At 40.0% G+C, this 72,089-nt stretch overlaps 1 long non-coding RNA gene across 1 annotated transcript; it reads left to right on the forward strand.

The window, feature by feature from the left end:
* The first annotated feature begins 4,224 nt into the window (after window positions 1-4,224).
* Window positions 4,225-16,913, forward strand: LOC134298455 (uncharacterized). Its single transcript, XR_010005554.1, has 2 exons — window positions 4,225-4,408; window positions 6,068-16,913. It is a non-coding gene; the product is annotated as an uncharacterized LOC134298455 (long non-coding RNA).
* The last annotated feature ends 55,176 nt before the right edge of the window (window positions 16,914-72,089 follow it).

The following is a 72,089-nucleotide window of genomic DNA, read 5'->3' on the forward strand; positions in this document are numbered from 1 at the left end:
GATAATTTTGCTACATGGGGAAATATTCTAGCTGACTCTAAGTACACATTAATAAAGATATTTTTTTCATCATTTTGAGCTCAGTGGAAGGATTGGCTGTACAATTATTCTTACCCATTAGCATATGTGCTTAAAATAAAATGAAAACTGCAAAAGAAATATTAGGGGGATAATGTGCATTGGAAAACTTATGAAAATAAAATATCCACAACTTAGACATTCTGTGTCAGAAATTTGGGGGATCTCAAGCCGAGTCTTTCAGGCCAGAAGAAAAGGCCCATGACATCATTTCAGGAACAGTGGAGACACAATGATGACTTCAAGGAATTGATCTTGAAAGTTGGTGACACTAAAGCATAGTGTAGACACTGCAGGACCAAATTCACAGTTAAATATGATAACGTCAGGGCAACCCAGAGGCAGCTGAAGAGCGAAGCCCATGCAAAGAACACAAGGAAGTTGACGGATCATGTTTCCCCCCCAAATATGTACAGTTCAGAGGCTCCTAGTGTTGCTGCAGTCAAGGTTGGTAGCTTATACCATGCGGCAATGCATCAACACAGTTATTTAAGTATAGACTGCTGGATGAATGTTTATTTTATATGGTTGTGAGGCATGGAATCTTTGCCATTTACTATGTTGTGAACTGATTTGAGTCCCACTAGGGGTGAGAAAAGCAGTATACAAATGAAATAAAAACCACCAGCATAAACATTTTCCCCCATCTTTCATTTTCCCTAGATTGCTATGTTTGCTTGCAAGAGCTGTACCTGCTAAAATCATGTCAAAGGAAAGTCCCAATATTGGCGACTAATTTATTATAAGTTGTGGTAGTAGCCACTGGCTTAGGCTCTTTCAATTTTGGAAGAGAGACAGGTATAGCACCTAGAATTCCCCAGATTCGAGGTGCTGTCCATATGTGACAGTATCCAAAATGTCCTCAGCTATGCTAGACTGGAAAGTATAGACGTTGGGGTCCAAATAAATGATTTTTCAAACCTCTGATTCAGAGGCATTATACAGTAATATCCCAGTAACCATGAAACCCATATTCGCCGTTTCACTTCCCCAAGTCTTGGGGAAAATGTTCTTTCTAGGAATTTGCTAGGTCCTCCAAGAAATTATATGGTATGTTTCCCTCAGAAGTAAGCACAGAGTCACTTGGAGGAGCAAGCAAATTCCTAGGTCTTCCAATGTGACTCTATGGCAGAGCTTTCCAAACATTTCTTGTTGGTGTCACACTTTTTAGACAGACTTCATTTCACAATACAATAATTTAGTTTTTCTAGCAAGCAGGGGGTTAAATCAACCCCTTATAAGAGATACAGACACATACAGAAATTGTAATAATTAAATATGTTATGACATAATATATCTCATGAAAATCTTATTAGCATACATACATAAGACATTTGTTAGCATACATAAACAAAAAGACTTATTTTCCTGGTCATGGAATCATCATCAATATTTACATCCCTTCTTTTCTCCCAGATTGAAGCACAATGTGTCTTATAAATGCAACACAGTTAGCCCTCCATATTCACTGGGGTTGAGGGTGCAGGACCCCACAAAAGTGGAAAAACAAAAATTTGAAAACACTTCTCTAGGAATCCCCATGTTGTCCCATGTAACTCTGTTGTCAACTTTTGCTGGAAGCTGACCACAGAATCACACTGGAAGACCTACATATACCTACAGAAGTGTTCCAAGAACTCTAGGTCCTTCAGTATAATTCCATGTCAGAAATTGACCATAATTTTACGCTGGAAGACCAAGAGATTCTTGGACAAAGAGACAACATATTAATAAAATCTATGAATAATCAGTTGGAGGGCTGACTGCACAGTGAAAATATACAAAAGATCAACATGAGTAGCTCTTCAGCGGAGTGATGCTGTGCCTTCATGCCAACAAAACTTTAAGCTAGCTTGTTGAACTGTGGGTGAGTGGGCAGCTGTTAATACAAAAGGGTATAAAAATAAAATAAAATAAAACTCCTTAAAATAAAACTTTGGAGAGTACAACTACTGTGTTTAAAAGTATAAAGAGAATGGTGATCTAATGCCGCACTAGGATTCCAGAATTAATGTCCTACTATTTTGGAAAAGAAAATATCTTCTCAACTTGGTTTGCTGTGATTGACCTTATGTATGCATGCCTGGAAATCCTTCTAGAAATTGCAGGGAAATGCAGCATTGAAAAATCACTGTCAGATGCCTGCTGAAGAACATAATTATTTGCTTCCAGCCATACCCACTAGTCACTGTCACATCAGTAGAAGATGTCCCTTTCCGATTGAACATGAATGTAATATGTCTTATAGCTCAAGCAAAATAAATTTACATAGTCCAGAAATTTTATGTTCACACAAACAACACAATTTGTGCAGGATGTGCAATTTCATATTTAATGAAGGAGGTAAATAGTCGCTCAGATAATATTGGAAAGGCATTGGCACCATTCACTTAAAGTAAAACAGTGAGATTGGGGGGGGGGGGGGTCTTTACAGTGTTGTGTACTTTCAGACTCTCAACTATTTTGCTCTAATTTAATTTATCCTAATTTGAATTGGATGTAAGACTGCAATCAAATTTACCTTCTCTACTTTGTGCTGGTGAAATTTTTGATTGCCATAGTTGTGTTTTTTCAAATCATTTCTAACTTATTGCAATCTTAAGGGAAACCTTGAGTGAACTCACCATTGCTTTCAAGCATTGCTTTGGCGCTGCTGCTTCTTTAACCTTCAAGTTGGTTTTGATTATGGTGCTTTTATGGCAATCCTATCATGAGGCTTTCTTGGTAAGATTTGTTCAGAATAGGTTTGCCTTTGCCTTCCTCTAAGGCAATAGTTTCCAACCTTTGGTCGTCCAGGTGTTTTGGAGTTCAGCTCCCATGATTTCTAACAGCAGGTAAGTTAGCTGGGATTTCTGGGAGTCGAAAACAACTGGAGGACCAAAGATTGGGAACCACTGCTCTAAGGCTTAAGAAAGACTACTGACAACTTACCATCAGTTGGAGCCCCCTCCCCCAGTAACATGCTATATATAATGCTAATATTGTGCAATGCTAATAATATAATATATTGTATGTACATAAAATATATAAGCCACTCTGAGTCCCCTTCGGGGTGAGAAGGGCGGGATATAAATGTAGTAAATAAATAAATAAATAAATTGCATGTGTCCAAGGTCACTCAGTGGATTTCCAAGGCTGAACAGGGACTCAAACCACTACACCATGTTCAAATCACTGCAGCCAATATTTATACATTGGCTATATTTGCATAGGTGTGAAGTTTAGCTTTGTAAATGTTATCAAGAGGTCTTTCACCACACCACTGAATTAGCTTGTTAGTATCACCAATGAATACAAGGTGTTATAAGCTATTTTTCAGGCAAAACGACCTCTGAGTATTCCTTGCCTTGGTAAAGCCTATGAGATTCATGGGTTGCCATAAGTCAGCAGAGAACTTGAAGGCACAGATACGGGTTCCAGCAATTTGCAGCCTAGCTGGTGCAAACTCCATCCTGTGCAGGTTTTAGAATGAGAAGTAGACCTCCCCCTTGCAGAATATGCGAAGCAGGGAAAAGCTTGTAATCACAACATGCATCTTTCCTTTTTTATTAACATCATCAGTTTTGCAAAACAGCCAAGTTCTGCCAACCCCCAGCCTAAGCAAGACTTGGCAATGAAAAGTAGATCTCTTCTTTGCAGTATATACAAAGCAGGGAAAGTCTTGTAAATCCAAAATGCATGTTCCTTTTTATTAATATTTTATGTGTTTAAAGGGACAGTTTTTTTATAATTTCATGAGGCAATTAATTGTGAAACCCCAGTTTCACAAGATTTTGAACTCATGGAATTATTTTTAAAGGAGAGCATGGATGAAGATTGTCAATGCATGGACTTGGAGAAGACAAGACTTTAAAAAGTACTTGCAGCTTTCTTCAAGCACTTGAAAAATGAATTGATGCTATAAGAAGAATTCTTTCTAGAATTCTCCAGCACAAAGTAAGATGGGTTTTAAGTGCCAGGGCCCATTTTTAGAGCCTAGTACTTTAATGCTCAGCCTGTTCCTGGAGAAGTTGCACTCAACAAACTTCAGGCTTATAGCTACGATAGTGCAGAGCTGAGAAATGGAAACCCCTCTACCATCCAAACCAAAATGTTGATGTACTTCACATCTTAATTTTTTCCTCAGTGTTTCATGCATAAAATTCTAAACTTTGCATTTCCCTTCTAGGCTCATATATCTGCCAATTGCTGAGAGCCTACTGACAACAATTCCCAGCAAGTTTTTATTCATCTGGATGTCTGACAGTAATAAAGCAACAATACGAAGAGAGGCTTGTGCATTAGCAATTGCTGATTCACACCTGTGGTTGGCAAAACTATCCTGGACACAGTAAGCATTTTGGCCATCCAAATAAGGCTAACTTGTATTAACCTGGCTTGGGGAATTGTTTTTCAGGAAGGCACTTATATTCAGTCTCAAAGTTAGGGGCTACGGGAAGAGGACATTCAATATGCAGGCTATATCCCTGAGTTGTAGGTCTAATTACTATGCTTTGTTCTTTCTTTCTTGGAACAACACTCTAGTCAACTGCTGAACCATTTTGCTACGAAAAAAGGAAAGTAATCAGTGAACCAGTAATACAAATGATACAATTCTATACAATGGAAACCAGAAATTCTATGTGTTCCCTCTGCTTTCATGTGTGAGAACAGAGTCAAATAGGTCATATTATCCAACCAGTATTTAATCTCTTCGTCACATCAGTACCGATGTATTCCTTTTGCAGGCATCTGTACTCAATGAATAACTATCAGATGGCAAGAGCAGTGGTTGAGGTTTGGTGTCATTGATATGCACATATCTTGTATGCCTGGACAGATCCTCAGTAAGTCCTTTGATGGAAAAGAATGCAAACAGTGCTATTCAAGGGAGGGTAACAGAGAACACTGGAGCACTAAGGCCATCAGGATTAGCAGCTTTCAAAATACATGCATGGCATCATTGTTAATAAAGGCACTTTAATAGAAACATAAATTTGTTCACCTGAAGAATCATGCCTGGACAGAAGAAAGTTTTGATTTCCTGGGACATTATTGCATAGTCATCTAAAACAGCTTTACTGAACCTGGCAACCTGGACTACCTCATAGCTAAGGAGGATAAGAATTTTAATCTAACACATTTGGAAGGTACCAGGTTTGGAAATGACTGCAGCATGGTACCTTTTTCACCTACTGTATGTGCATACATTTAATTTCATTGATACATTGATTGGGCTCTTTAAATCCACCTTCCCTTGCAAATAATTTAAATGTAGTTCACAGAATGCTGTTTTATGACTACTTGCCAATATTCTATGTAACTAAGCAACAGGTTTCAGTTCACTTTGTCAGGTTTCAGTTCACTTTACTGAAAGAACAACTCAAAATTGTTGCATTGGCCATCCCTTTCCCTCCGGCCGAGAACTAACAGTTGCATCATTACAGCTTTATGTTATGATAAAATACGCCACAGGATTATTTCCAGTATGCTTTTGCATCTAATGCTGGTCCAGATTTCAGTCAAGCATCATCTGCTTAGCATTTAGCTCTGCTGATAAACAGTGCTATGCTTTTCTACAGTCTTTCTCTCTCGGTGGTGGTGTGGTGTGTTGAAATGCCCATCACAACTTGAGCATAGATTAGGAAAAGCTGCTCCACAGACTGTGTGATAGAGAAATATAGAAACCAAGGTAGGCCGCAATCCTGTATTTCCTTATTTAATAAGGGCCCGGGCTGTGGCGCAGGTTGGAGAGCAAGACAGCTGCAGCCAGCTGCAATGAATCACTCTAACCAGGAGGTCATGAGTTCGAGGCCAGCTTGGAGCCTATGTTTGTCTTGTCTTTGTTCTATGTTAAAAAGGCATTGAATGTTTGCTTATATGTGTAATGTGATCCACCCTGAGTCACCTTCGGGGTGAGAAGGGCGGAATATAAATGCTGTAAATAAATAAATAAATAAATAAGCAACATCCTTTATCCTGTCTCTCCCCCCCCCCCCCCCAACCCAAGCCCACCTTAACAGCTGCAGGTTTGTTGATGACCTACACAGAGAGTGTCCCTGCTAGTTCTCCTGGACCTTTCAGTGGCTTTTGATACCATCAACCATGGCATTCTTCTGGGTCACCTTTCTGGGATGCAGTTTGAAGGTACTGTTCTTCAGTGGTTCTGTTCCTTCCTGAAGGGATGTTCTCTGAAGGTGGCTCTGTTATATGGACCTGTTAAATGGAACTGTTATTTGGCATCCCACAAGGTGACATTCTATTCCCCAATGCTTTTTAATATTTACATGAAATCTCTGGGAGAGATTATCCATAGGCATGGGGTGGGGTGTTATCAGTATGTTGATGACACCCAAATATATTTCTCTATGTCTTCCCAAACATCCTCAGCTAAGAATAGCATGTCTCCTCTGAATGAATGCCTTGAGAAGGTAATAGGCTGGATGAGGAAAAACAAATTGAAACTGAATCTAGACAATAGAGGTGCTTGCCATCAAGAATCCTAATCTGGGAATGGAGGTATGTCAACCAGTTCTGGATGGGGATACATCCCCCTGAAAGACTGTGTTTGCAGCTTGGGAGTGCTCCTAGATCTGTCTCTCCAAATGTCAGCTCAGGTAGATGCAACAGTCGGGAGTGCTTACTATCAGCTTTGACTGCTATACCAACTGTGCCCCTTCCTAGATTTGGAGGACCTGAAGATGATAGTGTATAGAATCACAGAATCATAGAATCGTAGAGTTGGAAGAGACCTCATGGGCCATCCAGTCCAACCCCCTGCAAGAAGCAGGAAAATCTAATTCAAAGTACCCCCGACAGATGGCCATCCAGCCCCTGCTTAAAAGCCTCCAAAGAAGGAGCCTCCACCACACTCCAGGGCAGAGAGTTCCACTGCCAAACAGCTCTCACAGTGAGGAAGTTCTTCCTGATGTTCAGGTGGAATCTCCTTTCCTCAAGTTTGAAGCCATTGTTCTGCATCCTAGTCTCCAGGACAGCAGCAAACAAGCTTGCTCCCTCCTCCCTATGACTTCCCCTCACATATTTGTATATGGCTATCATGTCTCCTCTCAGCCTTCTCTTCTGCAGGCTAAACATACCCAGCTCTTTAAGCCGCTCCTCATAGGGTTTGTTCTCCAGACCCTTGACTCCAACTAGTTCAAAATATGGCATCCAGATTGGTTACAGGAATGTCTAGGAATTAGCATCCTAAAATCACTCCACTGGTTGCCAATTAGTTTCTGGGAAATTTACCAAGTATTGCTTTTGAACTTTAAAGCCCTACATGGTTTGGGTCCAGATTACCTGCAGGATCGCCTTCTCCTATACAATCTGCCCCATACAGACTTAGTTCATCTGGTGGATGGCTACTCCAACCAATCAGAACCCAACTGGCAATTGTCACCCAGAGGACCTTTTCATCAGCTGCCCCAAGACTGTGAAACTACCTGCCAGAAGGGCTACGACAGCTAGAACATCTGTCCAAATTTAAAAACCATCTAAAGACCTATCTCTTCCAGCAGCTTACTCATCTAGTTTTAAGCATGAATTTTAAACTTATGTCTTGTGTTTAATCTGTGTTCTGTGTATTTTAATATGTTTTTATAGAAATACATTTAAATATGTATCATTTATAGAAATACATTTTCATATGTAATTATGCTGTAACCTGCCTTGAGCCACAAGGAGTGATGGGTAAGAAATAGATGATGATGATGATGATGATGATGATGATGATGATGATGATTAAAATATGTATACTTTGATTTGCATAACACATATGTTCATATCAGAGAAGGTATGTGGAAAAATTATTCTTCCAAAGCTGGCACAGAGCTAAGTGTGCCTTTGCTCCTTTCAAGGGATATGTTTCAGACCTACTAAATCTGCCAGATTGCAGCCATTAAATCTCTTAGGGAGAAATAAAAGAGTTAGGCAGGAAAAAATGTTGTACAGTCTTTGTAATCTAAGTACATTAAGACATAGTTAAGATACTATGAAGCAGGTAATGCTATTTCTAAATTTTAAAAACTGTCTGCTTACCCTTAGTCATTGCTTATTATTTATTGGTATTTTTAACACTATTAAATGAATCTTGTTTAAGAGCCTGCCAGATGCCATTACTATCATTTGCTAAAGCAACACCATTATTTGCTTTTGTTCTAATGTCATCTTATACTGCATACTTCTACATCTGCTCCAATTGTCCTAGAATTTGCTGCTCCAGTGTCTAATCTGACAATCAGTTTATTGCTGAGTATATTTATAATACTGCAATTACTACAGACCTCTGCAGAGTCTTTAATATGAGTTGATTTCTGTATTATGAAAAATATAAAAGGGCAGTTTTCTTTTAGAGTCTAATAGTGAGACAAACATGAGGTGAAATTAGAAGAGAGTCTGTCTAAATTCATTTCTCTTGAAATAAAGCTGGGTATTTGGCATTGTTTCTAACAATGTTATTGTCATGTAGCTATAAAGATTAAGCTGCCAAATTTAATTCTCCTCTCTACTCTAAATCATTTCCATGTTCATGTGATAATGTCAACAGTTGTATTTTATATAACTATTCCGTTGTAGTAAAGGCTCAAATAACAACATAGAGAACGAAATATGCATTCTTCTCCTACCAGTGACAACTTGGAACACCCTAATAATAATAGATTGTGGAACTCCATTCCACAAGAAGCTAGTCTGGTCCCATTTCTGCCAGAAGGCAAAGGCTTTTTCCTCCACAGACAAGCTCATGACCACTAACTATCTGCTGCAGATGGGATTTCTAATTGGTGATGAGGCTGTAGTTACCAACCCCATTTCTTTAGGATTCCCTCATTTCAAACCATGGTTAATCTTTGCTGTAGTCCTTTAAACCCTTCTTGAAGTGCAGAACCCAGAACAATATTCAAAGATGTTACTGGACTACAATTCCCAACAGCCCTAGCCAGCCTAGGCAAAGATCAATGGTAAAGAAGTTTACCATTGAGAGTTTACAGTTACATTTTGTGGGACACAGTAAAACTATGAAGCTATGGACACATGGTGAGTCAATATACAAGTTATTCTCATTGACCAACTAGTTGAGCCACTCTAATTGGAAATAACAATATGATCAAAGATACAGGCTGGAATGCTGTTGGGTAATGCCAAATAAATTACACCAATCGATTGATGACCTAACTTGTAGTTATTTAATTCATGCAGATTCAATGACTTTACTCAGGTCACAAATAATTTTAGTATATAAGTCATAATATTTAATAAGTCCATTTTTAAAAACCATATGATTATGGATAGAAAAATACATCAGTTTTACTTTCCCTCACATTCAGTATTCTCTATATGCCTCTCACATTTGTTCTCTTGAATGGATGAAGACATTTGTGGAAATTGGTAGATTCTTACTGAAAAGCAATTTGACACATTTTGATAGAGATGGCCATTTCCATTTAGGACTAGAGTACAGTGTTATTTTACCTAAATACCATATAGCTATCATATGAAAAGACTCAGAAAAAGATATGGTCTAATTCAACACCATAAATGTTGGTCATTTCATATACTCATTGCAAGATATGATTTGAGGGAGGATGATTTCCATCATAAAAATGTTAGATATTTAAAAAACCATTGAGCAGATTTCCAACAGCATTTTATATCCAGGCCCTAAACTGCCAAGAATGGGATGACTGAAACAGTACTTCACAGTTCATAAAACCTGAGCCATCCAGGTGTGTGGTCCAAAGGTTTTTAAATTAATTTCTGCAGCAGACAGAAAGTTCTTCCAGTTTTTCTTTGGAAGGCCCACAGAATTTGTCAAAAAAAAAAGGCATTTTGAGAAGCACACAGGGAAAGTGGGAAAAAACATTTTTGTAAGCAAAACAGGATTTTTAAAGATGCCTTCCAGTTAAAACTTATCTGTGCACAAACAATTGTCTGAGCTTTCATTTTGTTTGGAAATGCAACAAACAACTTAGAGTACTTCCACAATTTGCCACCAGGAGCTCAACCCTTTGAAGGAAACTTGTTTTCTTTGGATGTAAAACTCATTTGTGATGAACAAATCAGTTTGGATACTTTTCTAAATAAAAAAATTGACCTGAATTTTCAGGAAAACCTTAAATGAACTCAAAGCATGTTTTTATAAGATATGTGAAACTCCATTTTTTACATACCTTACACATTTCTTATCTAAGGATAAATTATTGAAATAGTCTTTCAATTCAAAAAGAACTCCCCCTCCCTTTTGAAGCAAATACAATGTGATCTTAGGCCTATTAATACTTAATGAGTGCATGGTGATTTCTCCAATTTTATTTAATCCACTTTCCATTTTACCAGGTGTGGGGGTGGCTTTAAAGACAACAACAGGCATCCTTGATATCTCCTTATTGTTATAAAGGAAATGTACAGCTAGCAAACTTAGCCACTTCAATCAAAAATTGTTTCAGGCTAAGTTGAGAATAACTAAGAGGCCAGAACCAACGTATAATTTGCATTGAAATGAGAAAACACTTATTTCTGAGAGAATGCTTTGCATGCTGGGCTGAGAAGAACACGGTGCCAAAAGTACTATTTATCATGTTGACTTGCCCACTTCAGTATGTGCTTCTGGTGCTGAGTAGTGTACTGCCACTAGCCCATCTATTGCCTGAGTTATATTTTTGCACACACACACACACACACACTGATGAAAATATTGTGGATATGATTTAGGAATGCAAAAGGTTATGCAGATGCATGTAATGTATCAAACAGTTTATGTTTTCAAAAGTTTTTTTAAAAAAAAAAAACACCTAGAGAAACTGGTCCTAATGCATGCTACTGGCACACAATAAAGATAAGAAAAATACATAAATAACTTTAGCAATGACTATCAGCTGAGATCAAGTAGCTATACTGGTTTGGTTCCATTCTATGCTAGCTTAGCTATGCTGATCTCAGAACTTTTTGGACTTTAGCACACAAAGTCACTATCCCATGGCATTTGCGGGATGGTGACTCTTGCAATCATACCTCTCTACTCACTGTGCAACTGCAACTGCAATCCATTGGTGATGCAGCTGTACTTCCCATTAGCAGTGTAACTCTGCCCTTCCACAGTTCCAGTATTCTGGAACTTTTTGTTCTCATAATTTCATAAAAGCAACTTTGCAATTCCAGTGAAGTCCGATTAAAAAAATAATCACTAAATCCCCTGATATTACGTCAGTTTCAGCATGCTGGATCAGAAACACATCAGGCCATCTCACAAGGTAGGTGATGAGATCATGGTGCAATCTGGGACTAATAATAATAATAATAATAATAATAATAATAATAATAATAATTTAATTTTGTACCCCGCCTCCATCTAGCCGAAGGGACTCGGGGCAGCTTACATGGGGCCAAGCCTGAACAACACAGTTTAAAATGTAATTACATAAAAATGCAATTCAACAATGTAGACCGAATAAAACAACAAAATTATAACAATATATATAAAGGTATCAACCAGCAACCAAAATCAGTTTCTCTTATCATCATGGGTGGGTGGACTGGTGCAACAATAATTTAAAGTATAGGCTAATAAATAAAGTGCATAGGTCATACGGCAGTAATGAGGATAAGAGCAGGAATAAAGTGCAAGGACAGATTTTTGGTCTCATCTGGAGCTAACTATCTAGAAGGATAGCTAACCATGAATTTTCCCAGGGGAAAGCTTTATTGGGGGAAGTGGCAGACTGGCAACGAGTTGTTCACAGTGTTATTTCACCGTCATGCGATAAAGTTTGAGTAGACCAAGGTAACTGGTGTCTCTTTCTCTCTTTCTTCCGGCCATTGATTGGCTGGGAGGATACACAAAAGGGTCTAGGAAGATTCATTGTGGCTTGTTGTGTACAAGTGGTTGACTGCTGATGATTCTGCATGGCAGGTTTGCTACAGCCAGTTGATCATAGCTTTATCCATATGGTCTAGTGAGAATAATTGTTTCAATAGGGGTATAAGGGGAGAATAATAATAATAACAATAATAATGATGAAATAAAATAAAATATGTATAATTAGATAAAAGATGTGTAGTAGAGGTATATGTAGTATACTTTGTAATTGAGAAAAACTAAAAACTGATAAAAAGTGTGCTTAAGGTGTGTCTAATTTTTATTTCTTTCAGCATGGCAATATAAACAGGCAGCTATTTCAGAGAGGAGGGGATGGGATTAGGAAGATGAGGGGCAGAATTAGAGTTAAAACACACAGCACATGTTCCCTTGTCCATTTATGCCCAGCAAACCCCATCTGTCATCACCCATCTAGGCTAGGATGCCTATAAGAGCAAACTTCAGCTCCTTTATTCCCAGTGAAACCCAACATCACTTATGCTGGAGCAAGCCTGTTGCTCTTCACCCTATTTTGAGGCTGTGATCCCAGCTGAACCTGCCTTGGGAGAAAGAAGAGTCCCTGTTGAAGTCTATGGGAGTTTTCTCACAGGGATGCTTCTCTGGGATTAGAGAAAAGGTTCAGACCCATAAGTACTGATCTGAAAGGGGTGTAGAAAGCAACAATATTTCCACCTATTCCTTCCTTTCTTACCCTTCATCTCTTTTCACTGCACTGAAAGAGCAGCCTTGGATTGTTAACTCCAATAGACACTGAACCAGTCAAACTGAAATGGTCAATTGGCCATTCTGGACCAGCCACACTGAATTGGCCACAATGAATCGGCCATGATTAATTGTTCCATTTTGTACCCAAGAGCTATTTTCCTGCCATGGCGCTTTCCAGGAGAGGGGACGCTGCATGCTCCTTCTGGCACACGCGCCATAGGTTCACTACCACTGACCCAGGGTGAGTAATAAAATATATAATATGTGAAGAGTTTTGTCCTATGGCTATGCCTATTGGGTGGAACAAGGTTGTTCCAAAGTTTCTTTTATATCCATGGAAACCAGAGCCACACAAACACAATAGATGCAGATACAAGGTCTAATCTACCTATCTATCTATCTCTGCTTATTGTATGACTGAGAACACTTCTTCTGCATCCATGGATAAATGTAAACTGAACTTAATGGAACACAGATCTGTCTTCCCCATCACTGTTCATTATGCCCAGCCCATTTCAATGCTGTCTCCATGGCTCCAGAAGATACAGTCCAACATTGCAAACCTTACCAATTTAGAAGTCAGTCAGACAGATAAGTGACAGATGTCCTACTACTTAGGTCTGCATAATGCTATTGCTGTACATCTTGCAGTTTATCAACACAGACTGACACTTTAAAATGCTCTAATGTAATACAATTATTCAGTCAATATCTAACCAAACCAAGTCACTAACAATTACATTATTTGAAAACGTGATTAGAATACATGGCATACAGATGTCATTTCCAATTTATTTTGATGTATTACCCTTTATAAATGAAAACGATGCCAAGATTCATTAGAATCTCAAAATGTCATGATCCTAAATATGTAGCATCTCCATCTTTATTCCTTTGTGCAGTATGTATCCCAGAGCTTAACAAATTTTACCATGTTCAATTACCTTGAGTATTTCCATCCATTATAATGAAACACTATAATTGTTCTGAAAGCTGTACTTGAGTAGAGGAAACTTTTAATTTATGGAGAAGGAGGTTGAAAGTTATTTTTTAAGTAAGGTCAACTTCCCGCTGCTTTGGATGTTAGCTTTCGTTCCTTCATTAATCTCTCTGTGCTTTCATAAGGAACAACCAACATGTCTCAAGAAATATGACTTCAGTGCATTCCTGTTAGATCTTTGCCAATAATTGTAAGAACACTAGAGAAGAAGACATTTTTTTCTGGATTTAATTCTTCACCTCTTCTTGTGTCTTAGACCATAGCAGATTTTTTTTTTGCATTTATGTTATTCTTTATGAGACATAGGCAACACTCAGTGATTCAGAAAGAGTGGCAATAGAGCTATAAAGAACTACCAGTCTATGTTGCAGGCCTATAGACTAATTATTTCTTCCTAAGGTAAGTTTTGCATTATGGCTAGGATCCTAGATTTGTTCCTTTCTTGATTTATCCCAGGGGACAAAACTTGGTGAATTACAACTGCTGGGCTCCATGGACCTGGTTTTTCACATATACAAAATTGCGGAGGGAGGGGATGCCCACAGATAGCCAAGGGCACCTCCCTTGAACCTCTTAAGGGCATTTTGCCATATTTTCTGACAACTCTCCAATCTTCTTTTAGCTCTCTAGAAGCATTTCCTTCATCCAGCACCAGTTCATCAGACAAGGATGTGATCAGGCCTACTTTTCCTGCCACTTCATGCTTTGAATAAAGGCTTGCATAAAGTGAAAGAACACCTGCAAAGGTCTGGCAAAAGTGATAAGACTCCGAAGTACTCCACAGTGGCAAAATAGGCAATGAATTGTTTAGGGCTTTCAAAAGTGCTACTGGATATTTCAGGACAATTTTTGCTTTCCTTCTTAATTTTGGGATTGATAAGAGAGACAGAAAGGGTGGTAGTTGTGGGTTCATGTTTACAGGGTCCTATAGGAGAGCAATGCACCCACACCCCTGACAAGTGCCCATTGATAGTCTATACCATTGACTTTATATTGCATGTGCTTTATATTGCAGCAAATTGGATGGATTTCATAACAGCCCAATCCCTTAAGCTACAAGATGTAATGCATAAAGAATGACTAATACATATATCTATGCATACATATAAATCATAGAGTGGTGCAGATGTTTTCTCTTTGTAGACTTCCCTGGTGCTTAAGTATAGATGAGACGAGGATTTTTATATGTTTCCCCCCCTCTGCACCACAGAGAACAATATTAAGCTATGCACATATCAGGGCCAGTCTATTAAAACCTTGAAGAGATCCTGGATGTCCTCAACAGCCAGGTAAACTTATGGGTTTACCTAGGGACAATAGTCAGTGAAGGAAAGTAGTTTACAGTAGAAACAGCACTGCTCTAAAAAGCACTAGGTGGCTGGGACAGCTGCCTTTTTTATTTCCCATATTGATGCAAAATAATTCTACATTAGGGATATTGTGAGAAATTAAATTGTTAGTATTGGCCTAGAAAAAGCCTAGAGATTATGGAAATGTGATTAACCCCTGGCAGTTTTCTAGGGTTGTCAGGTATTGATGCCAGCCCTAATAAAGATGGTAGTTTTTTAGCTATTAGAGAAAGCTTTTATCAGAACAACTGTAAATATAGTCACCAGTCTGTAATACAGAGATTCATCATAGAATCATAGATCATAGAATCATAGAATAGTAGAGTTGGAAGAGACCTCATGGGCCATTCAGTCCATCGCCATCGCCATCGCCAGTCCATGGGCCATCGCATTGGTGAGCACCCTTTGGGTTCCCAGATCATCTCCACAGCAGAGGTGAAAGAAATGTAAACTAAAGGCAAACCAGGAATGGGTGAAAAAATCTGGATGTTATTCACTTTACAGTAGTTCATCTCAAATAGTACCACTTTCTGCTGCAAATGTCCCTTTATGATAACATCTGCCTTCAGAAACTCAGATCCCTTATGGATCTGCTGGATCAAGTTACAGACTGTGTGTCTCAAGTGCTTAAAATAAAAAAAAAAGAGAGAGAGAAGACATGCCCATAATTTTCTTCTTGTTAAAGGCAAGACTTCTCAGAAAGATATATTCACATCAACTTCCTTTATATGTGCTATTTCAAACATTTGCAGCCAGGGACAGTTCATAAATCAACAAATCAGGAAATAATTACAACAAGTTATAAAATGTTTGGAGGGTTTGTTTTTAAATAATGCATATTCATGTTGGGAAAAGGAAGTCACAGCAGAAGATTATTTAGTTTTCTCCATGTTTTTTAAACGTGGATGTACTATTGAGCTTCTTCAATAGTATCCATGTTAAAATGCATGTTAAATGAATTTTTAGGAAAAACCCATTGATATTTTACGTATCATCTAGGTACGCATGTACCTTCAAGTCACCTGTCAGTGTTGACTTATGGTGACCCCATGAATTTCATAGGGAAAGGTTTATACCTGAAATCTGTTCAAAGATTTCTTCCTTTTCCTGTTTCTGTCCTGTGCTGGTTCCAGATAGTTTCTTCGAATACAAAACTAGTATTTTCATGCATATTTTCAACTGGATTCATTAATGTGCACATATCTCTACTGACTGAAGTGTGTTTGAGCAGCTTTTAGAAATGTGCCGCCCCAGGCTTTGGGCTTTCTCTCTCTAAGAAGGTCAGGGCAACTCTCTTCTAGTGAATTTCTGCTGCCATGTGAAAACATTGTTTTATTCTGATATGCTTTTAGAAACAACTAGCACTTCAAATAGTGTACTATTTATTGATTTTTATCTTTTGCCTTGTAATTTAATTTGTTTAAATGGTTTCAATTCTTGGATAGTTTATTTAAACTTTAAGGATACCTGTGTGCATTTATTTATAGTTGTGTGCTTTTTGAGTCCCAGTTTTGGAGAAAAGCTCAAACATAAATGAATAATAATAACAACAAAAATATGGATTTTCCTCACATTTTTTAATGTGCACATGATGTCAAGACATTTTTAAAGAAAGCCTAATTGCACATTACTAATCCAAGTATGTATACTTTTCATTGCAGTCAATAAATGATTATGTGTTCAATATGTAAAAATGTAGAATGAAATAAATTAAAGCAAACAAATGCTAGAGAACATTTCTCACATATACTTAGTCTACCTATAAAATATGTGTTTTAAATACATGTATCATGCATGCCACCTTAATACTATGGTTTTAGTTGTTGATTTTATCTTATTCATGTTTATTGTATGCCACTTTATGGATTTTTAAAAACTGTAAAGAAGTATAAAATGATATAAATAAACAACTGAACTTGTCAGAAAACTAGTGCTGGGCATAGATTTATCTTTAAGTTTCAGTGCTCAGCGCCAAATTAGGTTTTGCCATGTAATATGTGAAATAGTCTTTTGTACTTTTTCACATATTCTTAAACTTCAGGTATCTTTTATGAATGCTAAAGTGAATAACTAGTGCTATAACAAATATTGTAAAGTTTGGTTTAATGCTGGATAAAAACATTGCGAATTCCCAGTGAGTGGATGGCATAATCTGTGATATTTAAATCCAGCTGCTTAGTCGTGAATCGCAGCCTCATCCAATGCCATAATTAGTGCAATCTAATCAAGTCTTCTGAGCGTCTGGGGAAACTGAGCACACACAGCTGGCCTGCCCTCAGGCTCCAAGGCAACAGAGGAATAAAAACAAAACAGAAAGTAACCGACTCATTTTCCACTGCCAGAGGCCATGTTTGACTGTTGATGCCCATTTGCTAATCCCTGTATCAAGAAGAGTAAAAAAAAGTTCTGTATTCTTCACCAGCTACGCGTACTATTTATTGCCAGAAGAAGACAGCTCTCTTTTCCAAATTGAGAGTCCCTACTCAGAAAAATAGTCTTCCCTAGACCATTTATTATTTGGAGCTGCGTGAAACTCACAGACTGTTCAATTAAAGGATCCATCTCCACATTAACTGTCTTTATAGAGAAAGGTGAAGTATGTTTAATTCTGGGAGAAGATATGTGCCATGTGGTAAGAGAGAATAAGTGCTCAGTGAGCATAAGAAATAGATGCAGATCTGCATATCCACTTTAACCAGTTACTCTGCCCATCACTTGTCTGTGTATACTCAGTGGGGACAGATGTATCTGTCTGGTTCAGGTACACTCCATTTCTTGTTTTTGCAGTATTTTATCTCATGCTGCCCCTTTTTCATATCAGTTTGTGGCTTTAAAAATATCTGTATGAAAATTTGTAACCATTTTGTATACATTGCCACAAATACCACCAATACAGCTTCACCAGCTGCCAATTCATTTTCTTGCACAATTCCAAGAACTGGATTTGGCCTGTGAAGTCTTATACACCTTAGGCCCAGATTGCCATATCTCCCCATAGAAGCCTGTCTGCATTTTACAGTCTTCAAGGAAGGTAAATGGAGATGACTCATAGAAGGAAGTGAACAAAGCAACCAGCTGCTTCCTAAGATACAAGGGAATAGATCCCTGTCAGTCACAGCAGCTGCTGCACAGTATGTGGGGATTGCGGAGCTGCACCAGAAATCAGTACATAACACTGTCACTGTAGTGCTACTTCATGTAAAGAGGATACGGATTCCAACTGTCAAATGTATGAAAATGTCATACACTTCCCTGGTGCTTGGAATCTTTGTGCACCTCTATTTGCAAATGAACATTACATATAATGAAACTGGAGGTCAGGTCAACAAAATATCTGAGAGATTTCAAGAGCAAGCGTTCTTGATTTTTTCTATCAGAGCGATCCTGAATTAGTAGAAGATGGGAAAGACCCAACTAGAAAGAATTTTGAATTTTCTTCTAAGATATGTTTTTTGAATTTAAAATGGTTTCTTCCAGGCTTGTCACAAACACAGTATTTTTAAAAGCTACCCTTCTCCTCTGTGTTTGTATCCATTGGATGGAGGGCAAAACTATGAGTTTAAGTTCTTGTCCTGTACACTTTCAGGAGTGGATCTGACACAGACAATTGTTGGTTTTGCTATAAATATTTCATGTTCAATCCAGTGTGACAAGGCAGCAGAAAGATTTGTATTCACAGTGAGGCACTCCTTCTAGCATGCTGCCTCTAGTTAGCAGGTGCCTGAGGGCTCATGACAAATACCGCATCTTGTTCCTTGACCTCTTTATTCCCTGAGCCTCTGCTGCTCAAGTGTGAAAAACAGAAGCATGTTTGAGTCTTCAGTGGCAGATGACCTAAACTGCCAAAATCATTTCAAGGCAATGGTCTTCTTCAGATCCACCAACCAACTGCAGAAACTCAGCTGCTCTGAACCACCAACATATTGTCTTATTTGCAACTGTGAATTAATGCTTAGAGTATTTTGAGTGAGGCATTGGGTTAAAAACCTCAATACAAGTAAAGTGAACAGGTAAGAAAATGGGCAGTTTCATGTGGTGCTAGTAGAGAGAATGAAAAATGTACTATTTAAGATTACAGCTTCCAGAAACCCAGACATGCTATCTGGAGAAATTTGAGAGCCATAATCCAAACACCCAGATTTTCCAAATTCTGAATTAAAGTGTGCCGATTTTTTAGCTAAGCTCATTCATTTATGTGCAGTGCGGGGAAGGGCAAAGGCAGCAGTCAGGAAGAATTATACAAAAATATCTGGTCTTAAGGTTATGGAAGCCTTAATCCAAGTGCTACTGTGGGCTTTCTTCTGGGAAGCCCCTGATGGATTACCAGAAGAAAAAGATGAGTAGAGGAACATAGTGGTCCAAAGGAATACCAAGGTCCTATTACCCTTTGTCAGGGTAATAGTGGGGAATATAAATGAAAACCTAGTCACAGGTTAGAAGAATATGCAAAGGAATGGTCTAAGTGTCAAGACTCAATGATGATGGGTGCTGACATCAATTTTTATATAAATTAAAGGGTTAATTATCCTATCTCTAACCCCAATGATATACAGTTTGCCCCAAAGCCCGTCGGTTAGGTGTGGATGCTTCCAAGAATGGGGTAACCCATACAGAAAAAGGCCTATGCATGAGGTCTTACTATGCTGCTTATATCAAGTCCCAAAGCATGTAGGCTGGGGGCCATGATAAAGTCATTGATACGTTGAGATGTGGCAAGAGATGCACAGCCTAATTGCCTCTTTAAAAGCATTGAATCCCATGGCACATACAGACCAAGAACCTACATGTGTGCATAGTTTTACATGCCCAGTTGTGTGCTCTCCTATATCTTGGTAGCTGTCAAGCTCTAAGAGGGGCTTCTGTTGCTCTCAGTTACCTGTGGGACAGGGCAGAGGAAGCAGTCAATTTTTTATGTGCAAATTATGTGCAAACTGACAGTTTGGGATTCTTCTTATCTGGGTTTCTTTAAAATTGAAAAACATTTTACACATTCTCAAATATTCTTTCCATCTCTGGTAAGACAGAGCAACAATAGCCTCCTTCCCTGACAAATGTAATAGAGTATAAGCACAAGAGAATAGCTCTCTGGGGTATGTCTCAAAAGGGACTTAACATGCAGGTAAGCTACACTTATACAGGTGTAAAGGATGCTGACCATGGCCACAAATGTCTGAAGGGAACTTATATATTTAGCAGTTCTATTATTAATCAATATTTACAGCTAATTCACTTTGATAGGCAGTCTTTTATTTCAAAGATATCCCAGGATCCCATGTTAGTAAAAACTATTAGTGATGGAAGTGATTTTTGTGTATCTTGTTGTTGTTAAATGGTCAGCACTTTCCTACACTGCAAGTTTAGGAATTCTTAAGTGCCTGTCAATGAATAATTTTCAGTTGGCTTTAAAATTTCGTTCTTTGTTGCATTTGTTTGATGCAGGTTTTCAGATACAACTTCCTCTGTATCAGAGCCAAAGGAGTCTCATTGAGCAGATTGTCAGAACAGGGAGGGTTGCCCGGCTGAATGACCAGGCAAGGAAGACACTCCTCCGGCACATGGCTGGGCCAAAGAGAGACAGGCAGAGACCATCACAGTAAGGCTTTAATGTGGGAAGTGAGCAGAATTCTGGGAAATGTAGAATGGAGCCTTTTGAATTCTTTGCCACAGGGATCCTCACCTTCCCAAACAACATTTCCTACAATTCTGCTTACCACCTTGTTCCTCCTGCTCCTCTCTGAAAGTTTTGGTGGGGGAAAATTTGTGTTCATTCTCTAAAGGGATTTTAAGATAAAATGGGATTGTTGGGAGTTGAATCAACCCTATGAGGTAGACAAAGTTGAGAGGCAGTAACCCCAAAGTTTACCTAGTAGGTTTCCTATTATTATTTCAAAGGCTGGGTGGGCATCTGTTGGGGGTGCTTTGACTGTGCTTGCTTTTTTTGCCTGGTAGAAGGGGCTTGGACTGAATGGCTCCTGGGGTCTTCCAGTGAAATAATACTGTTAAGTTTATGTTGGTTAAAATTCCCTAAAAACAGTGGATGTGCAAATCTTTCTGAAACTTGGAGGGAATGATGCCCTGGTTATGTTGCATCATTGAAAATAGAAATTCAAGGAGATACCCATAAACATTCTGGCTCAAGAAGGAACTCCGTACCTACTCAGAATGTTGCTGTACACATCTCTAACACTATTTGGAGAACGTGGAAGAGTGATGTTGATATTTAAAGCAACGTCTCTCTCCTGGCACTTTGATGCATCTTGTTTGATGACCCTGAGTCCTAGTGTCACGAGAGGAAGGAGAAAGATGCTTCTCTTCTCTCATAGCATCATCTCAGGGCACATCATTGAAAGTCAAAGACACCTTTGAGACAATCCTCTGATGAGCCATCTTTCTCTCTCGCTCTTGTTTTTGGGTCTTTTTTATTTGTATTATTCCACCTTAATAACATGACACGGTGTTGAAATGCAGTGACATTTAATATCAGAAACTATGTGCTGGGAAAACCTATATTCTTAAGTGTTTCTAGCACCATTCCAGAGGGGTGCAAGTCCCGAGTGACAAAACATAAAGATAATTTAATCCTCACCTGATAAAAGCGATTGTTAGAAATAACTCAGACCTTGTCTTATTGCATATAGACTAATTCGAGAGATCATTATTTATTTGGCAGGTGTTTAGCATAACAAATCAATTTAAGGTGACACCTGAGACCATGTAATTTATACTGAAAGTCAAAATCAAGATTAAAAAAGAAGATTAAGTGTCGTATTTGTATAAGCAGGACATTTTGATCCATAATAAGAACTCCAATGGCTGCTACAAAGTAAATAAATAAATAACCTGTTGACAGCATCACGGCTGCAACAATTTGTTGTGTCAAACTGTTTCTAGGTCTTTCCAATCTGGGACAACTAGAAATTTATTTTGAAATGCTGGAAGATAATTTTGCATATATTCAACAGCTGTCAAGTTTTTTAAAATGCAAACTATGAATTGTGAGTTGACAATGTGGAGAATTTCTATGTGATATTTTATTTTTTGTGAAGTGTGACTCCCTGGGGCTCATCTAGCTTTTCAGCTCAATCTACTCATTTTGGCTACAATGGGATTCACTCCCAGGTATGTATATATAGGATTCCAACTTTAATGTTTCCATTTATCATCTCACTATGCCTAATTAATAAATGAATGAAGAAAAAAGACTCGTGTTTTCTTTCTCCTGAGGCTTCCTGCTAATTTTTGATATGGATGGATTTCATGCATAGATACTTGTTTTTGTCATTTTGAAAACTATCGCTTTGTTCTGACACTCGTGTTTTATCACCTCATTTGAGTAATGGTGTATGAAAAAGGTGAAACATGATTGGAAAAGTCACAATTTGCACAGAATGTAAAGCTCACATGGCAGCATTTGACATTTCAATTGTGTTTCTTAATTTGATGGTGGATGTGTGGGTGTATACCTACTTGTGTGTGGGTGTTTTTCAGAAGTATTATGCCGAACAATTATGGAAAAGCATGTAAACATCTCATTCAAAAGCTTCAAAATAGAAACCCCAAATATCACCTATGTGTCCTGAATTCCAAAATCATAATACTTTCATTATGAAAAAAAAACTGTTTTACGTGATTTTGTATGGATTTTTTTTCAAAGTTGGGAAAATTAGATTTAAGGAGAATAGAATTTCTCACAGGGTGGGAAAGAGAAAGGATGAATACCTCTTCAGAGCATGGTAAAGTCCCAACTCTCCTGAAGAAGGCTGCTGTAAGCCATTTTTTAAAAAAAAAAAAATCCTTCCCCTGGATCCTACTATATTGGGATGGCAGTCTCCAATATCCCATATTTGGCCTTCACAACCCCAAGGGCTTCTGGATGGGACTGGTTATCTAGATCCATTTTAGTTAGGTTTCAGGTTTACTTATGGGCTGGAGATAGTTTTGGTTGCTTTGGTGAGTGACCGACACAGTGTGTTACTCTTAGCAGTCATAGAATAGTAGAGTTGGAAGAGACCTCATGGGCCATCCAGTCCAACCCCCTGCTAAGAAGCAGGAAATCGCATTCAAAGTACCCCTGACAGATGGCCATCCAGCCTCTGCTTAAAAGCCTCTAAAGAAGGAGCCTCCACCACAGTCCAGGGGAGAGAGTTCCACTGTCGAACAGCCCTCACAGTGAGGAAGTTCTTCCTGATGTTCAGGTGGAATCTCCTTTCCTGTAGTTTGAAGCCATTGTTCCGTGTCCTAGTCTGCAGGGCAGCAGAAAACAAGCTTGCTCCCTCCTCCCTATGACTTCCCTTGATAAGTGTGCCTTGATAAGATAACTTGGCTTTATAACTTGGTTTTACAGCCTTAAATCATGCTATGACAGAATTATGAAATTGGCTACAATTATAAGGTTGCTGTTTTGAATTGTTTGTATTTTAATATTTTGTTCAGTGAGTGGTATATTGCACGACAATGTCATTGTCTCACAAACAGATGGGGAAGTACCTATCCTTATTCTACTATGAAAGAAAAGGAGGTATTAATATGTTGAAGGAAACCTGATGGTTGCAGAAGTACAATTAAAAGAAATCAGAGGTCCAAAAGAACCTCTCAAAGACTCAAGGAAAAATAATTGCCTGGGCCTGTGGTAAGAAACAGGAAATGAATTAATGTATAACACAAAAAGGCTATATGTTCATAGAGTGACAAGACATCTAAACTATGGTCAGAAAATCCAGAGGTCAGGATGAGCATAGGTTCAGTGCATACATGGGGGTGGCACTTGCTTCTCTAAAATAATATCCATACCAGTGTGTTCCTAATCTGCCCTAATTCATAATCTACAATTTAACATCAAAGAAATCGTCAAAGAGTGGAAATTCTTTTTTGCTGTCATCCATGAAAAGAAAGTTGAAAGAGAGGCAGACCTTTAACTCTTCAGTCCCTTTTTGTATTGTATCTCAGTCCTCTTTGGATAATTATGGAAGAACCCCAAAATGTAAATCGTTCACCCACACAATGAAATACATACCTAAAAGGCAAAAGATTAGAAGGCCTTTTGATTTTAGCTAAACTCGTGATTTGGTTCCTGAAGTTTTGATGAAATTAATAAGTGGAGGATTAAGGTAAGTCATGAATTAATATAAGTGGGAAATCCTGTAATCAGCTGCAATAATCAAAGTGTATTTTCCATTTCTTCCCACTTTCCTTTAAAGATCAGTTTTAGAAAGGAAAAGCACATAGAACAGAATATATAAATGTGTGATCTGTCCCTGTTAAGCAATTGGTGAAGGAGCTGTAAAATATAGTTGGTTTGAAATAGCTCAAGAGAAGGACCATCCACAGATAAACTGTGTATGGGGGTAGGAAGAAGAGAGAGAACAATCACTTTGAGGGGAAAAGGAAGAAGAGGAGGCAACTACAATCTCAAACACAATTACCACAGTCCTGTGACAGACTTCTAGTTAAAGTTATTTATTATATTTATGTTCAAAATGGAGTCAATAAGGGATGAGGTGGAGGCTCAATGTATTCTACATCCCTTGCTTTTAAAATGTATCCCTTAGGTAAAAGCTTGTACCAGTTTATTTTGGAAAAATATCTTAAGTGGTCCAGAGTATTTCTGAATCAGCCAAAAGAAATATCATGGTCTGACATGTTGGGTAGATGGAGTCCATGCCATTGCAGTTGAAATCTGCTATATATCATGCTGTGCTTATAGTTACTCTTCCTACCCTTGATGCTAGATGGTTGTTAATGGCCGTTAGGCAGTCAAACTTCACCCCACACTTAAATAATAATAATTTCAGTGATAATACTGGGGACTTTTTATTTCTGTAGGTAAGTAATGCCAGTGTTGCATTGTCACCAACATCAAGGGAAAGAATACCCACCTGGGCCATGAGGCAAAGCCATCATCAGGAGGAAACTACTTTGATGACTTCCATTGTCATAGACCAGGAGGCTGGACACTAGAACTCTGCATGTAGTGAAGGCAGGGTTTATAGTCTATTTAAGACTTGAATGCCCCTTCATATACCTCTTACATTACTGAAACACAGCCCACTTTCCCCCACACCTACTCCTCAGTGGAGTGTGAGTTTATCTGATCACTTCAGGTCTAGGTGGGAATTTCCTCCTCTTTACCTTTTCCCCCCAGCTATCCCATACTGTATCTGTGGGACTTTGCCAATTGGTTTGTATGGCTTAAATAAACAGGATCTTATTCAGCAGGTGATGGGGTAGATTTTAAGAGTTTGGTTTTTCAACCTTGCCACCCTTTTGATATGGAGCAGCCTCCACTGGTCTTGCTATTTGAAAGGTTTGGAAAGGAGTCTTTCCTTTCTTGGGATTTCACTCTCATTTACGAATCCCACCCAGGGAGAGCGCAGATGAGCTCCCTCTATCAGCTTCAGCTCCATGCAGGGACATGAGAGAAGCTTCCCACAAGGATGGTAAAAATCAAAACATCCAGGTGTCCCCTGGGCAACGTCCTAGCAGACGGCCAATTCTCTCACACCAGAAGCGACTTGCAGTTTCTCAAGTCGCTCCTGACATGAAAAAAACTCTTATTTATAAGGTTGTTTCTTGTAAACACATGGGAGTACTTGAGGTTTATCTTCTGGTCAATGGCTGGCTGAGGAGCAACCCAAACATTGGATCTCAGGTGCATTGCCCAAAGGAAGGTTGTGCAGGTTGTCTCAAGGTATACACTTGGTCTCAGCTGGAACCACATCAAGTTGTTCTCCCATTTTTTCTCATTTTGATTCCAAGCAACTCAAAAATACTAATAATACTAACAAGCTCACAAATACCAACAAGCTCACAACAACCCCGCGATTCTGGCCATGAAAGCCTTCAACAGCATGTAGATAGAAAAAATGTTTACCCTACGTACTGTAAAATATGCATAAAAGTTCACTATATTAATGAAGAATTCTTAGCAAAAGCTTATCTTGTCCAAAGATCTGCAGGACTTGCATGTGTAATTTCACTTATCCACTTCTAACAAAATATGCCTGGTCTGGGTAGTTCTAGGCTCTCTAGCACAAGTTATAATCATAGTGTGCTTGAGTTATTCCTGGATAAATTTGACTAACATGTTATGAATTATGAATAGTCAATTATCTTCAAGTCAGGTTCTGGTAACATTAATTGTATTTGGACTGAATTACTTAAATGGTTCAATATCTGTTACATATTGCATGTAGTACTTTTAATTATGTGAAAAAAACATGATTTTTTAAATTTGCCACAGAATTATAGCAGTTTGCCATCTAAATAAGGTAAACAGCAATCTCATTACATTTCTCTGTACATGAGATGAGAACTTACAAAATAAAAATTTAGCACATCATAGGAGATGTCATGTAACATTTGAGATACACTAGTATTTATTCCACCCCAAGTGAATTTCATATATATAAATAAATGATGCTGTTTAAAAATAAGACCTGCAGATTAATATATATTTTTTCACTTGTAAACTGAATCAAGATCTTCACGGTTGCTTTAATCTGTCGGTTCACCTTTACAAATATAATGAACTTGTCTAGGTTAAAAATGTTTTATTGAAAACAAGCAGTAGTGATCATTTAAGATGTAAATCCTAAACTAATACAAGCCGAGGTTCATAGAAAACAGCAATTAATTTATACCAGAATAACCAAAATTAACAAACTGCTGTTCAAATATTGATACTGAGAAGTTGATTTTATTCTTTCATGACTGTGATTATGGCAAGTAAATTTTGTGTCTCATTCCTTAGGGTTTTTTTTAACGTGTCAGGAGCAACTTGAGTCGCTTCTGGAGTGAGAGATTTGGCCATCTGCAAGGACATTGCCCAGGGGACGCCCGGATGTTTTGATGTTTTTACCATCCTTGTGGGAGGCTTCTCTCATGTCCCCGCATGGAGCTGGAGCTAATAGAGGGAGCTCATCTTCAGGTCAGCAACCCAACCTTCAAGTCACGAGGCTTTAGTCCACTATGCCACTGGAGGCCAATTCCTTAGGTAAAGGTAATGGTTTTCTCCTGGCGTTAAGTCTAGTTGTGTCCGACTCTGGGGGTTGGTGCTCATCTTCATTTCTAAGCTGAAGAGCCAGCGTTGTCCGTAGACACCTCCAAGGTCATGTGGCCAGCATGACTGCATGGAGCATCATTACCTTCCCGCTGGAGCTGTACCTATTGATCTACTCACATTTGCATGTTTTCGAACTGCTAGGTTGGCAGAAGCTGGGACTAACAGCAGGACCTCACTCCTCTCCCCAGATTTGCCTACCTTTCTGTCAGCAAGTTCTGCAGCTCAGTGGTTTAATCCGCTGCACTACCAGGGCCTCATTCCTTACAATAAGAAAAGAAACTGGGATGCACCTCCCTAATGGAGACATGGATGCACCTCTGCATTCAAAACCTATGCAGAATCACCCAAAGTAAAACATTATCTGCCTGTTCAACTTTATCATACAGAGTGAACATATATGAATTGCCAAAAAAAGAGGACACACTTCACCAATAAGACAAAAGAGGACACAGATTAGTATACACAAACATGAAATAGCTGCACTTGGAAATGTAATTGCTATTGACTTTATTGCATGGTGCCACTAATCTATGCCATACACACAATAAGTGATAGTAGCAATTTACCGGGATGGTGACTGTTGCTATTGCATGATCCATATGTCATGCAACTACAATGATTTGGAGATCCATGGTCTGTATTAGGCTTGCTCAAATAATTCGATTTTCCCGTTACCCGTTATTAATTCGTTATTTTCGTTTGTTTTGAAGCAATATAGAACCTTGGTTGTCCACACGTCTGGATATCGCGGTTTCGAATCGCGAGAGGCCGTTTTTTCTTATTTCTTCGTTTTTTTCGTTAGGAAAAAAAAGCTTTTGCAAATCACCCAAACTCCTTTCCTTTTGCCCCTCAGCCAATGGGAGGCTCAGCCAATGGGAGGGGGCGAGGGGGAAGGAGGCCGAGGAGGAGGAGGAAGACGGAGGGGGGAAATGGCCGCTGCCGCCGCCTCGCCTCAGCTCAGTGCATTAATTAATTGGGCCTTAATGAGCCCCCTTCCAAGCCAAACCCACCAGAGAAACACCCTCAATGCAAACCTTGCAACGTCCTTCTCTCCTTCTTGGACACAAAGGCAAAGGGAGGAGGCACTTCGGGTTCCCAAGCGACCTGAAAAGAGCCATAGAGAAAGGGAGAGCCAGTGCGCATGCTCCACCCTCCAAGGCACACAAGGGGGGAGTTCGCATGGGAGCCGGAAGTGTTGGGGCCTCCGTCCCTCCCTTGCTTTTCCTCTTTGGTCTCCCTATCTTGAACACAGAACACGCATGAAAAAAAACACACCATAATTTCACAATATATAGTTTAAATAACAAAAGGAAGAGGAAGGAAGAGGCCCGGGATGTGAGGGGGTGTGGGCCAGGCCCGTCCTCGGCTGCTCCCAGGGGCCCAGATTCGCACCCTCCCTCCCCCCAATACAGGTCTCCAGTCCATACTACGCTACATGAACTTGAATGGATACTGTGGTTGTGTTGTCGAAAGCTTTCATGGCCGGGATCACACTGTTGTGGTATGTATTCCGGGCTCTATGGCCATGTGCCAGAAGCATTCTCTCCTGACGTTTCACCCACATCTGTGGCAGACATAGAGGTTTTGACGTCTGTGCGAAGCTAGGCAAGTGGGGTTTATATATCTGTGGAAGGTCCAGGGTGGGAGAAAGAACTCTTGTCTGTGGGAGGCAAGTGTGAATGTTGCAATTGGTCACCTTGATTAGCATTGAATAGCCTTGCAGCTTCAAAGCCTGGCTGCTTCCTACCTGGGGGAATCCTTTGTTGGGAGGTATTAGCTGGCCCTGATTGTTTCCTGTCTGGAATTCCCATTTTCTGGGTGTTTCTGGGAAGGTAATGGCACTCCATGTACTCATGCCGGCCACATGACCTTGGAGGTGTCTATGGACAACACTGGCTCTTGGGCTTAGAAATGGAGATGAGCACCAACCCCCAGAGTCAGACATGACTGAACTTAACGTCAAGGGATACCTTTACCTTTACCTACACACACACACACACACACACACACACACAAGCAGGGACTATATATACACACAATATATATCACACACACACCAATTTAACAAAGTTTCAGCCACAAAAACAAAGTTTCTGAAGTAGAACAATGACTTTCACAGTAAAGACAACCCAATTTAACAGGAAATAAGACTTTCAAACCAGGAACAGATTTCTGCAATTATTAAAAAATGGTTTATTATAAAAGCTATGAAAATTTGCCAAAAATCAGAGGATAAGGGGAACGTTCCACATTTTGGTGAGCTATCAGTGTTAAATGTGTTCTACCACTGTACCAAGTTTGAAGAAGATCACTCAAAAAATGAGGGCGGGAGAGCCCCCTAAGTCCCCCCCCTTCGGGCTGTTTTTGGGCCACCGCGCATGCGCGTCCGCCATTAACGAATTAATTTAGAAAATAACGAATTTTCGTTAATTTCGAAAAATTTTGGGGGCCAAATTCGTTATTAGCAACAAAAACGAAAAACTGCCCCCTCTAGTTTTGAAACGAGTTTAGAATCAAATTTTTCATGGATCGATCAAGCCTAGTCTGTATTTCCAATTAGAGCTGCAACTCTCTAGCTCTCCGACCCTCACAAACCCCATGCACTGATTTTCCTATTATTTATTTTTGAAAAGCAATTTTGTAAAACTAGTGAAGTGTATTTTTTTTAAAAAAATAAAACAAAACCAATCTCTTTCCATTAGTTATTAATGCATGAGGAGTGGGGAAGATTGGGAAAATAAGACAATCCTGCCCCTTGACATCTTGCTGGCACAGAAGCAGCTCCTGGCTCATTGCACAAAGTATATGATGTAACTGTGGTGTGATCACAGGGTATTGAACAAGATTGCCCTTCAATGGAAGGAGATGTGGCAGACCAGCAATGGGTTATGTACGGCATCATGCTATAGAGACTGTTACTAATGCAAGTTTATTAGCTTCATGAAAGAAGATCCTATTACACTGCTATAATTTAAATTAAAATAGACTGCATCCTTTCTCTTAATTATTGGGGGGGACGGGACTGTGGCTTAATTGACCAGCTTTTACTCTGCTGTCCAGCTGCTAACTCTTGATAGCCAATGCCTAAGCTCATTAATTCAGTTCTTAAGATGTTTTTCAAATAAACCAATTCTACAACTGAATAGCCCTTGAAATATATAAGCATTCAAACAGGGGGCTCTGTTAACTAAGACACATGACTAGGGGACAAGTGGCATCTCTTAGCTGCACGTTAATCTCAGGGCCCTTCCATACAGCCATATAACCCATAGTCTGAGTCCACACTGCCAAATATTCCAGTCCAGAGCAGATAATATGGGATATTATTCAGCTGTGTGGAAGGGGGCTCAGTTTCACATCTCTCATATTGGCTCCACCTGAAGGAATCCTTGGATGTGTAGAAGATGTGGTATTTAGAATCAAGGTGGGTATTCTTAGATCCATTGAATTCTTTGCTACAAAATAATACTGAGGGAACCTACTTCAAGGGATTGCTCTGTAGGTCTATCTCATCAACGTTCTTCAGGTTGGAGCTGTGAGAACCAAATAATTATGAATCTGATGTAACTGTGACTTTGTATATCTGCAGTACCACAATTTCTCTAAGGTAAGGTAAAACTAAATGTTGGACCAGATCCTGCAGAATACATTTTGAAGATAGGTAAAGCTAACAGTTTCCCCCTGGTGTTAGGTCTAGTTGTGTCCAACTCTGGGGGTTGGTGCTCATCTCCATTTCTACGCCAAAGAGCTGGCGTTGTCCGTAGACACCTCCAAGGTCATGTGGCCAGCATGACTTCATGGAGCGCCGTTACCTTCCTGCTGGAATGGTACCTATTGATCTACTCACATTTGCATGTTTTCGAACTGCTAGGTTGGCAGAAGCTGGGCTAATAGCGGGAGCTCACCCCATTCCCCGTATTCGAACCACCAACTTTCACTTCAGCAGCTCAGCGGTTTAACCCGCTGTGCCACTGGGAGCTCCTTTCTGTTGACAATTATAAAAATATTCCCCATGCTAGAGACCTAAAGTAGCTTTTGCTTTGGGGAAAATAAAACAAGCATCCACCTAAAACCTTTGATAAAAGTTCTCAAGAGTGTAGTTTGCAACAGAATTGAGTTGGCATGAATTTATTTATTTATTTATTTATTTATTTCCGGTATTTCTACCCTGCCCTTCTCCCCTGTGGGACTCAGGGCGGCTTACAAACTCAGGGCGGCTTACAATTTCTCATTCTCACATCACTTTCCACTGTTAGGCATAACATATGAGGAAAAAAATAATGCATACAAGCAGGGGTGAACTATAGCTGGAGCAAAATGAGAGCATCACCCCTTAAATAAGAATTCTGCTGCCCCCATAACATTTTCCTTTGGTTCCCAAATTTCTAACATTATAGAGATATTGGAAATTCTTGTACTTGTTATGTTTGCATTCCCTCGATAACTTGGCTTGCCTTTTTCTGGCTGCCTAAATTGCTTTTCTAAATGCTACACTGGAGTTTTACATTAGAGCAATGCTAGAATGTGAGGACTGAAGAACAGTTTAATTGGGGTGGGGGGCAGAGTTCTTCTTTGAGGACCAATGCCCCCCAAATGAAATTCTTCTTCAGTCACTCCTTTCTCCATACTACACCCCAGCAGAAAGTCTATGAATAAAGAAAAATATTAACTGTCCTTTAATGCTTTGTTTATTTAAAGCCATTGTCTAAAGATAGTCAATTGCCCAGCAGACATGGTGTTTGGGCTAACAGTCATACCAAACTTCTTGAATATTTTAAACCTACTGCTTAAGACACAGGATTGATTATTATTTTTGCCTTTCATGCCCCGTATCCCAAACACTGTCACAAGTTATGTTTCATTCCGCAATGTTGGCCTGCAGCCACATTTCCCAGTGAAGGCAGCAATGAAAAAGAATAAAACGTATGCAAACAGGGATCTTAAAAAAACAAAATTAATAAAATATACTCTATACATGCATTATGAAACACATCTGCCTGCAGAGAGAAATGCCAGCTTCAATTTTTAGAAAGACTGGAAGTTGGAAGGTCTGATAGGGAAGGGAAATAAATGCTTTATGGGAAGTGTCCCCAAGTGCACAGAGCTATGATGATAAGGACGGTGTGGGAACTGGTATCAGACCAGCTGAAACTGCAGAGGGAAAGAAAGAGGATATGGATGATGACAGATTTATGATCAGGAACACAAAGGGATCCAGAATCAATCCCGCCCCCAACACACACACCATGCCATAGAAAAGGGTATAAGAAGGGAAACACAAAGAAAAGAAGTCTAAAGGTGCACTTGTACAGCTTCCATTTTTGATGCTAAACATTTGGGTGAGGCACCAACAAAGAACACAGAACCATGCATGCTCTTGTCATAGAATCATAGATTCATAGAATAGTAGAGTTGGAAGAGACCTCATGGGCCATCCAGTCCAACCCCCTGCCAAGAAGCCATGTGCCTTTGTCCTGAAAAACGTTTGTTAGTTCCTTTTGACCCATTTAAACTATTAAAAAAACAACAACAGCGAAAACTCATTGCGCTGTTGCTGTGTGGAGAATAGGTAGAGAAGCAAATCAACCATATCAGCATTATTTGCTTCCCTCCCTCTCTCTTTTTCAGAATTTACTAGGGACAGGAGAAAGTCACAATTGTGTAGTCAGAACCCTTCTTCTCTACTGCCGTCCCCCCACCCCTGCATAATGGCTGGTGGAGACACCCCACAGGATTTAATTGCGGCCAGGAGAGCATATAAATACTGTAAATAAATAAATAAATAATAAATAATGAAGCAGTTATGCTCTTTGCCAGCCATCTCAGATCTTAGCTCTTACATTTAGAGAATCAACATTACTTATTAAAATCCAAAGGAATTGGATCAGAACTTGGAATTGTGCACCTTAAGGGCCACACTGTCATTGTAGTGCAATTGGTGTATTCCTTTACTGAACAAAAGAGAGCAAAAAGCAGAGAACTGCATCAATCTGCATCTCTGGAGATACAGTTTCTATTCAATGCTACCACTCATCAACTCACTTGGTTTATGACTATGGCTGAATCTACACTGCCCTACATCCCAGGACTTGATCCCAGATTATCTGCTTATTCCAGATTATCTGGCAGTGTAGACTCATACAATCCAGTTCAAAGCAGATAATCTGGGATCAGATTCTGAGAAATAGTGCAGTGTAGATCCAGCCTTAATAACATATTTATGAAATATGAAGTGGCTGGTTTCTGTAAAACCAGAAGTAGTTGGTGATGTAGATCTAGGGCAGTGGTTCTCAACCTGTGGATCCCCAGATGTTTTGGCCTACAACTCCCAGAAATCCCAGCCAGTTTACCAGCTGTTAGGATTTCTAGGAGTTGAAACCCAAAACATCTGGGGACCCATAGGTTGAGAACCACTGATCTAGGGGAAGGGAGGAAGATGGGGCAGAAGCTCTCCATGGAGGCCCGAGCCCAGGTTAAACCAATGGCTCAAATTAGCTGTGACTAATTTAAGTTCCATTAATTCAATGGATCTGTTCTATTGATGACTAAGGATGTGTCTACACTAAGCAATGTAAATATGCCCCAGAACATCCCTGGATCTGGTACATTCATGATGTGGCTCACATCTCAATGCCTTCATGTCACTGCCACCACCATTCCTTCCATAACCTCCAACCTAACTAGCCATATTTACTTTGTTTCCTGAAGGATTCTGGGGGTTGTCGTCCAAATGCATTTTCAAGTTTTTTACAGATGTTCTTAATCATTTCCCCACATGAGCTGCAACTTAGAGCCAAGGTGCCTTCATACACCTTGTTAGTCACTTGGGTGGGGCTGCAGGGAGTTTGTAATGCAAATGGCTTGCTGTGGGCTTTCAAATATTAAAACCATACTAAGAGATTAAGAGATTGATTCTGAGAACGTGGATCTGAAAAACATAAAGTGCTCTTAAAATATAGAGATAAATTGACAATATGGTGGGAAGGGGAGTGGGAGGAGGGAGGAAGAGAGAGAGAGAGAGCGCTCTTCAATAATGGCACCAATTCCCTATATACTAACAGAATTGTTTGTTTCCCTCCACAGTAACCTTGTATTCCATCTGTAGATAATTCAACAAAGAGGGGAGAAAGCCAGTTTCTAAACTCTGGCTTTGAATGGAGCTTCAGTTAATAACTAGCAGGCTATTGGGAAGCAAATTTCAAATGAGACCATCCATTACTGTGATCTCCTGGGATCTGAATGTATTTTAGCTTGCTGTTGTGGTGCCAAAATTCCCACTGCCTTTGAGATTGGGATGGGGGCATAATAAAACTGGGTTCAGTGCTTTTGATTCTCTTGAAATTCTTTGTGTACCTTTCAAATATATTCACAAGCGTGCTGGATAAATTGATTAGCATTGGTCAGTTCTCTCTCATGACATCCCATCTGTTCATGAAGTAAGACTGGACAGTGGGTGTAGCTGCTTAAAAACCCTGAAGAGGAACTACGAGAGAATGAACAGCAAGAAAATGAAACCAATTACACACAAGAGGGAGACTAGAAAATTATGGTGCATTAGAGATAGTAGAAAATTGCCATACCAAGACTTGCTGAGCCTCACATCAGAGGGTAAGAATGACTCAGAAGTTCTCAGGATGCAGCAGATCACGCCATATTCCAAATGATACACTTACACATATAACCTAGGAATGCATCCGTCCACATTACAGCTAATACATAATAATAATAATAATAATAATAAAACTTTATTTATAACCCGCCACCATCTCCCCAATGGGGACTCGGGGCGGCTTACATGGGGCCATGCCCAGACACGATACAATATAACAAAATAAAACAATATATCATAACACAATATAATAGTACAAAAATAATCATATACATTACAACGCAAATCAGAGCAGACAGGGCGGGCCACATGAACATTTAATTAAAAACTCGGGAGAGAGAGGCATATAAATAAAGAGAACAGGGGTATAAGACGGAACAGTCCAAACAGTCCAAAAGATAGAATCCCAGGGGAGTAATCAAGAGGTATATAACATTTACTCCCCGAAGGCACATCGAAAAAGCCACGTTTTTAGATCTTTCTTAAAAGCCAATAAGGTGGGGGCTTGCCTGATCTCAGAGGGCAATGAATTCCACAGTCGGGGGGCCACAGCAGAAAAGGCCCTCTCTCTCGTTCCCACTAGACGGGCCTGGGATAGAGGCAGTGGCGAAAGAAGGGCCTCCCCGGATGAGCGGAGGGATCGAATAGGTTTATAATAGGAGATACGGTCACGAAGGTAGGTGGGTCCCAAACCGTTTAGGGCCTTATAAATGATGGTATTCACCTTGAATTGGGACCGGAAGGTGAACGGCAGCCAGTGGAGCTCTTTGAACAGGGGAGTAGATCTCTCCCTGTATAGCCAACTCCAGTTCAAAATCAAGGTGTAGCAATGCACCGAGGAGGCACATTGCTGACATTCACAATTTAATGTGTTGTCGAAGGCTTTCATGGCTGGGATCACAGGATTATTGTATGTTTTTCAGGCTGTAAGGCCATGTTCCAGAAGTATTCTCTCCTGACGTTTCACCCACATCTATGGCAGGCATCCTCAGAGGTTGTGAGGTAACCTCACAACCTCTGAGGATGCCTGCCATAGATGTGGGCGAAACGTCAGGAGAGAATACTTCTGGAACATAGCCATACAACCCAAAAAACATACAACAACCCTCATTTGAAATTTAGATCTAAATGCACCAGGGAGGCACATTGCAGACATTTGAAATTTAGATTTTTAAAATGATGTCCATTAAACCAGATATATATATCATGAGAAGGGGTGGAGGTTAATGAAAGTTAAAAATGAAATACAATATTTTTGGCAGCACAAATTTTCAGGGTTCAGCTGGTCCCCATATAAAAGCATACTTACCCATGTACCCAAGTGTATGTTAAATAACAATGTTTTCATAGTTGTTATTTTTAATTAAAACCTCTAGTTAAAAACTCTTGTAAAATTTATTTACAAGAGTAAAAGAAAAATATAATAATATACTATTTTATCAGGGCCCTTGGAAGCTGCCATATAATGCAATTTCAGAATCCAGATTAACTGCATCGAACTGGATTATATGAGTCCACAATGCCATATAATCTAGTTCAATGCAGTTAATCTAGATTCTGAAACTGCATTATATAGTGTTGTAGATGGGGCCTTAGATTTTCTGGATTTGGTAAAGTGGATAAAGCCTCAAGCAAAATATACTATTGTGGGTATAGGAGCCCCATAAGAAGTGGTTCTGAACAAGTACATCTAAGTCAATATTTCTTATAAAAAGACTTAAATGAATTACTGGGCCATGTATTCCACCAATGACTATTCACAGTGCTTTTCGTGTAAATTTTGTTTTGTGCTTTGATGTTACAGAACAAACATGCAAGATGGTCACTCAAACCAGACTTCTCTACCTACGTAGTACACTCACAAGAGACACCCCTTACACATGATAATAATATGAAATAATCTTCCCAATAGGGGTAGGCATCAGTATAGATTTTCTTTGGGAAACGATCCGATGTAGTGGGATGAATTTCACAAATCTATCTATTCAAGAGAGAAAAAACAGGTGGGTGGTAGAACAGATGATTAGCTGTCCCTACTGAGCTTATTATAACACAATATCAAATACAATCCTTATCCTGCAATACAAATGATATCCCACAGGGTGTTATAACAATACACAATATGAGGCTTAGCATCAGTTGAGTATACATGGAACTTGTTTTGTCAGAAGAGAAAGAAAGTACCTTTCTTGTCATTCCATTGTGCTTGATGGATTTTCACAAGGTGTCAGCAGACGTTCATCTGAAGCCTTTGTTAGACCTTGAGCTCCCGTTCAGATGAAAGTCATTCCATTTAGAGGAAGGGAGAGGGAAAGGGGAATATAGCAGTATTTTGTTTTAGCACTAACTGATTTTGCTTTATTTTAGAATGATATTTCATGGATGTAAACCATTCAGGACCGTACACTTAAAATCAGCAATGGTGGCAGATAGTTTCCAGAAGTTGTTGCCATATGAAGTACACCTTATGCCGGTCAACAGTGAAAGCTCAATTGAACATCTATTGTGATTTGTGTTCCTGAAAGGAGATTCAATGATGTGTGATCGTATATAAAGATTATATCAAGGGGCTAGTGTGCTACAGTTTTATTACCCAGGAAGCAACTGCCTTTTGAGAGCACTTTTGTCCACTATTCTGAGTAGTAAACACAGGTCATATTGGCTGTTTGATGGCACCCGGTCTTATGAGCCATTAGTTTCATGCTCAATTTAACATTATTTAGAAATCTGGATTTTTTAAAAATGCCCAAATGATCTCACTGGTTTTTATATGCTTGTGTATTTCATGATTTTGACCCCATCATCGAAGGTTAACTCTAACGGGTAGATATCAGTTATATATGAAAGTTAAAAAATAGTGAAGCAATCTAATAAAAATATTAATTTTAAAGTGTTTGAAAAGCATTTAAAGAATAATGGTGATGATAAAGTAGTACTGAATATTACAACTATATTTTTAAAAGCAATTACCACATGTAAACTAGGTAATAAGTCAAAAAAGATATAATGATGTTGAAGTAGCTACTTGTGAATTTGTAGTACCTAGAGAGTTTTTCACACAATAGCAACAATCTGTCATACAAACCAGAACTGCAATATTCTGCCCAATTTGTATGGAAGTTGGATTTTCACCTGTTATCTTGATTTTTATGCATATATTCAGTAAGATCTTTCCTTTCAAGCAGTGATATTGTGCACATTAGGCTTTGTTTCTTCCAGAGGTCTTTGAACATGACAGTTCTCTTAGAAGGAGAACAGTAACACTAAATTTGACATTTCCACGACAACACACTGGGATATCATAGAGAATTCTAACTTTCAATGTCACAAAAGAGTCACTGACATTAAACTAAAAACACCCCTTATCCAGACACAAGATCTTTCACAGAAATGGTGGCAAATGAGAAATGAAACATCTATATTTCTGCCCTTGCAATACATAGGCTATCTCATAAAAAATGTGTCTGAAGTGAATATCCTTTTTAAAGAAACTTGCTTAGATCATATATCCAGAGGCATAAAATGCTGAAACAACATTCCTGTTGCAGGAAAAAAAGTGGGGGGGAAGCATTGTTTTACTTGTTTTTGCCCTTGACCAGTAAATTTTATTTAACACATCTTTATGAAATCCCTTCATCAGGAAGGACAAAGTTACATAAATGGTTATCCTCCCTCACTAACATTTTCTCATGACAACCCTGTAAGGTGACTGAAGCTGAGTGACTGACCCAAAACTACCCAGTATATTTCATAACTGCATGGGGATTTTGATACAAGAAATACTATTTTTCCAGGACTTGATACTAGACCTGTGTAATTGATGAAAAATGTTTCAATACTCGTTACAAAATTAGGGGGTCGTTTCTAAAGTGTTTCTAAAATATCATAAGTGTCCATTTCATCACTAAAACAAGAGTAATAAAGTATTTGTTACTATTTAGTTAAGTAATTAAGAAAGGGGGGCTTCTGGGGCTCCTTTCTCTCTCATTTTTAGAGCTATTGGAGTGAAACTTACAACAGTGATAGAATATATTTACCACTGTAACACCCCCCCTCCCCAAGTTTCAGGATGTTTCACTCATCTATTGGTTTTGGGGGATTTTTTTAGGTTTCTGCAAAAACCTTAAAAAACAAAGAACAAGAGCTATGTTGTTGGATTTCTGTACAATTACATAGCATAACCATGGCATAATTCCTCCCAAGTTTCAAAAAGATTAGCACATCTCCTGATTTTTGGGGAATTTTCAATTTTTGTCAAAAAATCAACACACACAAAATAGGCTGGCAGTAGCCCTAGAAGATAGTGATACCTGCAAAATTAACCAGAAAAGGATTTTGCCTGCCTCAAACAACTTGTTGTGTGTGTTGTGGCAACCAAAGCACACAAAAAAGACTGGCTGTCTCTAGAAGATACCCTCAAAATGCTGCAAAAAAAAAAAAAAAAGAGAGAGAGATGTAAAGCAAAAGACACATACCCACAGAGAGTATCACGGAGAGTTACAATGTTTATGTAACTTACAAAAAAATACAAGGTAGAATTTACAATTCTTAAATTTTTGATGTGGGAAATGCCCACACATCTGCTATTGCATCATATGCATGGATCTAATGAAATAGATCCAACTTACGATAGAGAATCAAAATTTTGCACAGCTCTACTGAGTCCAAGATCTCAGGTTGATGAATTTCACAACCTTTTTAATTGGCCTTTGTCCTGGAAATGTCTGTGATTAAACAAGGCTCTTTATCACGCAAACTATGGCTCCTGTTAATGAACCACGGTCCTTCCCAAGCAGAACAATCCTATGTGTGGAGATAGAAGCAATTATCGAGGTAGATGAACAACTTTATCTTATGCTTTGCTGGATTATAGACCCATTGTGCACTTACAAAAGGCTATCTCTGTAAAAAGCTTGGAAATTTAAATTTGTTTAAGATATGGAAGCCAGATTGGTTACAGGTACATCCAAAATTCGACACATTACATCAATAATAAAATCACTCGACTGGTTGCCAGTTACCTTCTGAACAATGTACAATGATATTTTAAAGCCGTATGTTTGGGCCCAGATTATTTGCAAGATTGCTTTCTCCCATACAATCTGCCCCATGCACTCAGGTCCTTTGAGAAACAGCCAGATCTTGGCTAATCACTCTGAGAACATTTTCATCAGCCACCCTAGACTGTAGAATCACCTGCCAGGAAAGATTCAACAGTTAAACATGCTGTCTAAATTTGAAAAAGAATTAAAGATTTACCTCTTAGAACAGGCCTACCTAGTTAATTTTGAACTATTAATTTTAAATTGGGAGATTTCTATATTTTAATATCTAATGTTTTGTAGTTAGTCTTATGTTTATGTGTTTTTGAGTTATAAGATTTGAATTGTTTTATGTATTTTTAGTTATTTATTCCATTTTATTTCTATGTTGTATTTTACCTCATGCATTGTTGTATCCCACCTTGTGGGGAGAGCTGGGGAAGAAATTAAATGTATTATATTATTATGCAAAGAAAGATTTGTGGATTTTCTTATCTTACTGTCCCTCTGGTGTCCCTCTGGGCAGCTAAACCTGGCAATTCTAACTGGATGGCCCCCCACGAGGGTCTTCCTCCAGGGGCAAACTTGGAAGTCCCTAAATAGACTCAGAAGCAGAGTGGGCAGATCAAAAGACAACCTGGCAAGGTGGCACTACCTGGAGGAGAATAAACAACTCCGCATATGTATGCTTGCCCACAATGTCCTGCCTCATGTATGGAGGAGGAGTTGCTTAAAGCTATGGACAATGCTGTTGCTGTTGCCCGCTTTTGGTCTAAAACTATTTAGTTGCTTGTGATTTCCTTTTTTTCCCCATCATTTTAAAATGTATTTGTTATGCAATGTTTTTGACACGAAATAAATAAATCTTACTATTATTTTTGTTTGCTTGTTTTGAAAGACATTTCTTTCTCTTGCTCCCAAGGAATGGGAAAAGAACTCCACTAGCTCCAAGGCTGAGATACAATTTAAAAATAATTTTGTTATCAGTGTATCAGTGTAAGTGGTATAAGAAGGCTTTGGATTTGGCAGAGCTCAAAGCTTCTCTTAAGTATGCAGAAATAATACCTATTTTTGTCCTCGAAATATGTAATCCTTCAATAAATTAGTTCTCAAAAGCAGCAATAAGTTATTTTAGCAATTTTATTTCTATTTTTCTCCACAGGAAGCAGCTTTTCTGCAATGTTCTGCATAGAAGATTGCATAGCTGAGAACCTATTCTGTGAAAAACATATACTTGTGGTTTCATACAAAAAAGCATATTCTGTAAAGCATTCTGTGTACCTATGTGAATTTTGCACCGAATAAGTGATGAATTGAAAAGATTATCATCAGTTCATAATTCTTGTTAGGGCTCTCTGACAATTTCTTTGAATATTTTCTAATATTCTTTCTATGCCTAGACCTCTCTGGTGTCAATGTTTTAAATCAAGATATAGCAGTCATTTCCAAATTTCCACATTCCTGGTAGAGATGAAAAAGAATTCCTGTAGTTTTGAAATTCTTAATCATTTCTGCATTTCCTGAGATTCCTTGGGAGAGGAAGATCTTTTTGCCTTAAAAGTCACACATGTCTGAGGAATGATTGAAACAGGCACATATTTTAAAAATGCAAATAGCTAAAAAGGCATACATTTAAAAATGTATAGCAGCACTCTCTAATCAATTGGGAAAGCCTTACTAAAATGTATGCTTTAGTAAAAGGACATAAATAAATGCTATTTTACAGAAAAGGCATCTAAATTTCCCCGTGGAAATTACAAACAAAAACCTTGTAACCTGATATGAGCAAAACTTTCTACATGTATAATGTACAGTGGAGAACTTCTACAAGCTGTAACATGAGAGATGCTGGAGATGTTCTGAACACAGAGGTGGTACTTTCTGATCATTGTTCTCTGTTGGAAGGAAATAGTAAAGCATATACACTTTGTATTGGAAATACACCAGTCTTTTCTGAATACAAGATCCTACTAAGACATCTGCCATAAGGATGAAACATTAAGAGAGGACAGAACCTACGGATTTAATAAACAACCTGGTGGCTGAATACATTATCTTGCAATAATGGAAACTCGTATCCACACTGCATATCAAACAGAAGGTTTGTAGGAGCTTACCATGAAGGAGAAAACAATGTTCCACAGGATTGAGGCAGACAAAACATACCAAATAATACAGTCCAACTTTTTTTAGAACTTGATAAATTTGAGTATTCGAAATACACCACATTCACTATTGTGACATTACCCTTCCCCACTATGTGATTGGTGCCTAATGGCTTTTCTGTGCATGCATAAAAACAAGTGTGAATGAATTATGTGTCATCAAAACCGCTGTAGTTGGGGTTTTATATGTGGAAAGGAGGTAGTCTGGCTGTGACAATAAATTGTTTCTGTAATATTAAAACCCAACAAAAACCTGATGGGGCAGGAGGAGGGATGGGAATACAGATCATATTGGGGAAAAGAGGGAAATCAAGACTGAGAATTTGATGCATCTAAAGTGGGAGACTACTGAAATGAGGCCCCTTTCTAAGACCACCACTCTCATCAGATGGGCTACTTTGTCCATTGTATGCCTCTTGTTCTCCCCTTTGAGATGGAGCCCATTACATGAGACATGTGTACTTCCAGCCGGGTTCCATCAGAAAAGGGGAGAGCAAGTGATGTATGCCGCCACTGCAGCAACACAGGAAGCTTCCTATGTTGCCTTCAGAACAATGGGGGGAAGCCGGGTGGCAGACACTTCCCCTCGTGGTGTTGGGGACTGCTCTTCTGATTCTGAGGGAGAAGGAGGATAGGTGGATGAAGAAATAACACTTTGGGATTTGGGGCTAAGTGGTGAGGAAGAAGAAGAAGAAGAAGAAGAAGAAGAAGAAGAAGAAGAAGAAGAAGAAGAAGAAGAAGAAGAAGAAGTGGTTGCAGATATAGTACAAATCCCTACGTTTCAGGAACATTGAAGGGAGAAAGAAGTCAAAAGGAGATCAGCTAGGTTAGCAAAGAAAACGCTGAGCAATCAGACCACGCTATAGAGATAGCTTTGCTGGAAAGCTCAGGGCTATACATTAGCAGCAAAGTCAGGGGCCCAGTGCTAGCTACAACTGACCTACTTCAGGGGAGTTCCTGTTCCAAGCACTGTTTCTTCATTCCAGCACTGGATCTTGCTGAAGGCTCTTATTGCAACTAGTAAGTCTGTTTATCAAAGACTTTAACTTCTGTTTTACGTTTGCTTGAAGATCATGCATTATCATTGAGATTGTACTTTCTGTTTCACTTATTGCATTATCTTTATTTTGGCTGAAGTAAAGCCTTTTTTATTTACTTTTACTCACTTGTATCTATGGCTGCTTCTGGCATAAAACTGGACATATGGGATGGGGCAGAAGTAAATCATGCAATGCAGGGTGTGGAGTGACATGTTCTCCACGCCCCTCATTGGGATCCTATGGATTCACCACAATGCATGGTGAATCAAGAAGGTAATGCGATGAGGTTGCCTTTCTTTCTACACTAGCAGAGGGAGATGAGAAATAATCCAGCCTCCTCCAGGGCTCTATGGAGTTGGAAGAGACCTCGTGGGCCATCCAGTCTAAAGCTCTGCCAAGAGCTAGAAAAGCGGACTCAAAGCACCCCTGACAGATGGCCATCCAGCCTCTGCTTAATAATAAAACTATTCTCTAAATCTGTTTCCAGTGTGAATCATAACTTGTGAGAATGCGGAAATGAAAACTCCCATCTTCCCTGCAAGTCACAAGGGCTAAAAGATGGCATATAATTCTCTGTATAGACTATTTTGGCCCAGCCAACATTTTGTAACAACTAACTTGCGGGGAACATCAGAGATTTTAATTTAAACTGAAATGCCTTTTCAATTCTTTTTCCTAAATTTACAACCTCAAAGACATAAGAAACTGTGGAAGCATCAAGATAGCTAGGTAATGCCCACCCAGCCAAAGTGTTATTGTTTATGATGCCTTGGTTCCACAACTCTGCAGTATATAAAAAGTTGAATTTCCTGAGAAAAAACATCCTGTGGATTTTGTCGATATCTGCAACAGTTATAAACCTTAGGCACGTCCCTGAGTAGTAGTAATAAAATAAACCTATTTATTTAAAGATAGATTTTGGAGGCTGGAAAAATGCAAACACACATTTATGTGCTTGCTGGAGAAGTCTTGGAAGAAGCTTCTATTTTATTTTCAGTTAAGGTTTTCTTAACATCTTGGGAATGGGCATGTGGTTGAATGGATGGGAGGGAGCATTCTCAGGATGGCCTTCCAGTTAAGATCAGCTGAGAGGTGCAGACAACTGAGATAATTTATGTGTGAAAAATAAAACAAATCTTCTGGAAAAATATTTTATGTAAAAGAAGCAAATTTCATAAGCAGAAAATATTTCTGTGGGGAAAAACCCTTTCCTACAGAAAGAATCACAATGTTCACAAAATACACATCTACAGATGGCAAATAGGCTTCAAAAAGTAAAAATCTTACTGGTGAACTATGGATGCATCTACACTAGGCATGGGCAAACTTCAGCCATTCATGTGTTTTGGACTTCAACTCCCACAATTCCCAACAGCCAGTAAGCTGGCTGGGATTTCTGGGAGTTGGAGTCCAAAACACACGAATGGCCGAAGTTTGCCCATTTCTGATCTACACTGAAGAATTAATGCAGTTTGACAGTACTTTAACTGCCATTGCTTAATGTTATGGAATCATGGGAGTTGTAGTTTTACAAGTTCTTTAACCTTCTCTGCCAAATTGTGCTGGTACCTAACCAAACTACAACTCAACATTAAGCCATGTCAATTAAAGTGGTGTCAAACTGTATTAACATTACATTATTGGTGCACCGATAACTCACAGCAAGATTCTGATTTTGTTGTCTTGTCCTGTACATAAATTTATGAACATGTGTGTGTGTGTGTGTGTGTGTGTGTGTGTGTGTGTGTGTGTGTGTATATATATATATATATATATATATATATATATATATATACTTTTCTTCTGCATTTAAAAAGCACTCTAATGTATGTATTTAAACACATCTTTATTCTATATTTGTACACATTTTGAAAAATAGATATATTTATGTCACGACCCAGGCTGCAGAGCACCAATAACCATACACAGAGGCCAGAATCTATCTAATATCTTTATTGTAGGATTATATAAAGTTAATAAAAACTAGTGTAGAAAATAGTCCAGAATTAGACCTTTCAGGAAAGGTCAGAATTAGTCCAAAAAAGCAATGTCCAATAAGAAATATTAAGGTCCAAAGTTGTAATCCAATAACCGAAACACTCACTTTGCCAAGCAAAGTGAGGGGAGATGACAAGGTCCTTTAGTCCATGAAACTTGAGCGAGGCTAGGAAATAACTTGATACTTGAAACAAGGCTTGAACGTGGAACAAGGTAACTAAGAACAAGAACAAGGTCCGTGGAATAACTTGATAAATCCGTGGAACAAGGCAAGGATTAATCCTGGGAAACAAGGCAAAGTCCGTAGATAAACAAAGGCTGGGAAGCAAGGCGAAGGCTGGATAGCAAGGCAAGGCTTGAGCAGGAGCGAGGCTTGAACCGGAGCGCGCTGTCCAGACACAACTCGCTCCGTAGGCTGACGAATTGACTCCGCGAAGTTACTACGCGGGTAAAACACCTAAATAGAGTCTAGCTTCCCGCCGAAGCAGTTCTCTGGGAATCAGAACCGAAAGCTAACTCTGAGACCAGATGTGTGACTCCCCAAAGATTCTCACGAGAAGCAGTCTTAATTGGCCACATTCTTAGCTGCAATCCTCGCACTCCTGCGCGAAGCTGAATCCAAACTTCTCTGTTGTTTACAAAACTCCCGGCGCAAGAATACGGGAGAAGTAGGCTCTGGGCTTGTTTGACATACTTCTGGGAGACAACTTTCTTGCAGGTGCAAGGTTCCCAGATCTGCCTGGGAAAGATCTGGCTGAGAGGAATCCAGTTCAGACTGGGAAGGTAAAAAACCCAAGTTTTCATCTTCATCAGGAATTACAATGTCCTGAGCAGGACTACAAGGCCCATGGGTCATCACACTATCCCCCTCCTCAAGGCCCCTCCCAAACTGGGGCCCTCTCCCCGAGGCGCGAGGTCGCGGTTTGGTGGGATAGGTCTGATGAAAGCGACGGGTTAGATCAGGGGCATGGACTGTGGAGGCGTCTTCCCAAGAGCGTTCCTCAGGGCCAAAACCCACCCAGTCAATGAGATATTGTAGGCGGCGGCGGTGAAAGCGAGAATCCAAAATGTCCTCAACCTCGAACTCCTCCTCCCCATTCATCAAAACAGGAGGGGGGGCCGGTTGGTCTGTATCAGGTCGCACACCATCCGCCGGAAGGAGCAGGGAACGGTGAAACACTGGGTGAATGCGCATTGAACGCGGAAGTTGGAGTTTGAAAGTCACGGGGTTTAATTGCGCCACCACTGGATAGGGACCAATGAAACGGGCATCTAACTTCCGGCAAGGGCGGTGGGAGGGCAGAAAGCGAGTGGACAGGAAAACCCGATCTCCTACCTTGATTTCAGGGCCCGGCTGGCGATGTTTGTCAGCGTGGCGTTTATAGTCCTCCTTGGCTTGGTCCAGTTGCTGGAGCAAAAGTTGTTGCACCGCTGTGAGTTCCTGCAGCCAATCCTCTGCTGCGGGAACCTCTGAAGTTTCAATGACAGGGGGAAAGAAACGTGGATGGAAGCCGTAGTTTGCAAAGAACGGCGTTTCTTTTGTAGAAGCTTGAACTCCATTGTTGTAGGCAAACTCAGACAGTGGTAACAGAGAAGCCCAATTGTCCTGTTGATAGTTTACATAACAGCGAAGATACTGCTCCAAAGTGGCATTGGTGCGCTCCGTTTGCCCATCTGTTTGGGGATGATGAGCTGAAGATAAGCGAGAGTCTATGCCCAATAGTTTTTGTAGTGCCTTCCAAAAACGAGAGGTGAATTGAGATCCACGGTCTGTGACTAAACTCTTGGGCAATCCATGTAGTCTGAAGACATGTTGAAGAAATAGATCCGCAGTTTCCTTGGCCGTGGGGAGGCCTTCGCAGGGAATGAAATGGGCTAACTTGGTGAATAGGTCCACCACCACTAAGATCGTGGTGAATCCACAGGAAGGTGGTAGGTCAGTGATGAAATCCGCGGAAATTATTTCCCATGGGCGAGATGGGGTAGGAAGGGGGTGTAAAAGCCCTGAGGGCTTCTCCCTTCGTATCTTGGAGCGCTGGCATACTGGGCAGGTGTTGACATATTTTTCCACATCCTTGCGGATCTTGGGCCACCAAAAATCCCTTAGGATCAAATGCATAGTTTTAAATAGTCCGAAGTGTCCTGCTGGTTTGCAGTCATGACACAGACGAAGCGCTTTTTCTCTGCCCGGTCCGGGTGGGATATAGACATGATTTCTATAGCAGAGCAGCCCATCTTTAAGCGAAAAGGGGAAATGCAGACCTTGGCGAAGTTGGTCCTGCGCCCAGGCATCTGCTTGCTGACTAGCCCTGATTTCTTGAGCACAGATGGGTCCTGGAGTAGGGGAAGTTGAACCAATGGGAATGGATTTGGTGTTCCCCACCGTGAGCGTGGCAAAGTTCTCAGGTTGTAGCAGTTGGGATTCAAAGGTCTCCTTGCGTCCTGCAGCGTATTCCGGTTTACGTGACAGGGCGTCTGCTTGCTTGGTTTGGGCTGGGGTCACATAATGGATCTGGAAGTTGAAACGTTCAAAGAATAAAGCCCAACGTTGCTGCCTCTGATTTAGTTTGCGGGCAGTTCTTAGATGTTCTAGATTACGATGATCAGTGTGGACTTCAATGGGAAATTTGGCCCCTTCTAGCCAATGTCTCCAAGTTTCAAAGGCTGCCTTTATGGCCAGTAGTTCTTTTTCCCAAATGGTGTAATTCCTCTCTGGTGTGGTTAGTTGACGAGAATAAAAGGCACAGGGGTGGAGGTGATCTCCCACCGGTTGTAAGAGTACAGCCCCAATTGCCACATCAGAGGCGTCCGCTTGCACCACAAAAGGGGTTCCAGGATTTGGGTGCTGTAGAATTGGCTGGGAGGTGAATAGTTTCTTTAGTTGCTGGAACCCTTTCTCTGCTTGATCAGTCCAGCGGAAAGGCTGCTTTCCACGGATGCAGCTAGTGATGGGGTCGGACCAGCGGGCAAAATCTGGAATGAACTTGCGGTAGTAGTTCGCGAACCCCAAGAAACGCTGCACCTCTTTCTTGTTAGTTGGCGCCCGCCATTCCAATACTGCTGAAACTTTGGCTGGGTCCATGGAAAGCCCTAGAGGCGAGATGCGGTAACCAAGGAAATCTACCTCTTGTAGATCAAAAGCGCATTTTTCCAGCTTGGCATAAAGTCCATGATCCCGCAATCGCTGTAACACCATTTTGACGTGGTTCTCATGTTCTGATTGTGATCTGGAAAACACCAAAAAATCGTCCAGGTAGATTATCAAGAACCTGTCTAGATAGTCCTGAAAAATGTCATTGACAAAATGCTGGAACGTTGCGGGGGCTCCGCATAAACCGAAATTCATAACTCGGGACTCAAATAATCCGAATTTGGTCTGGAAGGCGGTCTTCCACTCGTCCCCTTCCCTGATGCGAACTAAGTTGTAAGCCCCCCGAAGATCCAGCTTGGTGTAAACCTTGGCTCCTCGAAACCGATCCAGTAGATCCGAGATTAAAGGCAGGGGATAGCTGTTCCGCTTGGTGATATTGTTCAATGCTCTGTAGTCCACCACCAAGCGTAGTTCCCCTGACTTCTTCTTCACAAACATCACTGGGGAGGCGGCTGGGGATTGAGAGGGTCTGATGAACCCCTTGCGAAGGTTTGTCTCTAGGAATTCCCTGAGAGCTTCTTGCTCTGGCTCAGTCAGGGAGTAGAGATGCCCTCGCGGGATCGGGGCCCCCTCCTCCAAGTCAATGGCACAGTCATAAGGTCTATGTGGGGGTAATTTTTCGGCTTCTTTCTCATTGAATACATCCCAATACTCGGAGTACTTCTTTGGCAAGGTGATGATGGGCTCGGTGTCTGTGGCATGGCATACCTTGGCTACGAGGCAATGGTTTTGGCAGTACGGTGAAGCAAACTGCAGTTCTCTGTTGGACCAGGAGATGTTAGGGTCGTGGAGAGTCAGCCATGGAATTCCCAAAATCACAGGGAAATGGGGAACCTCGGTAACAAAGAAGGAAATCTCTTCCATATGTTCCCTTATCCACATCCTGGTGGGTTCCGACCACTGACTTACGGGGCCCGTCTTGAGGGGACGGCCGTCTATGGCTTGCACCACACGGGCATTCTTGAAATCATGATATTGTAATCCCAGAGAGTCGGCATACTCTCTATCGATGAAATTGTTGGTAGCTCCAGAGTCTATCATGGCGTGGATCATGACGGGTCCCCTTTTTGCTGACCATAATGTGACCACGAGAAGGAACAGGACCCCGGTTGGCGGCTCTTGGATGGATTTTTTGACCGGGTTGGCGAGCCCCTCTACACCCGGTCGTTGGCTTCCCCCGCCGGCTGTGTGCCAGTCGGCTCAGACGCCTTCGTCTCCGTGGAGGACGCCGCCGCAAGACGGGCGGCAGGCTTCCCTTTGGCTGGGCACTCTCTGGCGAAGTGGCCCCCGTTCCCGCAGTACCAGCAGAGGTTTAAGCGTTGACGACGGGCCTTCTCGGCGGCATCTAGTCTGGGACGCACATTGCCCAACTGCATCGGCACCTCCTCGCCTCCTCTGGGGTATGGGGTTGGCGGTGGGGGTCTCCACACCGGACGTGGCTGAACGCTGGCGGGAGCGGGGGGTTTTGCCCCGGCTCTACTGCCCTGGCCTCGAACCCACTGTTTCCTGTTGGCAATCATGACTTCAGCCCGTAAACATTGATCAATGAGTGCCTCGAGGGTCTGGGGAGGATCCACCTTGGAGATTTCTTCCAGCATTTCAATGTTGAGACCCTCCCGGAATTGTCCCCTGAGGGCTACATCGTTCCAGCCGGTGTTGTGGGCCAGCACTCGGAACTCGGCTATATACTGAGACATAGGTCTGTCTCCTTGGAAAAGGCGACGGAGTTTGTGACCGGCTGCCTCCAAATTGTCCTCGATTCCCCAAGTCTCCTTGAGGTGGTCCAAGAAGTGTTGCGCTGATCTTAGGTGCGGAGAGGCTTGGTCGAACAGTGCCGTCGCCCAGCTGGCCGCTGGCCCGTCTAGAAGACTGTAAACCCATGCCACCTTGATGTCTTCTTGGGGAAACTCGGCAGCACGGGCCTCCAGATAAGCTTGACATTGGCGACGGAAGACATGAACCTTAGAAGCTTCTCCAGTAAACTTGGTTGGCAACGCCATGGCCGGAAGACGAACTCCGCGTTCCTTCAAACCCCTTATTTCTCCATCCTGTGCATTGAGCTTATCACGGATTCGGTCCACCTCTTCCTTGTCGATGGTGTAGGTAATCGGCTGGCCGCTCGGCCCAGGTACGACTCCGGTAGACATTCTGGCCGAGGTTAATTGGTGCTTAGGGTGGCGGAGTCAAACTGTCACGACCCAGGCTGCAGAGCACCAATAACCATACACAGAGGCCAGAATCTATCTAATATCTTTATTGTAGGATTATATAAAGTTAATAAAAACTAGTGTAGAAAATAGTCCAGAATTAGACCTTTCAGGAAAGGTCAGAATTAGTCCAAAAAAGCAATGTCCAATAAGAAATATTAAGGTCCAAAGTTGTAATCCAATAACCGAAACACTCACTTTGCCAAGCAAAGTGAGGGGAGATGACAAGGTCCTTTAGTCCATGAAACTTGAGCGAGGCTAGGAAATAACTTGATACTTGAAACAAGGCTTGAACGTGGAACAAGGTAACTAAGAACAAGAACAAGGTCCGTGGAATAACTTGATAAATCCGTGGAACAAGGCAAGGATTAATCCTGGGAAACAAGGCAAAGTCCGTAGATAAACAAAGGCTGGGAAGCAAGGCGAAGGCTGGATAGCAAGGCAAGGCTTGAGCAGGAGCGAGGCTTGAACCGGAGCGCGCTGTCCAGACACAACTCGCTCCGTAGGCTGACGAATTGACTCCGCGAAGTTACTACGCGGGTAAAACACCTAAATAGAGTCTAGCTTCCCGCCGAAGCAGTTCTCTGGGAATCAGAACCGAAAGCTAACTCTGAGACCAGATGTGTGACTCCCCAAAGATTCTCACGAGAAGCAGTCTTAATTGGCCACATTCTTAGCTGCAATCCTCGCACTCCTGCGCGAAGCTGAATCCAAACTTCTCTGTTGTTTACAAAACTCCCGGCGCAAGAATACGGGAGAAGTAGGCTCTGGGCTTGTTTGACATACTTCTGGGAGACAACTTTCTTGCAGGTGCAAGGTTCCCAGATCTGCCTGGGAAAGATCTGGCTGAGAGGAATCCAGTTCAGACTGGGAAGGTAAAAAACCCAAGTTTTCATCTTCATCAGGAATTACAATGTCCTGAGCAGGACTACAAGGCCCATGGGTCATCACAATTTAAGTGTGAAAATTTGCTTCTATATGTTGTGAAAAATATCTGTCAACTCCCTCAGTTTTCTTCTGATATCAGAAAACTGAATGTGCTTTCTTCAGGGTTGTGTTAATATAGTTTTTTTTTCCATAGACTGCAGTACCATTTTCAGTCACTAGATGCTAGACTTCCACAGTCTTCCCTAGATAAAGGCAGCCTTTTTCTTCAGAGGGCCTGTAGACAGCTCCATGAAAGACCCCTGAACTCTTTTAAATAGAGGGAGACTGAAAAAGAAAATTATGCTATCTAATGAGGGAGGATAAGAGTGAACAGAGAGACAGGCTGAACAAGCAAGGGGGATCGAGAAAAAGAAATAGCAGAAAGAAAGAAAAAAGAATTTCTACATGTTTTAGAAGTGTATAAATACCATTTTTGACATAAACTCCCAGTCTCAATTCAAGTGTGATAACAGGAATGTGATGAGTATATGATAACCAAGAACAGAAGACCCATTACATTTTATTCAAAAACTTATTTACAGTACTGTAATTAAGAAGCTTTAGGAAATGTTCCACAATTTCATTATCAGGATAAAAAAGCAGTACATAAAATCAAGCAACAAACTTGCCATAGTATTGCAGAAAGGTAAGTGAAGTTGGGGTAGAGATTGGTGTTTAAAACCTATTTATCCTCTGATGCCAAGTAGTTATAAAACAACAACCCATGTATCATTTACTTCCAAAGAAGGTATGACATGAAAAATTAGGATGGCACTTGAAAATATCTTGAGTTTTATGTGAAGTCAGCCAGCTGTGCAAAATCCATTGCAAACAAGCATCTTATTAGCTTCAGATTTAGGATTGGGCAATAAATTCCACATAGCTGAAGATCATATTCAAGTGAAAGTGGCTCTGATCCAGAAATCTTTGAATACGACAGAGTGGTGCATGAAATATTCTGGCTATATGTTAAACATCATTTTATAAGTAACAATATATAGCCAAAGATCTAAGCTTTTCCCTGATCAGGTTTTGAGGTCTGTGCTGCCGGATCAGCTCCTGGTGCAGGAAGATGCCTGGAAACAGACTCTGAAAACAGAGAAAGGACTAGAGGCCAATGTCAGAACACATGCTTTTCAAGTAGAAGGCCCTGAGTTCAACCTGGACCATCTCCAATCAAAAAGAGAAAGCAGTACTTGTTGTGAAGCACATTGACTAAGCTCCTAGACTGCTGGTGCAGTATAGTAAGAATAGAGAATAGCATGACACATAGACTAATAGCCTGATCCACTAGAAGTTAATTTCCCATGTTCCTAGTAGTTGATCAGCACTGTCAAAGGAAAGTCAATTTCACCATTTACTGGATGTGGAAACATTCTTTATTAGATTAGTTGGCTGTGAGACACTTCACTATTTTAACACTTTTAGTATTCATGAAACTATATTCAGATGACCAATCCATACACAGAAGCTTATCACCAACATTCTGTAATCCATATTTCATTTGAAACAACTCTGTAAGGACAATACAAAACACCTAGATTATTATGTAAAGCAAACATTTTGGTAGTCAATAATTTCCCATCAGCTGATAAGGATCTGACAAACCCTTGTTATCTTGTTTAGTAGTGATTTATTTTTCATTTATTCATGTCTCAGCTTTGCCTCAACAAAAGACCAAGACAGCTAGTACCAATGAACTGTGTCTGATTAATTGTTGGTGACCCGAGTCTAAATTTAGCATTGCCTACCAAAAGATAATGGGAAATAGGCATCCCATCATCCAATGATGAGTTTTAAAGAAAACCAAAGTCATGACTGTATCCTAATATTCCAAATAAAGTCAAGCCCTATCTCAATGGTTCTGTAAAGGAAAATCACTATTTTCTCAACATTGTAAGCTTACATTAATTAACAGCTCTGTAGTTATATAGCCTGACAAGAAACATGAAAGCCTTGATTCATCTTTCTTTCTTTTTTATTTTAATTTTTGAGTGATTTAATGACATACAAAATGTAAAAAGAAAACTAGAAATAATCAAGTACACATAATACAGGTAGGCCGTTCCTCCAAACAAGTACATTGCCATATTCTCTTGTATGTACCACTTCCCCATAATAGATTATAATACAGAAATATGTATGTCTTGACTTCTATAATATATTCATCCTCTAATTCTATTGCATACTTGTTATATTTACTTCTATCCGCCTTCCTCTTGTTCCCTTCAACCAGTGCCTACCCTTCACCCCAGACCAGCCGATTACCATTCTTATTTCCAAAATGCCATTGTTTCTATTACAGGTTTGTTTCTATTCACCTTTCACATTATCTACATGAAGGGCAAAAAATGTTCAGAGAAGCAACAGAGCCATGTCCTTGATGTTAGTTTATGATATTTGCAATACCACTATATTTGTATGGTTGTCTCAGGTGGGAAGGCCTTTGTTAGTCAACTTCTGTGTACTAAAACAGAATTCCTAGAATTCTGGAACCATGTGCAACCAGGCTTCCAGAAACCTGAGGACCATTTCATGGATATAGGCATTTATGGGAAGGCCACATAGATCAGATGTCCATACCAGATGTTTGCACTAATGCATGAACTTCAGAGGAGGAACTGGAATGAGATCAGGTGTGTAGATAAAGGGGCACCCCTAGCCCTCTCATCTTCAAATAATTTGTCTTTGCACATGAATAAGGTCATTTTCATGTCAGATAGATGACGAATCTGCTTTGAATTGTAGTCTGTCCATTAGAGGAGCTATCCAAAGTACTATCACTCAAATAAGTATAGAATGTTGGATAGACCCATCATTTTACAGATTAAAACCTAGATGCACCAGCTGCCATTGAAAGGTGAAACATCTGCAGAGAATAAAAACAGATTAGAAAGAAATGGAAAATACAATGGCATTGGTTGAATCAGAGCATTTTAGGACTAACATCTGGAGTTGCTTTGGGTCCAAGATCTTCATCTGCTTAACAAATACTGCCTCTTTTATATTGATGTCTGTTAATAGTTTCTGGAAGAAAACCAGGTTTCCTTTAGATTTAGCTATTTTTCCTGCTGTGCAAAGTACAAGACAATCCTTAAGGTCTCCAGTGACCGACTTAAATGGTAAGTAACAGCTTTGACTGCTTACTATCTTAGAGTTTTTCTCTTGGACCTATGGTTTTAAATCATAAGAACACAATGGGAATATTGTTGGGGGGACTTTTTGTACACATCTGCCATTCATGTTGTTCTTATATTTTATTATGTTGTATTGCTCTGGGCATGGCCCCATGTTAGCCGCCCCGAGTCCCCATTGGGGAGATGGTGGCGGGGTATAAATAAAGTTTTATTATTATTATTATTATTATTCACCAACTTGTTGAAGTTGGGCTCTAAACAATTTAAGCAAAAGACAAATGGGAGAATCTTTCCCATAAGCATCCGAGAGAATAAGTGTTTTCATTTTGATGCATAGCATTTAGAATTGTTTCTAAAAAAAATCAGAAAATTGCACTGAGGCATTTGTTTATACAGTTAATCAATTCATAAACATTTTACTATATTTTTGGAGGGGAAAACCCTTGAAGTACTTGGTAGTAAAAGCTAAAAAGATATAGATTTCAAAATGTTAAATAAGATGATACATAAAAAGGGAGAAAAGGAAGGGGAGAGAATAGAAATGTGGCAACACTTTTAAGGCTTACTGGCTTTTAATTTACTAGTATGAGCTTTTGTATATATCAATCCACATCTTCAGATACATATAGAATTATATTCAAGCCTCAGATTATAAAGCAGGTTTATACAGTTAAGGAAGTGAGCATTGCTTTAAAAGTTGATAAATAAATCTCAAACAAGTCATGAACTGAGCAACACAATCAGTCAAGGACTGTGGAAAAATGGACGTTTGACAGGTGACTAAAAATATCAGATAGAGAGCCCCAAATTTATTATTAATACAAAGGAAATTCCAAAAGTTGATCAATAAGTCACAGTAAAACGAGAGATGTCTTCTCTAATTATCATCACTCATATAATCATATAAATTTATTTCAGAAAAATCAATTCATTAGATAATGTCAGACCCCTGGCAGCTGGGCACCAAGAACCATACACGGAGGCCAGTCTCTATCTAATATCTTTATTAAGGAAATGTATAAAAGCAATAAAAACAAGTGAAGAATATAGTTCAGAAGCAGACCTTTCAAATGAGGTCAAATATAGTCCAAAAATGTATAGTCCAATAAATGATATTAGAGTTCAAAGTTCTTTATCCAATACTGAAACACACACTATTGCCAAGCAATAGCGTGGGGAAAAGTCAGAGTCTTAAGAGTCCAAGGTAGCTTGACAACAAGGCTGGAACAAGGCTGGATATAACTTGGTTCTTTGACAAGGTCCGAGACTGGGTACAAGGTAACCAGTGAATCCTGGAACAAGGTCCGTGGTTAAAAGCAAAGCGATGCAAAATCTTGAATGCTTGATCCGGGAGGCAAGGAACTGGGGTTACGAAGTCCACACACGATCTCACTCCTGAAGCTGATCTGTTGACTCCGCAAAGAATCTCCCGCGCCAAACACCTATATTGGGTCTCGTTTTCCCTCCAACAATCTCTTTCCCAAGAGAACGAGAAGCGAAACCCAACTCTGTCCAGATGCAAGACTCCTTAGAATTTCCCAAGGGAAGCAGGCCTAATCAGCCTGTTGTTTGGCAGCGATCCGTAAACTCCTGCGATTTGCTTCTCTGACTCCTCTGTCTCTAGAGTAAGATTCCCTCCTGGGAAACGGAGGCGAGGAATGCCCAAGGTCTGTTTTACTGAATTCTTGAGGACAAACATCAACATCCGGCAGGTGAAAGGACTCCGGCTCTTGTTGAACCGGCGAAAACCCCATGTTTTCATCTTCATCTGCCACGATAGTACTAGGAACAGGACTACAAGGCCCATGGGGCATCACAGATAACCTGATCCCAGATTGTCTGGACCTTGCAGTCTGAAAACAACAACCTGAACTTAGTCTAGTAGCTAATAGGTAGACAGTATAATTGCAGCTTATAGAGGATGTAGCCCAAACACGGTGTATGAGGCCATTTGCTGCCACCAAATATTTCATATATTATATATTTCTTTGCTGCCATCAATTATATTTATATGTTTCTTTTGCTGCCACCATTAAAACAACTTAGAGAGACCCAAAGATGGAGGGAAACTATGTCTTAAAGAGCAATGGTTAATAATCAGGCAGGCCCCTTCTTTATTATGATGAACAGGAAGACACACGAACACTTCAGGTGAAGTAAAAAAACAGAAATATGATGTTTATTTGTACTTGAACAGAAAAGTTGCATATTGGTTTTAATAAACTAACAGGCTTTCTTTTAACAGAGATTGGTTTTAAAACTTGAGTTCCTTAAAATATGTTCCCTCAGAAAGGCTTTTTAAACCTTTGAGTCCTCTCTTCCAGAGGCTCTTTATACAAGCACTCTAACCCTTAGAGGCTTACTACAATTCTTAGCACTTCTCCCTGAAGGCTAGTCAAACTTTTCCCTCAAAAAGGTTTCTAACTAACAGTTCCCAAACTCTTCCTTCTTTCCACTTCAAAACTCCACTACCTAACTCTCCAAACACCAAATCCTAACTGACTTAAAACTCTGAATGAATATCTCTTACTGTCTCTCTGGTCCTGCCTACCTCCTGTTGCTAAGCAACTCCCTCCAATTTCATCAACCAATCAGACTGCACTTCCAAATATAAAACTGCTTGATCACTCCTCCCCCTTAGCTTAGCCTTTTCCAAGCAAGGCCTTGAACTGCCTTTACATACCAACCCTGCAAGGTAGGCCAATCCGTTACACAGCTATATGAATTTACCATGTATATTCATGTCTAAGTCAACCTAATGTATAAGTAAAAAACAAGTTTTGAGGCCAAAATTATGGATTTTCATGTGATCCTTAAATACGTTGAGAATCATTCTGAGGAGAGGGAAAAGCAATGCACCAGTACAGACTCAAAGGGATAGCAGCCTCTGGCCATTGCTGTCTTTGTCCCACCCAGGAATTCATAAAGGCCAAAATTGGTTCCATGGTGGGGAAGGTAGAAAGAGTTGGTGTTTCTTTTAAGCACTCCTGTGATGGTTTGTCTGCATTTAGTACCTTTTCCCTTTATGCCATGTCTTGTAAATCTGAGGTTAGTAAACTGTTGCATTGTTCTTTTACTATAATACCACATAAATACTTGATGATGATAATGATAATGATGATGATGATGATGATGATGATGATGATGATGATGAGGATACCCTAGACACCTATACCAATGAGGGTTGAAGCAGAATTAACAGCCACAAGAGTTCATCTTTCAAGGTGGCCAAAATAAAGGTGGCGAACTCAAACTCTTTCATGTACTGTTCCCCAAAAAGGAATATTGGAGACCATTTGTGGTTATGTGAAATATTAAAGAATATCTCAGCAAGTAGACAAGATCAGGATCTATTTTAGGACTGTATTCCACAAGGGGGGCAAACTGATATTGAAGCATAATGCTGGACACATCCTGCTGCTGGTCTGCATCCTCCTCATATTTAAACCCCCCCCCCCTGCCCTGTTGATGAGCAAAACCCATATATTCCATAACATTTCCATGACATATTGGAGGGGGAAGATGGCAGCGTAGCTGGAGTCACGTCTCTTTCACTCCCTGATCTTCCAAGTAGCACAATAGAAAGAATACTGACAACAGACTGATAAGTCATTCTTATCTCAGGGGGAGTTTCGAACTTAACCAACAACATTCTATTAATCAGCACTGAAGGAAAAAGAGGGTCGAGGAAACAAGCTGACCTGTTTAACTTTTCAAGGACTCTCGAAGCTGAAGCTGAAGCAACATTATACAGGGTCACTGTTGTGGTTTCAGCAATTACTACTCTATTACTCCACTCTGTTGCTAATACAAGGTGGTTGTTATAATTTCCTCTCCTTGTTGGCTTTTCTAACCCTGTGGCGGCTGAAGTTTCAAACATCCTCCTACATTTGTTGTAAGAGTTACCTTGTGTTGAGAGGAGTAGAGGAGTAGAAATAAAAGCAAAAGAGAGAGAGGGCAAGAAAGAGAAAGAGAAGGCACTCAGAGCAAGAGAAACAGAGAAAGACAGAGCCTGAAATACAGGAGTATCTACAGCTGACTTCAAGCTGAAGAAGCGGAGCGACACAAAGGGCTGTAGTGAAATTATCCCCTCAATGACTTGACCTTGCTATATAAACTCTTGCCTGGAATATATCCTGACATTGGGATTTGGTCTAGCTTTGACTTTTGCTAAATTACTAATATTTTTGTATTTTACAATCAAACCCATACTGAACCTTAGTATCCTGGCAGGGGAAGGATAAGGCTGCTGTTGCTTTTATACTAGGAACTGTTTGTGTAGATACATTGGGGACCGAAGAGGTCCAACTAACTGCTGGCACCTGAACTAACAACCTCATCGCTCACTATCGGGTAAAAGTAGATAGTGCCGCGGCGTATCCCACAAAAGCCATGGTAATTAAAACAAGACAGTCCTAGAAAAACAATGATAAGACCCATTCACCACTAATGTCCTCCCCCTCTCTGAGGAGAAGGAAAAGAAAACCAAAGCAGACAGGGATACCAGACTACTTCTCCCCAATAATCCAAATCCAAGAAATGGGACAGATCTCTCCACAAGCTTCACCCCTGGATTGGAGTTTGGATCACTGTCAAGTGATTTTAATCAGTATGAGAAATCGGGCATAAGCTCAGCTGAGGAATTGGTCCTTGCCAGTGCCAGTCCAATCACCCAGAACATCCAGGAAGACGACAAGTGGAGACAAGCCCTAACTCCTGTAGACATCAGAGAGGAACACATTAATATAGCAGATGGATGCCCAAAAACCAAGACAACCGCAACAACAGAAGTTCATAAAAACATACTCATCACAGCTGATTTAACCCACCAGATTACGAACATGAATTCGGACATCCAAGCCATCAAGTCATACCTTACAGAAATTTATGATCTCCTAACCACAATCACACAATACATGGTGACACAGAAGGCAAATAAGGATAAAATACTTCCAGTCTCAAGCCCTGACACAGAGAGTTATTGCCCCAATGTAAAAGGGAACCTAGTAGTCAAGGATAGACACAAAAAATTACAAAAGAAGCCCCCAAACCTAACAAACCCGATAAAAAGGTAAAGACCATGGGCAAGGTAAAGAGAATGAGAAAAACTAAGAATGAGAAAAAGATTGTCATCTCTGCAACCAAAAGTTCTAGCATGAACTTCCAAAAGTTATTTAAACTCATGCACAGGAAGAAAAGGCAAACTACTACTGTTAAGCCAACTAAAGTTAAGAAAACCCAGAAAGGTAAACTCAAGTCCAACCCTGAGCTCAAGAAGGAAAAGTCACTAACACTGGCCAACCCGGGATCAGCTCCAGAAGTAAACCAAGAAAACATGCTTCTGTCAAACCAATCTGGGGGACTAGATGACCTACCAAAGACACAGGTCCCCAGGGGAAGTGCCCTGACCATGAGAAATGAAGACAAGGGAAGGATAGATCGATGGAATGGGGCCCACGTGAAAACATCAGTTTCGCATTGCAGAATTATGTGTTAGTATTGGATATTTGTCCCTTGAATGGTATACTTGGGACTCAGTACATATAATTTACATCCATCTAAAGCAGATTCTAAACTGCAGATTTCAAGAACATTGTATACAATGGTATAGTAAGAGGTTGTCCTTTATAGGAGATGGTCCCACCTCTGTCTCAAGTGCGGTTGGTGGGGACGAGAGAGAGGGCCTTCTCGGTGGTGCCCTCAGCTCTGGAATGCCCTACCATTCAAACCTTCCGCACACAAAAACATGGCTTTTCTGACAAGCCTTCGGTCATGTTTAGACTCTCTTATAATACATATGAGGACCATTAGATTCCTTTTTTGCACTTTACAATTCTGAGGTCGAATACTGCTGTTTTATCTACAGCAATTGCTGTATTTTATTGTTTTTACCAGGAGGTATTGTGATTTCATGATGTTGTGTTGACTGTTTATTTCCTATGTTTTGTTTTGCACTTGTTGTATTTTGTATTTTGTTTCACATCCTGAGTGTTTTGTGAGCTGCCTGATTCCCTCTGGGAGATGGTGGCAGGATATAAATAAAGTTTTATTATTATTATATTAGAAATTATTATGATTACCAGATTTTTCAAATTTACATCCCCTACCTGTGCCACTACTCTTTACTGACCAGAATGGGAAGAATTTGTTTCTAAAGCAAGATAGCTACAGTGCACAGACACTGAAAATATCTCTTCTCCCTGGTGCTATCTGTAAACTTCAAGGAGTGGATCATATTCCAGCTTGCTCTGGTATGTTCTAAGGCTCAGCCAGTTAATATTTCAGATGCCTTATAGCAGTGAGATCTAATTTCCTGGCCCCATGGTGGGTTTACAGCATGCCAAGGCCACTCTCATTTATTCCAGTTGAACTGAATATGATCCTCAAGGGATTCAGCACCAGTGGAGAATTGCCAGAGTGTAACATTACTCTGTTTGCACCTTCTTTGCAATCTCTGACATGCTACATATTTCAGTTCCAGGAAACTGATGGTGTACTGATCTGCCAACTGTATTGGTTAAGAGAAATGAAACGCTGAAAAAGTTTTCACAAGGCATATTTAATGTGATTGAAACTTACAAGGAGAAAGTTTGAAGATTGCAATGCACAGGAAATGATGGTGTTTTGAGGGAAGGAAGAAATAAACAATAGTGTCATTGTCCAGTGCCAGAAAGCATAACTTGAAGTGGGGCTTCATGACAGCATCCAGTGAATATAATGCACAGGAAAATCTACTATAGTCCTATGTAAGGCTCCAGAAAAGGGCTTGGGATTTTGGGGGCATACTTATCATTTTAAGCTTTAAATTATTTAAAAGAGTTGATCGCTTCCTCACAAAACAACTGATATCGAACAATGTGTTTGCCAGCCTTCTTTTATCAAGCCAGGACTTAGAATAATTGAATAATAGAGTTGGAAGAGAACACATGGACCATCTAGTCCAATCCCCTGCCATGCAGGAAAAGTACAATCAAAGCACCCCTGACAGATGGCCATCCAGCCTCTGTTTAAAAGCTTGCAAGGAAAGAGTTTCCACTACACTCTGAGGCAAGGAGTTTCACTAATGAACAGCTCTTACAATCAAGAAGTTTTTCCTAATGTTCAGGTGGGATCTTCTTTCCTGTAATTTGAACCCATTGTTTGAACCCAAGTACTAGTGTCCAGAGCAGCAAAAAAACAAGCCTGCTCCCTTGTCATCACTGTAACATGATTTCACAATTTGTCCCCTCAGCTATGTGAGCACAAAAAAGCATAATAAGAGAAAGTGATTATCTTTGATCTGAACAATTCTCTACATGAAAAAATTGAGTTAGGCCTGCCCCAAAAAAGACATTTCCCCCAACAAGAATACTGTTAGTCCCAATGAAATTTCCCTTGGCTCCCCAAATTTATAATACTGCAATAATTTAACATTTCATTGAGCATTGTGATAATACAGTTTATGCGTGCAAAGAAAAGGGGTGACAAAGTTACCAATGGAATATGATCACAGCAGATATAAATATTCTGGAATGTTCAATGTGCCTCATTTTGCAATGCTGGAAATTGGGGATAGAAGAAAAAAATGACTGGGATGAGATCTCTTCGAGTGACTGTTACAAATCAGAACTGGAAACATTCTGTATTAAGGATGGTAAATCTCTGCTTTTTCAAATCTTAACAGATGTTGAGAACAATGAGGCAATTTTGTGCCCCATAGCTTTGGGACACTCTGGAATTTATTATTACTGTTGCACAAAGTCAGCAAATTTGCAGAACAATATGTGGGGACTTTTAACGTCCCTTTTTTCTTCTCACAGAAGTTTCTCAAGAAGTTGAGAACTCCCCAGTAGGAAAATTGATGAATTTCCATTCCATCCCTACTCCAGATCTGACATTGATTACAACCAGTTGTTTTGAGTATATTGGTCACAACAACATTTTTTCATAAAGACTCGGGTAAATCAGCTAATTGTTGAATGCATCACACAGCAAATGTTTCTAAAAGCCATATGTTTTGGAAATACTCTATAATTATAATAAGTCATAATCCCATTTTGGGTGGAATAAATGAATTAACTTGGTACTGGAAACCTTTCTGATTAGTGGTGTACATATACTTTAAAAATATTTAGCCATGTTTTGAAACATAATGTATGGTCAGCAGAAATTGATTTTTCATGCCCTCTTGACTGTTAAAAAAAACTTTCCCCACCTGTTATTCAAAGGACAGAAGATCAAACAATGGGTGCAACATTCAAAAGTGATGTATCGACACAAGCTACACATGTACTTATATTCAGATATCTGATTTACTTTTATTGAAATTTATGAACATTGATTCCTTCCCTTATCTTATTTTCCCTTTTTGTTATAATGCTAAAACATCCGAATATTTAACAGGGAACTTTATATTGCCTTTTTACTTTACATAATGTATTTTAAAACATGCAAGAATATGTTTGAGGTATTGTTCATTCTTCAAACATTTTCAGATGAATGCAGAAATTGGATGGAATAAACTGATATGACTGAATACATGCAAAGCTGATGGAGATTAGATATAAAATGATTTGTTTATGCTGATCTTTTGAGAACACAAAGCTCTCCTCAATAGCATCAGTGAGGTAAACACAAACACAAGCTGGACAACGATGAACCACAATGCTTTGTCATGGACAACAAAGCCTTTGTTACCTTTAACAGAGAAAGACTACTGTCTTTTTTCAGCTCTAGAAAAAGCAAGTCAGAACAGTAAGTAACTAAGCAGAGACCTTACAATATTGAAATGAAGGTTGTTATGTCAAATAGATTTAACACATCTTGGGACTAAATAGGAGACACAGAAACAAAAAGCAGTGTTTCTATGCAGAACTACTGTAGATATCTAAGAGTAGCAGATGCCCCAGTGGTCCATCACTTGAATTCCTTTGCCCTGCACTCATATGTATTATAGTTCTCAGGAAATAATGCCCTGAGCCTTTCAGAATACCTAGATCCCAGCAGGCTGTACAAGGTCTAAGCAATGTTACAACCAAGACATTCTACAAGGGCAAATTTCAGCTAATTATTTTCTCCAACTAGATAGGGATGAAATACTGGGAACATGCAAGAATAGCATCAAACACAAGGCCAACTAGAAATTGAAAGGCTGTGCATGTTAAAGATACTGATTGGCATAATCACTTTGCAGTGTTATCCTTACATATATTGATTCTATTTATAACCACTTAATACAGTCAAATCCCTATAATCTAAGCCTCAGTTATCAATAACAGCCACTTAATAAGTCTGTGTCCCTTGTGTCATTGTAAGTAACCACTGCTTTTTATATTGTGCACTAGATGTTAGCTAGCATATTGGCTCCAACCAAAAAATTTCTGAACATAGTAGACAATGTTTCTCATCATCATCCTACATGTGGTTGTCCCCATCTTGCCTATTGGATGAGAAATATCTCATCTCTGGTTCTCAGCATGCGTCATCCTAAGTTACTAAAATCGCTCTCTCCCATAACCAGGACTGAAATCACATTGAAAAGGATGTAGATTGTAATAACAAATCATTGTCTGGAAGCAGACAAAGCACGAAACAACTTGAGGCCAGAATATCTGAAAAACCTCCCCACATGAGTCTACCAGAAATTTGAGATCTTCAGAAAAGATCTTTTGCATGTCTCAACACCTCATGAAGATAGGTTTGTGAGTACATAGGATAGGGCTTTCTCTATAACAGCATCTCGACCATGGAACTCCCCACCAAGGAAGTTAGGCTAACTTTAGCTCTTTTAAGCTTCCAGATGGCAACCCAAAATGGTGCTGTTTCACATGGCATTCAGGGTGTGATATTGTCATTTTAATTGTTTTAAAAATAGATTTTAAAATTATTTTTATATTTCTTTTAGGAGTATTTTAATGACTTTTAAAATGTCTTTGTAGTGTTTTAATTAGTTTTTATCTGTTAATTACCTCAGGGCCTTTGTGAGCCAGGAGGGGAACTACTCCACTGTTTATACCAGTGGTTCTCAACCTGTGGTTCTCAAGATGTTCTGGATTCCAACTCCCAGCTGGTAAACTGGCTGGAATTTCTGGGAGTTGTAGGCCAAATCACCTAGGGGCACACAGGTTGAGAACCACTGCTTTATACTCATATATAAGTCAACCTCTTGTAAAAGTTGAGAGCAGGTTTTGGAGCTAAAATTATGGATTCTGTGGATCAGCCAAGGGTAATTCCAAGAGTAGAAGGCCACTGGAGTGCTACCAGGAGTGATTATTATTACCTTCTTCAGGCAAAGTAGAACAACTTTTTCAGTGCTTTATAGGTGCATTTTTTATTAGGATCAAAGTAGCATTTATATTACTTATGTCTGCAATTCATTTCTGCAATTAGCTATGCCTTTGCTCATACTTGGTGCATTCCTATTCATCACTAAGACAATATCACCCATTTGTGAAGTGCATGTGAAATTCATCTTAAAGGAACAAATGGTTGTATGCATGCTCCATATTTTTCATCATTGCCTAATTGCAAGCTGCCTTCTAGTGATAATTGAGTAATTGGAATACTTGAGATTTGTTATTTTTAAACCATGCAATGCAGGACAGTTCTCAGTTGGCAGGACAGCTCAACAAATATCCCGTCTTTTCTGCCTTTGCAGATGAGAAGACTGAACTGTGCTTCTTGCAAATAGAACATTAATTTTGCTGACAGTCCAATAAAAAGGTTAGTAAATCAACACTTGAACTCCTTACATTGCATATACTATTAAAATTACATGACATATTTTATAAATGGTTCCCTACAGAAATGACTAATCAAATGTTTACACATGTGACTTTTAACAAACTATCTGCTGGTTTCTTTTTACCAAGTAAAGAGGAAATGTTTCTGTTTTCTTTTCCTTTGCATGAGAGCAGCAGGCACAGAACAAATTTACACAAAATCCAATCACACCAGGACCAGCCAAAAAAACCTGTTTCCTTTTCAATTTAGTGAGTGTTAAAAACAATGTCTTGAACTGTTAGTGCCTTTCCCCAAAAATTCATTTTCAACATATTCACACATTCTTCAGTGTTGCTTGTTTTGGTGACATTTTCCTTTGCTTTTTACCCTGTTTGACCTTGGCATTATACGACCACTCTGACATTGGCATTTGATCAGCTGTGACAATTGCTGTGATTTTGTCAATGGCATCATACTGTCCTCCCTGATGCTATTTTGTCAACAGATTCCTAATAAACTCAATCAAGAATCCTTTTATCCACCCCTGCCCCAGTCACCATCTGCATTTACTTGTAATATGAAGGGATGAGACTGAAGACAGAGAGGACAAAGAAGGATGAAAATGGCACAACGATGAAGAAAAGCCAGGAAAAGAAAAGAAAAAAATGCTGAAAAGCACTAAAAGAAATCTGAGTGCTCTGTTTTGGGCTGTATGTTTTTCTCTCTGGCTTCTTCTACACAGCTGCATAAAATTCACATTGAACTGGATTATATGGCAGTGTGGACTCAGATAACCCAGTTCAAAGCAGATATTGTGTATTATCTGCCTTGATATTCATTTTCTGTAAGGCCAATCAGGGTACTCCCTCCCAAAACACAGGACTTTATAAAAAAAAAGATCAAAATCCTCAAGGGAAGTCTAATTCACCATCCCCTAATATTAATATCTAGAGAAGTCATTCCAGATCCCCACCTTTTACTCAAAGATCAAGCAAGTATGTACTAGATCTAGAACCAGAAGGAACCCATAATAATGTACTCATGTACATACACAAGACCTGTTTGAAAGGGTAGAGGATAAGGAATAGCCAATCAGAGAAAAATGATAGTATTTATACATTGGGTTGATAATAAAGACATTGGCTGAACTGCCTCTAAATGTCAAAAAATGGGGCCTCAAAAGAAAACTATGGGGTTAACAAAAGCATGGTTTCAGGATCAAAACAATGGGAACAAATCATAAAACAGATTCAGAATGTAAAGTTATAAAGAAAAGAGGACAAAAGAACTTGACCCAATGTTACAACAGAGCCACTTAGTAGACCACAAAGAAACTAACTGGAAATTGGAAACATCTAATTAGGGCATCTTGGAAAAGCTTTTTATTAATTGTAAGAAATCCAAAATGGGAGACAGCATGGGTGTCTAGGGAAAATAATATCAACTCGGGCTGTTAGAAAATGGGTTCTACAAAAGAGAATTCATTCATTCATTATACATATTATATGTCGTTTTCCATAAATCATACTTTAAATATCTCCCTATAAATGTCAAAAATACTTCACAGTGGAATTGTGAGGATAAGAAGCATTTCACAAAACATACTAAGAAATGCAAAAACAACAAAAGTCATTCAACAAATATAACATAGATTCAATATCACAGTGGAATAATCAAGACTTTTAATATTTAGATATAGAGTAAAATCAAAATTAACAAATATATAATAGGGGGAGCAGGTGCTCAAGCCCATACTTGCTCTTTTCCAAACTTGTTCACCCAAGACAAAGATTTGAGGCTATCACAGTGCTGAATCATCTGGATCGTTTGCTTAAACACTAAAGCCTCAGCAGTTGTGGACATTGGCACTCCCAGCCTCCCCCTCCTGTCCTCCATTTCAATTGCTTGCAGCCTGCATGGAAGCCTTCCTCCGGTAAGTTGAGAGGGAAATGGGGGGGCAGGAGGGAGTCCAAACAGCAGGGAGTGAAGGGGAATACGTGTTTTCCGTGTTTGCAGGGATACACAGGCATGGAAAGGTGTGTGTTTCTCAAGAGGAACTGAGTTTAAAGAACAGCTTTTAAACACATGCTTTGCAGCCTTTAACCTGATTCTTCCTGATTCTTCTCACATTTTGGCTAAACATTGTTTACCCACCCCCTCTTAACCCGATTTAACCCAGTTATGTGCATGTGTGGAAGGGCCCTGAGACATCCACAGTGTTATATTAGCCAGATGACTCTAGGAAATTTAATCTGAATAATTTATTAAAATAGACAGATCAGACAAAAAACAAGTAGAACAGAACAAACAACACTCCCAACAAGATTATAGAAAAACAAATGCTATTAAATACAAGCAAAATTCCCTTAAGTTTATGGTGTCGTTTTTTGCCAACGAAATGAAAGGGTATGTGGCCCCTTCTACACTGTCATATAACCCAGAATATCAAAGCAGATAATCTACAATATCTGCTTTGAACTGGATTATCAGAGTCAACGCTGCTTCAAAATTCAAAGCAGATAATCTGGATTTTTTATGGCAGTGTAGAAGGGGTCTTTGACTGTGAAACTGTGAAAAATATCTAGTTGTAGAACAGCAGAATCCCACAGAAGTGCGAGGAACACCTTTTTTTCCTTCTCTTTCCTCATGCATTTTGTTTGCATGAGATCCATCCTTTCACAACAAAGCTATTAAGGGATGGCCCATGATTCTCCATTCCTTATTCACCATTCTAGCAGACTGGCTAACTGCAGAGGAGTTGAACAAGTACTGTTGGTAACCTCTTTCCCACCTGATAGTGGCTTCCTTTTGATTTTGGACTGGGGTAAATGGAAGATTACAGATTAAAGTTCTGCTGGTCAAAACACAAAGTCCTTTTAATGGTCATAGGTCTTCAGAGTTCTATTTAACACTGAGGAATGTGTCAGAACATCCAGGGGGTGTTCTTTTCTTCAGACTTTCCACCTCAACAGTAAGAGTGTAATAATCATATCAAAAGAATAACCTGTCTCAGTCAAGATGTCACTTTGGGAATAAGGTCACATGTGGTCAAGCTGTTCAAAGAGTCCTGACACAGCTACCATTATGATCATGGGCTGACTGGGAAGGGAACCATGCTCTCTCTTTTTTACATATTCTTCTGCGCAATACACAAAACGTTTGGGACCAACCTTCAGAACCATTTGAAACACATAAAGACATCCCACAGACCCCCAACTGAAATTATTTCAACAACTTTAAAATGAGTATAAAGACTATATTTATCTCATTAAATTCACAGGCAATCATCCTATTTGTACACTCTTGTACCCTCAACCCCCAGGGGTTGGAGTAGGGTACAATTTAGGCATCATTCATTTGTGTTTTTGTGGGAAGTAGTCCATACTTAACGTGTGGGAGGCGGTACTCACACCTCCTTTCTGTTATCTGAACTAATGCCTGGCAAAGGCACCTACCCATTCCTCCTTTTTTCTCTTCTCTCCATACAGGACTACTGCTCTTATAAAGCCAGGAGGCAAGGAGAGCTACGTATGCATCATAACTGAAGGTGACCAAAATAGTCTGGAAACCATGCAATATGAGGAGTTGTTTAGGCAGCTGAGTATGTTTAGCCTGGTCAAGAAGTGATATATAATATATGATAGGATGTCGTATTGAAAATGGAGTCAGCTTGTTTCTGCTATTCCAAAGAGAGAAGCATGGAACAATGGTTTCACACCATAGAAAAAGAAATTTCACATAACATGAGAAAGAATGTCTTGATGGTAAGAGCTGTTTGGCAGTGGAATACTCTATCTTGGCATGTGGAGGACTCTCCTTTTCTAGAGGATTTTAAATAGAGGCTGAATATTTCTCTTTAAGGAGTATTTTGACTGTGTGCTGCTTTGGGGCAGGGAGCTAGACTGGTTTCTCCTCATAATAATTCTTTATGGGACTCAATCTTTCTGAATGGAGTGCAGTAGTGTGGCTTTTACCACCTAGTCTGCTGCCACATAGCAACTTTCCCAGTATCTTGAAAAAACTACACAGAAGTCCAGGAGCCTTGCTAAATGGGATTGCTATGTTGTAGGTAAGAGGAAGACTCTTGAGAATCTGCTAGATGCACTTTACATGAGTTAAAGGCCTTCAGTGCCTGGAAAAAAAATCGTAGATGAAACCTACTGTGTTTAATGAACAAGGACTATTTCTTTTGAAATGTAGGCTGAGATCCTGGATCAGGGTTTAAGGTGTTAAGTTCCACTAGGTCCTCTGTTCTTCCCCCCAAAAACCTACAATTTATGTGGTAGACCATCTCCATGGCCATTTACTGTTGGAGGTGCATCTACGTACACTTACAACCTCATCAAATGGGGCTTGGGAAGCATCCAACGATGGATGGGCACGTTGCCCACCCCATGACATCACTGGACTTCCAACAGAGGCCCCACCCACAATTGGAATGGAAGCGTCATCTAACATTTCCCTCCCAAAATGGGAGCCTGTAATGTTGTGCTGGCTCCATTGGAGTCAGCACAGATCCCCGCCCCTCGAGTGATGCTTCCCATGTGTGATGGGGGAAGCAATGCTGCGAGGGAGCAGTATGTGGAGTGACAGATTTGACGCTGCCCCTTTCTTCCGTGAAGCTGGACACTTCACCTGCTCATTTTATAAGATCATTTGACTGCCATGGCTCAATGATATGGAATCATGGGAATGGGAATTTTACAAGTTCTTTATTCCTTTTGGCCAAAGAATGCTGTTCCATGAGCCATGACGGTTTAAGTGGTGTTAAACTGCATTAATTCTACAGTATAGATGCACTCTGAGATTATGGTGGTGATAGTGAAGTATCCAGCTATGTTGGTGCAACTGGACCAAGTATCAATGTGGGTCTTCAGTTTCTCCAGAGAACCCTAAAGAGAATATCTCACTGCTGTGTGTCCAGCCACAAGAACATAGTTCCCCTTACCATTCATTTATGGCCATGTTGGTGGGGATAAGCATGTAAAAGTTAGTTTATATAGAGGGAGATAAGGAATTCTGTCATCTGCAGTAAAAGTGGTGGGGGTCAGAATAATGTAGTAATAATGTCTGCTTGTGTTAGTATAAAGATACCTCCTTTTTCGCCTCATTGTCATCTAAGGCCCCTTCCACACAACTGCATAAAATCCACATTGAACTAGATCATATGGTAGTGTGGACTCCATAACCCAGGTCAACACAGATATTGTGGATTATCTGCCTTGATACTCTGGGTTATATGGCTGTGTGGATGGGCCCCCAGTTCATATTGTGGATTATCTGCCTTAATATTCTGGGTTATATGGCTGTGTGAAAGGGCCCTAACTTTGGGAGGTAGGAAGTGAGCAGCCTCTAGACTTAACCCTGTTTTTCTCTCCCTTCATCTCTCACTCAAATACAACCAGTTGTGTACTTCAACAAAACAGAAACAGCAATAGTCATCTTGACTGAAAGGTGTCTAGTATTTCAAACTGATTCAAGGCAGCTAAGTTCTCACATTGGGTTCCTCAATGTCCAGTGTGTGATTTTGACGCCCCATATGTGAACATGCTCCCGTTTTTGTTTTGTGTTTTCCCATTCTCCCTCATCCTTGTCTCTGATCCTTCCCAACATCAACATGAGCAGGTTTTTCAGAAATTGGACACTGGAAGAAGTAGGCTCTGCTTTATTGAACTAAATCCTCTGTAAATGTTTAGATCCTATTAGTGCAAGTCCCTCAAATGTTGACCGTATTTAAAAATACCTGTTTATGTATGTGTTGCTATTCTCTTTGGCATCCTGTATGGGTGGTATAGCAATGTAAAAGAAGAAGAGTGCTAGAGAGTCCCATGTGGCTTTGATTCTATTCTTAGCTGAATGCTGGAGAAGGGCTAAACTTAGATACCATTTATCACAGTTTTTATGGACCTCTTAAAACTGCAGAAAATATATAGTTTCCATAGTCAAGGTGATCCATTTTATTGTTCTTCTCTAACAGCATAACCTTTGTTTTAACTTCACGTTAATGGAGCATAGGGTAAGAAAGAATAAAAATAGCTAGAGACTCAAAGAAAGTGGGAGGAAGACAGAATAGATGATTACATTCAGATAGCTAATGACTGTTAACTGTTTCACAGTTGAATTTAAAGCTGAACTTACAAAGACAGATCTGAGCTATGAAGGGCTATCAACATGGAGAAGATGCAACTACAATAGTTAGTCATGACATTAGATTCACATCCGCCTGGCTCTTGGCAAGTCTGTAACGAGACCTTTTGTAACCAGTTATTCTTATAGAGATACACAACACTGAGAATCATTTGGTCCTAGATATAATGAACAACCAACAACATATGTCTCCCAGTATTGCTCAAAATTAGGGAAGGGATAAAAACAGCTCCTAAAAGAAGCATAGTTAACTGCATTTTTTTTGCAAATCTTTAGATGGTTATTCCTAATGGCACACAAAATCAGAAGAAAGATATTATACACTAGAGATGTGTGTGGTATTTGTCTCATATGTTTCATTCATGTTTCTGGTTTGTATCGTCCATTCGGATGGCACAAAACTGAAAGACCCCCAACTAAACAAAAACTGCCTTAAAACGAAAGGCAGGTGGGAGCTGATATCGGCTCCAAGCCTGAATTTCAGATCGATCAACTGTAGGCCCTGTGAGGCCTGGGTATGTAGGCCCAAAGCCTGCACCCGTAGGCCCAAAGCTCCCGGGCCTATGGGAATAGGCTCTGGGCCTATGCACCAGGGCCTCGCCGGGCCTGCAGGCGATTGCAGAGTAAGGAGCGATCCTTACTCCGCAATCAGTTGGGCCTCACAAGGCCTACAGCCACTTGCCAAGTAAAGATTACTCCTTACTCTGCAATCGGCTGTAGGCCCTGCGAGGCCTGGTTGCCTAGGCCCAAAGCCTGCACCTGTAGGCCTGGGAGCTTTGGGCCTATGAGTGCAGGCTTTGGGCCTAGGAACCTGGGCCTCACAAGGCCTACAGACAATTGGCGAGTAAGGAGCGATCCTTACTCGACAATTGTCTGTAGGCCCTGCAAGGCCTAGCTAGACACGGCCGAAAGCCTGCA

Source organism: Anolis carolinensis, chromosome 4 (assembly GCF_035594765.1).
Source record: "Anolis carolinensis isolate JA03-04 chromosome 4, rAnoCar3.1.pri, whole genome shotgun sequence".
NCBI lineage: Eukaryota > Metazoa > Chordata > Lepidosauria > Squamata > Dactyloidae > Anolis > Anolis carolinensis.